This window comes from Oreochromis aureus, linkage group 14 (genome assembly GCF_013358895.1).
Source record: "Oreochromis aureus strain Israel breed Guangdong linkage group 14, ZZ_aureus, whole genome shotgun sequence".
In the NCBI taxonomy this organism is placed as follows: domain Eukaryota; kingdom Metazoa; phylum Chordata; class Actinopteri; order Cichliformes; family Cichlidae; genus Oreochromis; species Oreochromis aureus.
In genome coordinates this window covers 27,227,326-27,299,414 of record NC_052955.1, presented here as the reverse complement: position 1 = coordinate 27,299,414, position 72,089 = coordinate 27,227,326, and the positions used below count along the sequence as shown (strand labels likewise).

Here is a 72,089-nt window from a genome sequence, read left to right as displayed (position 1 = left end):
CAGATGAAGCTATCATAAACCAGCTCAACTGGTGAGAAAATCAACTCAAGAGCAAAACCAAACAAGAACTACAGAGAATGATTATTCTTATTATTTTGAAAGAGGGGATAGATAAGAATTACTCCAGATAAGATTTTCTAGAGGATTGCAACAAGAATCTGTCGGCAAAGAGAGAATTGTGGGTCCTTATTCAATGTCTGACAGGAAAAAATTCTCAGAGGGGGGCCAATGAGGTCCACTGGTCTGTGTTACCATGGAGAAAGGAGCCATTAGAGGATAAGCAGGCAGGTCGATGAGGTGAGTAACCAAAGAGTATTTGGCCAGCTCTAACAAAAGCAGGTGAAGAATTGAGGTACAGGAATCCACTTCTTGCAGCCAAGGGAAGAATCCAAACTTGGAACACCAGTAGAGATGACATTAATACACAGGGGAAGCAAGGAGCACGAGCAACTAAACTGAGCCTGGTTGCTACTCTATAGAGGCAGATAATCTGGCAGAGACTAGATGGCAGAGCTGCTCTATTTATATTGCTGCTGATGAGATTGATGAGACACAGGTGATATGGCCTGGAAGTGGAAAGGCTTCAAGCTCCACCCAGAGGGGTGGAGAAGACCTATTTAACCCATCTTGGCTGAGGGGAAAACACACAGACAGTGGGAGACTATGACAGAAGCTAAACTTACATACATAGGTATGTTATTTAGAAGCAAAGACTATTATACACTATATGGGGCTAAGGTCACCACTCTCTGAATTATGAGAATGCTTCTAAGACACTTGTAGCATGAACACTTTTTGATTACATTTTTAACATTTATATTGTGGATTTTGCTGTGATTATGCATTCCACTTGTTTTAGTCTGTGTGTGTGTGTGTGTGTGTGTGTGTGCCAAGTGTAAGTGACAGAAAACTTGGCTTTAGTTTATGCCAGTGTGTGCATATTTGGTGTATCTGTTTGTTGTTTTAGAGTGTGTTTTAGGAGTAAGAGAGAGTGGCTATCCCACACCCCACCTGCCTTTAGCTATGTTCTGGATCAAACATTCCATCTGCTCACTACCATCCTGCTGTGTCCTGCAGCAGGTACACTTACACACACACTCTCTCTCTCACACAGACGCAGTTTCTACTCTTCCCCCTCCCACCCACCACAAGATGCGCACACTCTAAGTGATCCCAAAAAACCAATGTGTATACACACGTGCTCACACACTTGCGGTTGTCAGTCACAATGCCACTCCATGCAGAGTGACAGTTGCAGATTGGTAGCCAAACCTAGCCAAAGAACCAAAGCCTAGGCATGGGAGGATATACGCATACATACAGTATAAAAATGCACACAAACATTCGACCAGTACCAGTCCAGCTGTCGATGAGCAATGACTCAAATGCAACTAGCCTATCTCAAGGCTCTCGAGATGAATATCCCAATCTCCACACAAAGCAGAAATCTGAGCTCATCAAATCCACAACATCAAGCTTGTTCCCCTATCTGTGCTCTGACAGAAAGATGGACAGTTCCACTAGCCAAGTGGAAATGAGGATAAACAAATTATGCCATTCACCTAGTCTAATAATAGCTACTTTCAAGTACATGCCAGCGTCAACAGCCTGCATTATTCATATAATATAATGATGCCATAATATCAGGTGGATAATGTCTGAGACAAAACAGAATTATCTAGTCTGATCACCCAATGAATCCCAGAACTTAAATGATGAATAAATGTCTCTGTAATGTGTGAATAATTGCCTATTAGAGTTAGAGAGTAAGCTAGAAGTAAGTGAATAGAGTGTGCCAATTTATCCCTATTATATATTCTGTATTTATATATGTGTATATATGGTATATTTATGCTCATATCCTTACTCTCATTCACCTTTATTGTATCTGTAACATGCAACTTCTGTCGGTGCTGTGCTCTGGAAACTGAATTTCCCGGAGGAACCCACCCGAGGGATTAATAAAGTTTCATCTAATCTAATCTAATATGTTTACTATTCTTCTCTAAAAACAGAGCACATTTAAAGTCCCTAGAGTATATATTTCAGTATTTCAGATTTAACCTTGGAACTGGGCGTCTCTGGTCCCATTTAGTGACCAAACACTATGAAATTGTTAATGGTCTCAATTTGGTCAAATTACCTTTTAAATATGCTGAAGTAATTTTGGCCCTTATTTTCTTGCAACAATATTTTCGCATACTATATCTATATAAACACATGTAGCAGGGATTTTTTTTTAAATAGTACTTATAGTCTTTAAAAGGCATTTGTATAGTTGTCATGTACAAGCCCTTGTCCTTGTGCATTGCTTCCTATATAAGATAACATTTATGTTAACTTAAACCTAACATTTTGTGGTTTTTGCTTATGAAAACACGATGATAAGGCTGATTTAGTTGAGAAATTGACTGGAGGGATTAATGGGGACAATGTTCATGAGGAATGGTTAAATTACTGGATGGATGGATAGATAGGAAGGGTGGTTTGAATTAAGGATGGGTAAAAGGGAGAAACTGAGGGGCAAATTGAAAGAGAAGATTAGTCCCTGATGGGAACCACTGTGGATTTCCCATCTGCTGTGCATCTTTTAACCTTGCATGCCCCAGCCTAAAATAGATTAGTTTGCAATGTTTAATGCATGTAGATGTGCATTATGAAGACGGAAAAAGCAACAGAATGGGGGGGGGAAAAACAGAGAGAAAGGCAATGCTTATTTTGTTTATTTGCATACATTTGCAAAAGAATGTATTTGCACAGAGAGATACCTACATATGCATTCAAATACATCAATATTGGCATAGCAGTGATGTGTTAGTGAACCTGTGCACGCACAGTTTTGTTCTGGTTAGTCAGTTGTTGCCTGCACACTGCCCTTGCCTCATGGCGAGGTTAAGCGCAGAGCATTAGAACCAGGCAGTCTCATTACATTATAAGATGAGTAATGCTTGGCAGTGGCTGCCGCAGTTCAACTTTACTGTTAGTGCTGTGTGCCCTCATTATCTCTGCCGTCATTACGGCTCTCATTGCCACTGAAAGCGTCATCATTTTCATAAATGCAATCACATGTAGATGCTTTTCTCCCCATAGTATGAAATCATAATCATTTCTACAAGTTACTTCTTGTAATTACTAATCATAATTGTAGTCATCCTCTTTTATGCTAGTCATCTTTTTTCTCCCTGTCACCTTCATTACATTATGCACCCCCTCCCAAACCACTCCCTGTAACATTTAAGCTTCTGTAATACAAATCTCATGCAGTGTTTGTAAGTTCAGTTTCATTCTGTTTCAGACATAGTAAAATAGACCTCTAATTAAAACTAAATGACTTTCATGGTTCATATCTTCGACTCTCAACTGAATGTAACTGTGATCTCTGTTTGACCTATGCCATCCATATTAGCTCAGTTAAATTAAAGTTAGCACATCACAGCTAAATTCCTCTGCAAACCAATCAAGTTCAGATCACATCAATGTTTGTCAAGATTTGACTTTTCAAAGTAAAATCTTACAACTTTAGGCTATTAGACGTGTGTGAAAGTGTATCCTACTGCTTCATTTGTTGCAATGTTATTAATGTTATTAATATGTTTTATTCTTGTGTTTTGAATATTGGACTGATTGAGTGCCCAAGACATACAGTATTCCTTCTGAAAGGTTCCCTTATAAATAAAATCAGCAGTCAACCAATATACACAGTGAATACACCAATATTTTTGTAGCACAAAATGTGTGCTCCGGGTTCAAATTTAATTACTTTCACACTGACTGTTTTCTCAAAAACTAACCTCTTTGCTGAAACATTTCCTGTGGCCATGTCTACCATTTCCACTCTGCTTGTCTTGTAATTTACAAATGCCGCTTTGGTCGCTTGGAGAATTTAGCAACATGACGTGACAATTTTCCCAAAAACATGAAAAGCCACTAAGTTTCACAGAGAGTGTTATCCCCTATTAAAGATGTACAATTTTAGAGGGGAGCAGAAGGCTTTTGCATATCTGATCATCTCCCTGCAGAAAAATGGTAATGTTTTTATGAGTGTGATGAATATTTTAACTTTTGAGGCAATTACATGACTCTAAATGAGAAGTGTACTTCAGCTAAAATAAAATATGCACGAGCAGTGAAAGACATGATGAGCAGTGCCAAAGAAGTGACATGACTGACGTAAATGCCTCTAATGTGCCCTTTGTTAATTGTCCTTACATTGTGTCTCACTGTTGCCTTGTCTGTACTTTATACAAGAACAAATTGTAACTTTTGGCAATTTCTTTCTTTTCAATGTTTCTTGCTCTGTTACCCCTGTTGGAGAAATAAACGTTAACAGGGAAAAAAGTCAAGTGAAAATCACAAAAGAAAAACCTACTCAGAATTAATTGCAATTTAGAATTCTTGCACATTCAAATAATGAACTCAAACTTATCACCTCCAATTATTCCCTTTCAGTAACTGGTACTGATTAGACATGCACTGTAGAATATATACGCAATGGACAGTGTTGAGGAAGAAGAAATATCACTGAAGATCAATGCCCTTTACGGTTCTCTCATTGGCAGATAGAGAAAGTGGCTAGCATAATTAAATCCTACAAGTGGCAAGAAATGCCAGGCTAGAAGGACAGCACAGAGACTCTGATTATGGAAGCACAAGAATAGGCCCTAAACACTAGATCCACAGAGGCAGGAGTCTACTACAGCTGACGGGACCCAAGTTGCAGGCTGTCCAAAGGTGCCCTGGGGACAGCCCAGCACATAGCAGTATAATGTAAGATACAAGCTGGGATAGCATACACTGAGAACCATAACAAAGTGGCTGGCATAGTGTATAGAAACATCTGTGCTGTTTATGGATTAGAAATTTCCCAGTCCAGATGGAATATATGCTATGGTTGAGAACATCAGACCTAAGATCCTGTGGGACTTCAAATTCTACAATGACAAGCAGTTGTTGGCTATCACACCAGACGTAGCGGGGGCTGACAAGGATCAGAACAAGGCAATTGTGATAGATGTGGCAATGCCAGCTAACAGTAACATCACAAAAATGGAGCACAAGAAGACCTAACCGAGGGTGAAGAAACAATTTCGACGGATATGTTCTAGATTAAGTCCAATATGGTTCCACTGGTAATAGAATATTAGAGGCTGTAACCTAGTGACTCCAGCAAATTCTAGATAAAACAATAACTAACAATCAGATAGACAGACAGACAGACAGACAGACAGACAGACAGACAGACAGATAGATAGATAGATAGATAGATAGAGGTTACCTTTTTTCTTCAAAAAGTCTAGCACACACACAAACACACACTACAGAAGCAATATCATTTCACTCTTTCTGGGTCTGTGACCCATGGGGTTCTTTGCTAACCCACCTGTCACTCAAATCTGCAGCAAACAAAAAAAAAACCTCAACAAAGTATTGAGTAAGCAGTTTTCTATTCTGCTGACCACAATGGCCCTGCACTAAGGCCAATAAGATTGGGATAAGATACTGGATGGACGCTCACAAGTATGCCCAACCCTGTGTATGCCTGTGGGGATGTGTGTGTGTGTGCAAAAGAGAGTTGGTCTTTCAGAGGAAAAAAAAAGAGATGGAGCATATTGTTTGTGAGGACACAGACACACATAGCAAAACATATGCCTCCTCACTGTATTGTGAAGTCATGATATTTGTTTTGTAGGTGGTTATAGTGGATTTATTTTCTTGAGTTTGCAGGGTTGAGGTATTATCATAATCTGGGTCAAAGCCTATGAATGAGGATGTGGATGCATGTTTTACTGTTCTCCCCAAAGACTACAGCACAGCCCAGTTCATAAATAATTCACTTGACAACAAGTGTCTTTTCACAAAGCTGTAGTGAGAGAGGCATTTGCAGACAGATGACAAAAGCTCACAAAAAAGGCTCTCTTCAAGGCAGATAAAAAGGGCAGGGGTCTTGCGAACACTGGGTCCTAAATATGAATACATAATTCCCATGCAGAAGGAAACAAGAGTGTTTTAATTTCTAAATTACACTGTCAAATATGGGGCCATGAAGTTGACATTACAAGATAGTTCTTCACTACATCATAAGTTTCAAAAAAGTGGCCAAAAAACAACAAAAGGTCACTCATAACCTACAAAATTACATTATTTTTGTTATTTATAGCTCATAAGATGAAGTGGTGTTTTGGGAGTTTGGAGGGATGACATTAAAGGTGTTTGAAATGTACTTGCAAAGCAATGGCACCAAACTCAGTTTTGCACACTGTGTCTCAGTCTGTGTTCTGTCACAGAGATAAGAGATACGTTGTGTTGAGGCTGAAATAAATGAGGGACCTGATGAAGTATGTCATCTATACACAGAATCAATATTGTTTTTGGCATCAATAAAACTATATCAATACATTACTTGGGTTTTATTTGAGTGTGGGGTCCAGCTGTTGTGTGTGTGTGTTTATGATTATGTGAAGGTATAAAAAATAGTGCCTACTGAAAAAGCAAGCATTTTCTATCTGCACCAAGCTGCATGTCTTAGTTGTTTTTTTTATATATATATAACTATTAGATCTTTGCCCACATTAAAAAATAAATAAGAAATAATAAATAAAGGAGAGATTTTCCGAGCCTTCTCTTTACAGGGTATAATTTTATTCTAGCTACAATACATTATTTTTAAATTTAAGCTGTGAAGAGAATGGAACTGTCTGGAACAAGATGTACAGTAGAAAAAGTAGATATTTCCTGTTATTTTGTAGATATAACATGGTCTTCCTGCAAACATGTAGCACTGACTTTTCTTAGTCTCTGTAAGTGCATGCTTGTGTGCAGTGAAATTAAGGTAATAAACTCCACAATTCTAAATCATATCTTGGAAACGACAGCAAGTCATCACAAAAAAAATGTTCTTAATGGAAGAGGCAAGGTCATGACACCTGCAAATTCACATCTGATCAAAGCACACTGAATGTACACATGCACACACACACACACGCACACACACACGTACACAACTGTCTAAAAGATTTATAGATCATTGAGGGCAGCCCACTGCATGCAGGTCCTTGATCTATCCATGTTTGTGTCTGGTTCATGATGGCCTGGACAATCTCGAAACTAATGTTTTAGTTAGAATATCTTGTATTTGCACCATGTTGTTTTGTTTTTTTTTTTGTTTTTTCAGAGGACTTGTGACCCATGTGACTCATGTAACAACATATAGGGTGTCTTGTTTTGATAAAGTGTCTCACATCCACATGATATTCAGTAGTTAAAGGAAAGTAAAAGTTAAAAGAAAAGTAGCCCACAAGTCAAAATACAACTAAAATCACAGGTCCATTAGGTTTAAGAGGAATGGATGTAAAATTGTTTGTTTCAGTTAGAGTATGAACGGTGGGGCTGCATTAATGCCCAATGTAAGATAATTAAGGACTATTTTTACAAAATACCACTTAAATAGAAATAATGCATTTTTATGTGACGTTGTTTTGCCTGACAGGTTTATATACCCTGACCATGCAACCATATGATAGACTGGGAACCTATCCAATGTGTTCCCTGCCTTTTGCCCTATGACACCTGGGAGTCATATGGATGGATGAATGTTCCATAACAATCCATCTCCTTCTGCTACAAGTCAAACAGGACATTCTTCAGGACTGCTTCAGGTAACAAAATGTATTTAAACCAGGAATACAAAGAATAAAACATGCTGAATTCTAGGATCTGAATGCATGGAAATGGTCAAACTAAATAAATCAGGGCGATATATGATGAGTAATGTGGTATTAGACTAATATCTTTCTTTGGGTGGAGTATTTCATGCTATTTAATCTGAAAATTTTAACAGAACTTCATAGGTTGTTGTGTTATATCTATTCTAGAATAGATATAACACAATTGTGAAGACAGAATCATGAAACACTCCAAAATGATGACTGTCCAACAGGATCTAACAAGACATGAAAGAAGGAGCCAGAAACACAACAGTACATAGGCGAGAGATGGAAGTTTCCATCTGAAATCTGCACTTGCAGATTACAGAGTTAGTAGCGAAATGCCAGTCAATACTGCGTGCATGAGTGGAAAACACTTCAGGTAGGAGTATAAATGTGTGTACATGTACATACGTTTGTCTTTGCTTGAGTTTGCATGCACCATAGTGTTTTAGGTGAACCCCATCTCTCATGCCTGGAGGCCTCTGTCATTGTCACTTCGGTCCATTCCATATTTCTCCTGCCTATGCACCTGGGACGTTTTATTTTATTTGCCTGCCATAGACCAAGGTCTGGATGACTGATGGACCCACATCAGCCACTCTCTGCCCATTTATCAAGTAGCCGGTGTTCAGGGCAGGTAAAAAGCTTTCTCTCTCTCTCTCTCCCTCTCTCTCTCACACACACAAACACAAACACACACACACACACACACACACACACACACACACACACACACACACGTGATACTTAAAATTTACAAGTTCAACCTAAACCCATGAAGATTTAAATCGAATACTGAAGGTAACAGTGAATGTATTTCTGGTTAAATCAGAATTAGTCTTTTAACAGCTGAGCTAAAATACCATTTATTTGTTTATGAGTATACGTACTCATACATTTGTTACGGTAGAATTCAGGTTCACTTACAAATGCATGCCTGTGTATGAACAGTCTGTCTGTCAGTGGCTGGCAGGGCTTGATTGGACAGGTAATCTGGCATCCCGGGCATTTTCCAGGTGGGCTGACTCACTTTTGGGCTGATGGGCCGGCCTGAAAGGCTGCTGTGCACAGACTGTACAAGCACTGACAGCAGCCCATTCGTTAATTCTCATTACTGACACTGGATTGTCCAATCAAATCTCTTAATGCGACCGGCCCCTCCCCTACCTTTGCTGCCTGCTCATGCAGCTCATAGAAAAAGCTTAGTGTGGAAGAAGTGGAGAGAAGGTGGATCTGAAAAGCAGAGAGAAAACAATAAAAAGAAACTAAAAATAAATGCACCAAAATGTGCCAAATTAACCAACGTTTGCTGTCGGGGCTGCTGCTGCACTGTGAACAGCAGTACCAGCAACAACTAGTAGCCAGGCCTCACAGTCACAGGAGACAGCTGCTGCTAGCACCAGCTGTGGAGAAGTGAGTAACAGGCAGAGGACAATGAAATTAACCTGGTAAGAAAATAGATCAAGGAGTATAATTACGAAAGGAGAGATTCAAGTAAAACGAATGGCTACTTTGACAATGCGCTATTGCTAATAGCTAAAGTAAAATAGCTAAACCTTTTAACTGTCACATGCTGCAGTGTAACTAACCCAACAACAACTGTACTAACCTGATTAAAACCAGTTTCAATATCCAATACCAAACAAAATGAAATATGTGTATGCATATGAAATATGTGTATGCATATATATATATATATATATATATATATGTCCCTGCCCTGGTGGCAGGGTGTCAAGGTAAATTATTATTATGCTGTGTGGGCCAAAACCTTGATTAGGGTTAGCCAAGTAGTTACCTGGTTATGCTTAAGGTTACAGTAATTCGCCAGCAATTGAATCTAAATTAGTGTAATGCTTCTTGGAGGCACTGGAATACAATCTGTGCCTGTGTATTTTCATGTGAACTGGACAGACTAAATTTTACTGTGCTAGTGCCAAAACATGCTGCTTAATTTGGAGTCTTGCAGAGCTGGAATAGATAATAGCATCACTATTCTAAATGCCAAGTGTTTATCAGCCATTTATGCCTAATAACCTTGAGTTCATCACTATTAAATCTAAACTGAAAGTCAAAGTGAGAGTGATATTTGAATGGAAAATTCTTCCAAAAATTCTTCCCGTCATTTATTTATTCACTGATAAATAATAAATGGCCATTATCATCTAAGGTAAATTTAAGGAATGGAAAAACACCCAAATTTTTAAAGAAAGCTACAGTGTGAGATTTATGAAGGAGATGAGGAGATGATAGTGTAGAATAAGATGAAAAGTAAGATACGGACTACCAATGGTATTTGAAAGAATACTCATTTTCGAAGTTAAGCTCATACTTTTAAAGTACTTCAGAAAACATATAATTGTAGATATGTGGGTAGATGAATATCTGGTGGCATGGTTGATAGTAAAAATACCAGGTGATTGTGGCTTATACAAAAAGAAATTTTTTGAGAAGGTTTGGGTTGTAGATAAAATTGTCAATAGTGGTTGGAGTGAATGAGAAGAAAACATAGATCTAACCCAACAGTAATTATAATTTTTATAAATTCTTAATGTTGTAATCTACACCAACCTTTGTATAGATTAACCCATTACTAACCCATATCAGGTAACCGATTTAAACAAAGGACACTGTTTAAGAAGACATGATATTCACAGTACATCATCATTAAAAAAAAAGATTGCACTGTCGGATACTGCTTCTCACCATCATGCCTCATCAACACTTTAGTATAGTGCTGTTAATGGAATTTGGTTTGTCCTCCAGGTTAAATGATATGATGCTTGTCATGTTCCATGAGTGTGTTTTGACATAAGAGGTGCAGATAAGGTGCCATGAAACAAATAGGAGTCAACGGAAACAGGGAAACAGGCAGTGTTCGAGCAGCCACTTAGTGTGAAGAGTCATTAATAGGCAATGACAAGTCTGTGTGGAGTGGATCTCTCTGCCAGTGTCACTGGCCTGAAGGAACATCAAGCTGAGCATTTCAAATTACTTTTTACAGTAAGACAGGCAGACAGGAAGATTCTGCTTGGTGTTATTATGGTTTTGTCAATGTCAGAGGTCTCAGAAGATGAAGTCTTTTACTTCAATAGAACTGTGTTTCACTATATAAGTTACACTGGAAGGAAAATTGCATAAAAGTATGTTCGGGTTTGGAAATCAGATTTTTGCAGATCGGTGACTTCAGTAGTCATTTTTGCATATTGTCATCTGTTCTAAGAGATTACAAGGAAGTTTGGTCATAAAATCATAATGTCACTGATTTTGTCAGTGTATCTTCTGAAATTTTATGAGTCACTCTTTTTCATCTAGTCCCTCTTTTTCTGTATCCTCTGCTCCACTAATAAGATGTTCTGCACTGCAGAACTGGCCTAGTTAACTTTTATGTTTATGTAATTTGATACAAAATTAAGTAAAAAATTGTTTAAAGAAGCAGAATTACAAAAAATAGTAAGTAAAAGTATATTTTAAGAATCTTAAATTTGCAAAATTTGGGAGGTAAACTTCAATATCTTAAGACATTTGACATTTGTGAACCACAGATGTTTAAGTGGCGTAAGCATCATTGTTTCTACTATGGTTAAGTTTCAGCTATTTATATATTTATTATTAGTTTGTTTTTTTAATAAATTAAACCCCGCTAAACAAAGTTACAGTAGTAACTCTGGCAACATTTGCACCCACAAATTATGAAAGGGCCTTTATTGAGCTTACCATGAGAATGCAATACGTGTAAGTGGGAGTTAGGCAAAATGTCAGTTTAATCCGAGTACCCAGGAGACATGGGTATATTTTGTTCACCTGGATGTACCCTTGAAAACCCAGCTGGCTGCAAAGGATTCACAGGCAATCAATAGGCAGAATAGCAGGTGGGCAGAGATTACTCTGGATAATGATGGCAATAAAAGGATTGAGGAAATAAAGACACGACAGAGAAAGCAAGAGAGTAAGAGAAATGAGATAAGACAGAAAGGGCAGGATGGGGGCACAAGATGCTTATACATTAACAGTCTGAAGCCAAAGTCACCTTCATTACAATATTGCATTCATAATATCGTTCTTGTATAAGTAAACTCTACCTCGCTCTATCTAGGGAGATGATGAGGACATTTTTGCCAAAACACCCTGACTAGAGTTTCTTGCTAAAGAGTGTATGAACTATTAAAATCCGAGTTGATGTTAAAGATTTGTGACCTTCGCAAGTTCATACGTATGCACTGTAAAAAAAAAAAAAAGTAATATAAAAGTATTTTACTGTGTAATTTACGGTTTTGTACTGTTTTTCTAGAATATCATTAAATTTACATAAATAGACTGTGATTTTACATTTCAAATGTAAATTAACGTAAAATCACTGTAAATGTAATAAAACATAATTTTCTTGTTTTTTAAATGTATTTGTCTGTACATATGCATATTGAGATTGTTAAGATACATTCACAGATGTATCATAATTTCACAGATATTTGTCCGTTATTTGGCAGATTTAACTGTTAAATTCAAATGGAATGCTATGGAAAAATATATGAAATGATTCTTATAAACTTTTTGTACATCAAATGATTATTATTATTATTATTGTTATTTAGGGCGATCGTGGCTCAAGAGTTTGCAGTTCGCCTTGTAATCAGAAGGTTGCCGGTTCAAGCCCCGGCTCGGACACTCTTGGTCTTTGTGTCCTTGGGCAAGACACTTCACCTACCACCTACTGGTGATGGCCAGAGGGGCCGATGGTGCGATATGGCAGCCTTGCCTCTGTCAGTCTGTCCCAGGGCAGCCGTGGCTACAACTGTAGCTTGCCTCCACCAGTGTGTGAATGTGAGAGTGAATGAATAGTGGAACTGTAAAGCGCTTTGAGGGTCTGGAAAAGCGCTATATGAATGCAATCCATTATTATTATTTAAACCAACTGTTAACTGTATATTTCTGTACATTTAAGTATTATTATTCATATTGCCGCATTCATTGACCTTGTTTATAGGTAATTTCATTGTTTAATCACATTAAAATGTTCCTAATTTAATGTTTAAAAGCACTTGAAAAAGGCAAAATCCCATGTAAAATTAGGGCAACAAACTGTATTGTCATTACTGAAAATAACCGTATTTTTATGAGAAAGTTATTTTCTGTTATTTTCTGGTATTATTTTGGCGCCCTGTTTTTTTAGGATTTTGTTTTTTACAGTGTGTCTATCCTTGTTAGAGGTCAACTGTGCTAGGAGCGGATAAGTTTCACAGTGGATTTTGGGGGGTTTTCAGATGCCAGATACTTCTTAAACCTATTGCTTTACTACAAGTGATATATTGGACATTTATATGTAGGTGCTAATGTTATGCAACAAGTGTGTGCAGATGGCGTATCAGTAACATGTGCTTTACCCCAAGTGTGCACAACACAGTAATTACATCACGATAATTACATCACCTGTTATTGCTAGTAAGGTTTTTTTTTTTTTTATTAGTTGGCAGTATTTTTCTATCAGCAAAACTGAAAAAACAAAAACATACAAAATCTACAGGATTTTGGTCATTTTACCTAGTTCTTATCAGCTCATAAGATTAGGTAAATGTGACATGAAGAACAACACATGTCATATTACAAAAGCCTCACATTTGACTCTAGAGAGGTAGGTAGTAGTTAGGGCATCCAGTACAGGGAAGATCAGTAACTCTTGAATGTTTTCAACTTGTGAATGATTGTTCTCAGAACGACAGACTTATTGTTATTTGACAATTGCCCTTGTGAAACGTCCCAGACTGACAGTCAGCAACAATTACTTTTTTAAGATCATTGCTGATGTCTTTTCTCCTTGATATTGATTTAACACCTATCTGAATGCTCCAGACCACCAAACTCACCAAACTTTTGCTTTTATAATGGTGGTCACACTTGGTGATTATCAATTAATCAATTGCATTTGATTAAGCAACACCTTGCTATACCTAATTTTAAGAGCTACTATAGATCTCATTATTTTTATTATATCCTGATATGTAAAATTGTGGACTGGAAAAAGGGTGTACTTTCTTTTTACCATGACTATATAGTGCCCACACGGTGGGATAATTTGCACCTTAATTTCTCCATGTCATCCCTTACACCTTTGTAGAGGTCTTGTGTGGTTAAGGAACAGTATAAGCTTCAACTCTGACAACTGCTAAATGCTGGTTATATAAATAAAATTTAATTTAATTGAACTGAACTGCATACTGTCTTGTGACTGCATCATGTGGTTGGGGATAAAAATATGGTTTAGATATGGGACTAATTGCCATCTAGGTTTACAAGATGGTAGTGAGATCTGGTATGGTTGGTATGGTATGGTTTGGGGATAGTAGTGTTGGTAAAAAGACAGGAGGCTGAGCTGGAATTGTCAGAGTTGAAGATGATAAGATTTAGATGGGAGCAACCAGGAGGGACAGGATTCAAGTTTGAGCACTTTGGAGAGAAAGTTAGAGAGGTACATCCAAGTTGGTTTCAGTGTTTGCAGAGGAAGGACAGTGGATATAATGGGCAAACAATGATGAATATGGAATTGCTAGTTAAGAGGAAAAGAGGAAGGCGATAGCAAAGGTTTGTGGATATAGTGCGTAAGGACATGCAGAGAGTTGATTTGACTAGAGGACTAGTCAGCTCATGCAGAGGGCAACAAGTCAAGCATGAAATATGTGTGAAATAAAAGAAAGTTTAAGTATTGTAGCTGTAGTTCCTTGATGACTAGCAAATTGCTTAGACTTAGTCACTCTGATATTGCTGACTTTGTCGAAGACAACTTTGAAGGTAATAGCTATTTATATATAACTTATAAAAGCAGGGTTTTGTGTTTTACTTGGTTGAAGGAAGGCTGTAAAGCTTATTAGAGGGCTAACTATGCTAATAAAACAAGGGCTACAATCTGTAAGCAACACAACCATGTCATGAAGTACAGTGGAAAGAAATGAAGTGATAACAAATGTACCATTAAATATATTCTCGGGGGTGTCTTCCACATCTCTCCTTCCTGTCTTTTGCTTCTCTCTTTTTTTTTTACTTTTTACCTCTCAATGGCTCTGCAGTGGGACCAATCAGTGTACATTTGCTGACGTGCAAGACTCTGTATATTAGAGTTTGTGTAGTTGACACTCCAACACAGAGTTGTTTCAGGTATCAGAGGCGGGAGTGTTCTGAGCTAAATCCTTTGAAGTAACTTATCTCAGTGTCAGAGGACACCATTAGATGTGTGTGTAAGATGTGTGTGTGTGTGTGGTTGTATACTGCACATGTGAATAGCTGAACATAGTATACATATTTTTTTCAGTGTGTTTACCTACATGTTTGGGTCCTTGCTTAAATATGTAGAACGCATGCAGGAGGTGTGTTTCTGAAATGTCCGATACACTGTTTATACTTTGACAGTCCGCGTGATGTTAGTATATGTGTCTATGCACCCGCTCTATGGGCAGTTTTCCTGACCAAAGTACCTTTTGAAGTTTCAGTAATTAATTAACAACTTTGTACTTCTCTGACCTAATACTAATTCTATCATCAAAGGCCATTCCTTCATCCTTCTAAAAAAAAACAAAAAAAACATCATTGATATTATTTGCACTGTAGCATTACAAAGAAACATATTATTAAAGATATTAAAGACGACAACTAAAACTGCTGGGTCACAAAAGTCAGGTTTGCTCAAATTAACTGAACATTTTTCAGCCATTTTTTGTTTGTCAGGCACCCCATTTGTGCTGGAAGAGTACTCTGCCATACACTGCTTAAGAGCAAAACATTTGTCACTAGGTCCTGGACTACTTGCCATAGTTGATGGAACCATGAATTCTGCAGAAGGAGAATGTCCTGCCATCAGTGCATCCACTGAAGCTCAAGCACACTTGGGTTATGCAGCAGAAAAATTATCTGAAAGCAAGTCCACCTCTGGATGGCTCAAAAAATTGAAATAAAAATAAAATGTTAATAAGGTTTTGGAGTAGCCCAGGCAAAGTCTAGGTTCAAATCCAGTTGAGATGCTTTGGCATGAAAATGCAGTTAATGTTGATCCCTCCAATGCAGCTGAATTAAAACAACAGAAGAGAGGGTAACCCCATTTTTTTTTAACCTTTATAGACAATCTTAGCCAAACCATAGAGGGACACACATTTCCAAATGAATATACACAGATTATGAACTGCCATCTTCCTGGTGTTAAATATCTAGTTGAGTGCATATACACTACCAGTCAAGAGTTTGGAAACACCTTCTCATTTAATGTTTTTTTTTTCATGACTATTTACATTGTTGATTCTCACTGAAGGCATCAAAACTATGAATGAACACATGTGGAGTTATGTAGTAAACAAAAAAGTGTGAAATAACTCAAAATGCGTTTTATATTTTACATTATTCCAAATGGCAACCCCTTGCTTTGATTACTGCTTTTGCACACTCTTGGAGGCCAGGCCATCTGGCACAGCACTCCATCACTCTCCTTCTTGGGCAAATAGCCCTTACACAGCCTGAAGGTGTGCTTGGGGCCATTGTCGTGTTGAAAAATAAATGATGGTACAACTAAACACAAACCGGATGGGATGGCATGTCACTCTAGGATGCTTTGGTAGCCATGGTGTTTCAGTGTGCCTTCAATTTTGAATAAATCCTCAACAGTGTCACCAGCAAAGCACCCCCACACCATCACACCTCCTCCTCCATGCTTCACGACGGAAACCATGCATGTAGAGACCATTCATTCTCTGCGTTTTCACCGTTGCAGAAAGACATGGCGGGTGGAACCAAAGATCTCAGACTTGGACAAATCAGACCAATGCACAGATTTCCACTCATCTAATGTCCATTCCTTGTGTTTTTTGGCCCAAACAAATCTCTTCTGCTCATTGCTTTTCCTTAGTAGTGGTTTCTTAGCAGCATTAAGGTCCGATTCACACAGCTCTGAACAGTTCGTGTAGAGATGTGTCTGCTACTGGAACTCTGTGTGGCTCTAATCTGACCTGCTGTTAACTTGTGATGTCTGAGGCTGGTGACTTGGATGAATTTATCCTCAGCAGCAGAGGTGACTCTTGGCCCTCCTTTCCTGGGACGGTCCTCATGTGAGCCAGTTTCGTCGTAGCACTTGATCATTTTTGTGACTTTACTTGGAGACACATTCAAAGTTTTGGCAATTTTCCGGATTCACTGACCTTCCGTTCTTAAAGTAATGATGGACTGATGTATGTCTTTACTTAGCTGATTGGTTCCTGACGTAATATGAATTCTAAGAGGTGTCAAATAGGGCTTGTTATTGTTATATAATATTAGATTGTTTTAAGTTTGCAATTACCCCACCTTGATTTTTCCTAAATAATAATTCTGCTTTAGATTTTAATAGTTAACTATTTGAAACAAAACTATTTTGCTCTAAACTTACATTTAGCAGTAGAGTGCAGTGGATGAAGTAGAAATGCTTACAGGGCTGTGTTGAAATCACAAACAGTAATCAAAAATGTAAATGTCCAGCATTATCATGGCAATTGTATAGTTTTCCATTCACAAACTTTTAGTTATTTAGATACAACTTTTGGTAACGTATTGGTAGCTAAATGTAGATGTTATAAATGGCTGATGTCTCACATAATCGTTGGATTTTCTTCTGCTTTAACTTGCAAAGTTTTGGTTGTTTATAATCCAACCACTTATTTTGACCTTTCTTATTGTCATGACCACAAAAATGGGTTGGACTCAAACGCAAGACTCTGAACAAAAGGTTAACAAGTTAATTTACAACAGTAAAGTTCACAGGTGGTGCTCAGGCAAAAGGTTTCTGGTTAGTGAAGTCCAGGTTCCAAATAGCCAGGGAGCTCCACAACTTCTTTCCTCATAGAATCTCAAGGGTTTATGCACAGTGGAAACAAAGTAAGTAAGCCACAGGATTAAAGCAGAGCAAAACCAGCATGGGAGCCAGCTTCACTTACTGTTTCCTGTTCTACTGTCCAATGAAGACTGAAGCCATTCTACAACCTTAAGTACTGGCAGGAGAAGAGATGATTGCAAACAGGTGAGCTTGTTATCTCCAAGTGCCCTGAGACAAACGGCAAGAACCCAGGACAAGTCCCACCCCTCAAACACAAGAGTGAGGTTAGCTCACTCACACAAAATACATTAACACAGACAGAGGAGAGGGAGGGAAAGAGCAATGAGTGAGAGAGAGAGAGTGGTGGTCCAGCACAGGAGGACTCAGGGACCATGACAGTTATGGTATTTTGCTCTGAGTATACATTTGATAGATCTTTTTTTTTCTTCTCAGATCAAAAATATGTTTCTTTTTCTTAACTTCACCGCTATGTTTTAGTTTAATATTTTATTATTTTATTTTGATTTGTTGGACATTAAATTTTTTTTATTGTCATGTCCTAAAAGCTAAGATGCAAAAGGTAATTTTCTATGCAAAAAATGAGGTGAGCAAGTGTTTCTATCCTTTCATGGCTAAAGTAAAGATGTGAGTAAAGTTTCAGAAGAATTACACACATAGTAGTTTTTAAATGTGAGTGATAAAATGTGGAGATTTTCTGCCTTTGTGATTGCACTTAATTTCAGTTCTGACTTCAAACACACTATTATGCAGCTGGCCCCACATCATGAAGATAGTTAAGAAACAAGAGGGGCTGAGAGATATGTATCCAGAAATCAAATGGGTTTTTTAAATGTAGGGAAAAAAGAAAAGAAATTGTGCATCTCATCAAGTAGTACAGAGATCTAGAAAAAAACTAGAGACAGAAAAAAGAATATTGTATAAATGTGAGGAAAGTGTACCTTACAAGATACAGGAACTTTGGGGCAGATAAACAAACGTGTAAAAGCCCATTTGCAACGTGAGCTGAACTGTGAACCTAGAGTGGTCATGTGCAGTCTACTGATCGCTCTGAAGGTATCGTAAGGCTGAATTACATGTGAATAGAACCTATATCCACTATAATTACTGACCAAATCCCATGGGAAAATTGGTTGAAGAGCACAGGAGAAGGGCAGGAGAAGAGATACTGTATTTGTGAGAGGGGACAATAGATGATAGAGGTTCTTAATAGCATATGCTATACAAGTAAAAGCTTAAGACTGAAATTAATGGTGATGTGGTGATATGTTCGGGTGACTTTAAAAGATTGACTACATAATTGACACTTTAACTAGTTAATTACTACACTCACAAAAGATGATACATTTATATTATGTTTTATCGGTTTTAAAACTCACTTGATACTTTAATCAATATATATACTGGATTGTGAAAAATGGGAAACTGAAAAAGTGAACTGCAATTGTCTTTTTGACCAAATTGGCACACACATATTTTTGCCAGTTTTTGTTTTTAGTAATAATAACCATGTATAATAATAATAATTAAATAATCTTGCTATGTTATGACATTGTCCTTATTAAGTTTTGAAATTTGATCTGTGTTTAATGTCCTATTTATTTTAAACTAGAGATTGTAATTTGTCACGTTTGCAGTTACACCTTATTTTTTATTGTTTCCTTTCCTTTCTTATCCTTGAAAATACTGTATAGAGTTTCGATCATCAAAATCCTTTCCATACAAATTAAGCTAAACTTTATCATCTTTAACAAAGGGAACTAATCCTAATCCTAATTTAAGGACATCATATTATTGTGACAGATATCTATTCTGTCACTTTTTGATTCAACTTACTTTTTACTTTTTTATTCTTCATGTTTGCGGACTAATTAAAAAAAAATCACATTCAGATTTCAAAAATATAAGGTCTTTGGCCTTTGTTTGCCTCACATATCCAAGATCCTATATCATATACCTACCAGTTGAAAAAGCTTTGATCTGTGGCTTGTAAACTGTCAGTTCTCAAAGCGGTGTATCCGGGACAACTGTTTAACTCAGCTTACACTATAGTATTACTATTTCATAAATAAATAAATAATTTATTGTGACTTTGTGTTCATTTCAGGTTAGAAATATTTGATAAGCTTTCTTCTTGCCTTTTATCCACCAGGCTTGATATTTTTGAATCCAAGTCTTTTGTTGCCCTGTTACATAAATAATTTACTTGTCAATATTACTTATTTTTATTATTAAAGGATTCATTCTTTAATTATTTCCTTGTATTGTATCCTTTTTTAATGCACCCTTGTTTCAGTTGTATCTAAATCAACCTGAAATTAACCTGCCAAATAAGTAGGTCTTGGATCCAGAGAACTCTGTCAAACTCAAGCTTTCTGGATTGTGCTTGAATTTTTAAACCTTGAGCAAAGAAAACTGCAAATAAAAACTAGAAAGCTGCCTAAAACAGCAATGGTGGACTGACATTCAACCCAGACAATGTGTGAAAGAAAATGTAAAGAGAATCACACACAAAAAAAGATGTTCTGGAAAAAAAAAGTTGGTATGAAAGCCTGAGAGAGTCACAGGGAAGACGAAAGAAATGTCTTATCCCATTACACATCCTTCAGTAGTAAGTTACTGAGGTTTGGTCTGTGAATTATGAATAGAAATGCATTAAATATGGATGGATCACTTCTTACTTTACAGCGTTGGAGTAAATGAGGAATGTCTCTTACTCGTATGTGTCCATACACAAACAAAATAATACATACATGTCAACACAGAAAAATCAAGCACACAAACATGCCAAGGCACTATAATAGATACAGTCCCAATCTGTACCTATTATCCCAGTCCCTTGAAAAATGGCAAAAAAAATCATGTTTTACATGGTTGGATCTTAACAATGTTCCAAGTAGAGCTTCAACATGCAACAAGAAGAAATGAGAGTGAGACAAAAATTTTTTGAGCATGCAAAACAACTCTTAAACAGACTGTTTTACAGCTGATCAAAAGTTTAGGACCACACCTCCAAAAAAACCCATAAACCCCCCCAAAACAGAAATTAAAGTTCCAAACATGAACTCAGTAATGAGTAGCTCTACCATTATTGTTTATCACTTCAAAAATTTGTTGCAGCATGCTTGACGTAAGCGTTTCCATGAGGTGAGTGGGAACAAGTGGTGAAAACGGCTGCAAGAAGGGCATCTACTGTCTGGAACTGTTGTCCATTTTTGTAAACTTCCCTTGCCATCCATCTCCAAAGGTTCTCAGTTGGATTTAGATCAGGGGAACATGAAGCATGGTCCAAAAGAGTGATGGTATTCTCCTGGAAAAAGTCCCTTGTCCTTGTGTACTGTAGGCATTGTGTACTGTAGCGTTGTCCTGTTGAAAAACCCAGTCATTACCACACAGACGAGGGCCCTCAGTCATGCAACATCTGGACATAGCCAGCGGCCGGTTGACGCCCCTGCACCTCCTGAAGCTCCATTGTTCCAGTAAAGGCAAAAGCACCCCAGACCATTATGGCACCCCCTCCAATGTGGCACATATGAAAACGTCTCAGGTTGGATCTGCTTGTCATGCCAGTAACGTTGGAAACCATCAGGGCCATCAAGATTACATTTTTCTCATCAGAGAATAAAACTTTCTTCCACCTTTCAATGTCCCATGTTTGGTGCTCTCTTGCAAAGTCCAAACGGTCGGTTCTGTGGTGTTCAAGGAGACGAGGCCTTTGAAGACGTTTTTTGTTTTGCAGCCCTTCAGTCTCAGATGCCGTCTGATGGTTATGGGGCTGCAGTCAGCACCAGTAACAGCCTTAATCTGGGTCGAGGATCGTCCAGTGTCTTGACAGACAGCCAATTCGATCCTCTGGCTCAGTGCTGGTTACATTTTTTGGGGGGTCTTCCACTTGATTTTTTTGTTCCATAAACCTCAGGAAATTCCAAATGAATGTCTTACTGCATCCCGCCTCAGCAGCGATGGCATGCTGCCAGAGACCCTGGCTTATGCAGTTCAACAACCCGACCACGTTGAAAAAGGGAATTTTTTTATGCCATCAGAACGTCATGACAGTGTGACTACCTGACAGAAAATGACAATGAATCCACATTTTGTGTGGTCTTAAACTTTTAATCAGCTGTAAAACAAAAGCCTGTTTCAGTTTAAGCATGTTTTGTATCCATTGTAACAACTGCAAATGTTTCTGATTGGTAAAATGGTATGTAACTTATCCTATCCAAAAGCAGAAGCACAAACTGCCACATGAAACTGAATACTTAACAAGAAAGTTGCTTTGGTTTTCTAGGTACATGAGCAGTGATTATGGAATATTAAAAATGTTGAGTAAATAATACAAAAAATATCTTCATATTTAAATGTTATATTTAGATATGATAGCTGTCATCCTACCTCAATTCTACTACGTGTACAAAAATAAAAACTTTTTTTTTTCAGTTGGATTATCTATTCCACTCTTTCTTGATGATGAATGATGTTTGGTATTTGTGTGAAACATGATTCACACAAATTCCAAACATCATTCACAGTATACTTCTGTCAGTACTACAGCTGTATGGCCTGTATCTGTAGCTCCCTAGATCAATATTTTTTTTCAATACTCATGGATGCATACTCTGCAATGGTATCTGCAAGCACTGCAAAGATCACTGAACAGTGGAATCCTTATGGATTATCTGTTGGTTTCGCATAAAATCTTCTTACACTTGGCTTGTTCTGTTCATATCGTGCACAGATGTACAGGTAGTGTAACTTTCAGCTTTAAAGAAGTACACATACCCATGCACACAAACTTGTTTTTTCTTTATCAAATGCAAAGAAAACAGAAAGGCAGAATACATGTACCTAAATGTATTTACTTAACCTATGTTTGCAATGATTTATGGCTCTATTGTTGTAGGGCATTGTCCATTAGCTGCAAGCATTTGCATGTTATGAGAATTCTGTGCACCATCGCTGTCTCAGTTACACTCAGGATATGATATTTTGCTCTATATCAGAAACACAGTGGAATGTGGAAGATCATCTTGAAACCTGATGCCCATGCCACTGAATAAATAAATGAGGAAACAGAGTTCATTAATCTGCCCTGATTCTCACAATAATTAAATGGGAATTGGTGTGCATAGTTACCATTTCCATCGAATGAGATACAACCTACACTATATTGCAAAAAGTATTCGCTCACCCATTCAAATCATTGAATTCAGGTGTTCACTTCAATGGCCACAGGTGTATAAAATCAAACACCTAAGCATACAGACTACTTCTACAAAGATTTGTGAAAGAATGGGTCACTCTCACATGAAATCACAGAACGGGGTCTGTGGATGCTGAGGAGCAAAGCATGCAGAGGTTGCCAACTTTCGCTACAGACCTCCAAACTTCATGTGGCCTTTAGATTTGTTCAGAGACAGCGCATCAAGAGCTCCATGAAATGTAACCCTTCGATTCTCCCACTGGTCCAAAAGTGCTTCGGCCTACCAGGTGAATGCCTGGTATGCCAGATTACCAGTCCAGCCCAGCAGTCTGCATTTAATCATTAGTTATTATTAATCTCTGGCTCTCTTTCAAAGCATGTCTTTGACCTGTCTTCCCCCAACCCCAGAGAGTAGATGGCTGCCCATTCCTGAGCCTTATTCTGCTGGAGGTTTCTTCCTGGTAAAAGGAAGTTTTTCCTTGCCACTGTTGCATCTGTGGTCTGCTTGAACTGTATACATTTATTTTTTTAAATTTTCTATTATTTTTGGAATTGTTTGGTTTGTTTTTATTTGTTGTTTTTTAATTTGTTTTGTTTTTTTGTATTCTTTTGTTTTTCCATTTTTGATGTGTTAACAGTGGTGTTTATGGTTTTTCAAAATATCCAGGCATTATGTGTCTTGCAGATGTGAAACTGCAAAAACAGATTAAAATCATTTTATCAACTATTTCAAACTTCTCGCCTTTCAGTGCTATTACTAAAAAAATTTATGTCTTGCCTAGATTACACATTAAGCACATGCTTTGACATGGGTAACCCTTTATATATAAGGTAACTGACTGGTTTTCGGGGACTTTGTGTTACCATAGCCAGAACAGCAGTGAGAGAAACAACTGCTTTTCTTTTAACATTAAAGGAAGATTCTTAAGGTAAATTATTGCTAACAATTTTCCATAGGTTATGTATTAATTTTCTCAGCCCTGGCACTGAATGTGAAATATCCATCAAAGTTAACGAAGGAAGAGTTGCCATCTGCGCTTATTGTCTGCTGTCAAAGGCATGCACGCATCAGCTACCAATGGCAAGCTGTTGCTCCCACCTCATCTGTTTCTACCTTCTTTTCTTCTCTCTTAGCTTTAGTAACATGCTACCTGTCTCCTCTCTCTTTGTTGCTCTTCAGCCCCGTTTCTTTCTGCTTCTGCCAGGTAATCATTCCTCTCCTTTTGGAAAGAAATTATTACAAAATTATTGCTGGGCAGATGATTGAACAGCACAGCTGATATTTTTCTGCCACTGCTATACTGTGAAAGGAGAACAACACAAAGGCCTTCAGTTTTGAAATATTATATTGTGTGCAGTGCTTGGGTAGGATATAAATGTTTTGTAGACTCACTAAAGTTGATTTCAGTTCTTGCTGGGTGCACCTGGTTGTGGATTGGTGTAGTGTATGTAGAGTTATATACATTAACAGGCCGAGGTACGACCTTTGGTGGGTAATATTGTGTAATGTAAAAAAAACCACTGAGATTAAATTGCATGGTTAAAAAGGTCTTTGAGCAACCGCAGTTTAACCTATTCTTCTTAGAACATACTCTCAAAGTTCATTAGATTGGAGAGATTATTGAAGTTTCTCTTATTTGTATTCAGTCTTCATTTGGTTTTTACCAGTTTTCTCTGCCACTGAGAAGCACCATCAGAACATAATGCTGCCACTACCGTATTTAAGATAAGATAAGATGGCCTTTATTAGTCCCACAGGTGGGAAATTTGTTTTGTTACTTATTTCACTATAAGTAAAGATAGTATTATCCATACCATCTTATTTTTGACTTGTTTTTGACAGCAGTTTTTGACCCCATAGTTTACTTTAGCTTTTACACATAGTTTAATAACATTTTCACTAGCAGGCTAGATTTAGGCACCATAGTTTAGTGTATTGCACATTTGCCTAACAAGCCAAAGATCCATCCAGTATAAAAAATTCTGCCAAATCAAACATATAGAGTTGCCTGCTGTGGTGACCCCTTGCAAAAAAGGGGAGCAGTCAAAAGTAGCGTCTTCATATATACCTATATAAGCAAAGACAGTTTTGAATGATCTCTATGCAGTCCTGTGAAAATCTAAATACACCCTTCGAAAGCTTGTGAAAGAACTTTTGGGAGCAATAAAAGAGGTAATTTTTTTCTTCTGTATGACTTTACCAATCTCTCACATCTTTGTAGAATAATTTTAGCCACTCTTCTTTACAATATTGATTCAGATCATTGAAGTTTGCAAGCAATTATTTGTACACAGCTCTCTTAATGTCCCTCCCCAACATTTCTTTTAGGATGAGGTCCTGACTTTGACTCGGCTATTACGATACTTTTTTTTTTTCATCTATTCTGTTGTAGATTTGCTGCTGTGCTTGGGACTATTGGGACTGTTATCCTGTTGGATGACCCAATTTCATCTTCAGCTGTTGGACAGATTTCTTCACATTTCATTCCAGTAGGATTTGGTATACCGAATACTACATGGTTAACTAAATGACTACAAGGTGCCCAGGTCCCGTGGCTTCAAAAAAGCCCAACTCATCAGCCCTCCACCACTGTTCTTGGAGATGTTGACATACCACTGTCATAAGTTGCTGATATTCTGTATTTAGTTTTAAGTAAATGTGACCATTAAGGTCTGACATCTCCACTTTGGTTTGGTTGTTCCAGAATTATTTTGAATGTCTCAAACAGAAATCAAACCCATTTGAAGAAGCTTTCACCTGGGTTTTGAATTGTACTACCATTAACTTTAATATTTAACCTGCAGAGGCCTGAGATATTGGTCTTCAATTTTTGTCATTTCTCAGAGAATACAGTGTATTCTTAATATACTGTTAACATCTCAACACTGTCACATAAATGTTCTTTGTCCCCTAACCAAAGTGGATCAGAAACGGCCATGAATAGAATTGTCCTTCTTTGCTTCATTTTATTTACACATTTGATGTTTCAGAATAAGTAATGGTCCACACATTGTCACTGGAGGCCAAGATGTTAAATTTATTTTTCAAGTTTAAAGGACAGAATGTTCTATGACCATTGTGATAAATAGACTTTTGAACTGTAGAGAAGTTCTTATTGTACTTTCAAGGTACTGTGGGAGAGTTATTCTATTGCAGATTGTGTGGTTTGTTTGTACAAGACAAATCCCAGCCAGTGATTGTTCCAACCCTGAAAAAATAATCCAAGGTTATTTATTTTCCTTATGCTAGGTGAAATAAAAGCAAAAATATACTGTAAACAAAGCACGATAAAAACACAAAAGAAAAACATTTATAGCTTTGAATGAAATGTCTGCATGATAATCACTTGTTTACTCAAAAAGTCTATACAGCACATCAAAGCGTTTTTCCGTCATCTTCTTTAAATATTTTCAGTAATGTATGCTAATTTAGAAATCCTGCCACTCTAAGGCTCTAACCTGTGCAGTGCTCTCTCAACTTCAGATATTTGTTAATTTCTAGTCAATTTAAATCATCCAGCCTGAGGCAAAGTCTAAGTCTCTGTCCACTCTGGAAAAAAGACTGACAGCTATTTTCTTAATTATGATCAACATACATTTCTTACCTTTCTTAAAATGCACCTCACTTCACAAAAACTTACACTTTCATTTTATTGATATGAAAGATTTTCTTAGCTGTGAGATGTTTTATTGTTCAATTCATTTCCCTCTCCACAAAATATGGGAAACTATGTATATTAATTACAGTTTGTAAATAAAGCTGTAATCTATCTCTTAAATGAGCAGCTGGAATGCATCCAAGTGAATTTGCTTTTTGTCTCCTACTGCTAGCAGTAATACTCCTCCGCTTGCCGCTACTACTTGATGGCATGCCATTTGCCATGGTGAACATTAATTGCAGGTAACAATACAAACCCTCAATGATATTTCAGTATCACTAGCACTTCTCAAATACCCAAATTTGGTACAGTATTTTTACTGTACCAAGAGTTTGTTAGAGTTTACATATACATATTTTATGTTTTGGTGTTTGGTGTTTTCATCTGTCTGACAGGATTTCTATATGAGTACTATCTGTCATTTAGTATTCTGGCTTGAGTATGTCTTCTACCTTCTTTTTGTTTCCTTCCCAGCACTGCCATATTTATTGTATCTGATGATGTTAACAAGTTAGCAGCCAATTCTCCATTTCTCTCTACTCCAAAGGAATCCTGACACCTTGCCATCATATATAGCATGCAGACCAGCTATAGCCCATAGTATAGTGTCCATAGTATCTAGGAGCAGACCACAAAATACTGAGAGAAAGTAGGATGAAAATGAGGGACGCAGCATTGAGTTATGCCAATGAGAAAGAGGGAAGGAGAGAGATAGAAGAGGAGAGAGTGAGTGCTGTTTCACACTTCCATTTAGGGATACACATTTAGCCTTCACACGGTGCCCTGGAGGGATTTCAATGCCTGGCTTTTGTCTCCACTGCCTGTGTGTTTGCCAGCATCTTGGCTTTCTTCTTTGTCTTTTGTCTTTTTTTTCCATTTCCAAACTAACCTTCACAGTTTCTCTTGTTCTTTCTCCTTTAATTTCTGTAATCTTTGGACACACGATTTAAGGGCTATCTAGCTACAGTATTTATTTCACAAGTAAATGCAACAACCATTTCAAACTGCCCTCATACTTAGTTAAAAATGAATTAAATTCTATGTAAATAGCCAGCTTGAGTTTGCAATCTCAAGTATTTTTTGTGTCTGCAAAAAAATACTTGCTGTTATTTTATTTTTTTTCCCATACTGCATCATTTTTCTAAATTTGTCCTACTTTATCTTTGTAATGCATGTGCTGCTTTCTTTATGGTCCAATTTGGTGACCATCTGTCTTTTTGTGTTGGCTCGTCACATTGATTATGACTGAATGATACCAGATCAGTTTCCAGTCATCTTGTATCAGTCACTGGAATCCAGAACATCTTTGGAGGGGAAAAATGCTCTTCTACTATTGCAATCTCTGATTTTACCAAGACATCTGACAAAATATCACAGTCAACACATACAACTCCTCATCTGCTTGCCCCTCCACAGAAGTGTGTCATTTTCAGAACAACAGTGTTTTTGATTGCATGTTTTTCACCTTTCATAACTCAGTAAATGAGAGGGAGATTGTTTTATTATTATTAGTAGTAGTAGTAGTAGTAGTAATATTATATAGTTACTAATTCTACCACTAGATACTCAGCCTACATTTAACCCTCCCCCATTATACATCAACTAAACAACCTATTGACCAATATTTTAAGGCCATTTAAACATTCTTAAACATAAGAGAAGTGCCACTAGTGGACCCAACTTTAAAAACAAAGCCCCGATTAAAGTCATACAAGAAGGAAGGCTATCTATAAATGCAGGGGTGTAAAACATAAAGGGAAAAGACCCGAGAAAAATATTAGCCAAATGTGAGGATAACTACACCACCTCCATCAGCAAAATGTGTGATTTACTTTGCTTCTGGTCACTTAAGACTCGTGTTAGGCCTGGTGTTTCTGTAAACCACTGCTATAATCCCTACTACTGCAGCAGAGAGAGCTGAAAAAAGAGAAAAAACAGAAAAGAGAAACAGAGGCTGTAGTATAGCAACAATTAAAGAAAGAGGTAGTACTACACAAGGAAAAGACAGTGAGAGATGGTTATATAGTAATGAAGAGAGGAAGGGCATCCCCAATTAGTGACAAAGCAGAATGCTACAGATACAAACATAAGTACTGCTTCCATCCCCTGACTGTCAGCTTTTTTTTACCCCCTCAAACTCTTTTTACAGTCACTGTCATTGCCTTTGTTTCACCCTGCTTTCATGTCAGTTCTCTTCATTTCATTTCTGGTGGAAGTAAGCGCCTCTCCCGGTCTACCAACTACAAAAGCTGCTCGAAACAATCTCCTCATTCTTTCTACACTCTTGTGCCGTCTTTGGTTTTGTGTGTCTCTTTTAATGGGGTTAATCAGTAAAACTCAAAGTAATATCCCAGCTAGAAGTAATTAAGTTGTCAAAACAGGGTTCTTTAAACTCCTCTCCACGTCTGATGGTGGAACACTCATTGTCTACCTCCTGCTGGCCCATTAGCATATTTTTTATTATCCATCATTAACTCAGTGTTGACACATTGTTCTCAAAATCGTACGTGTGTCCTCAGGCTTGTATGCTTCTTTGACCCATGTAGTTCCTGAAACCTGATGTCGTCAGTGAAAAGCAATCAAAATCTCACAAACAGATGCATGCGTAACACTAGAGCACATAGTTAATGAACAGAGAAAGTCCAAAGATGAGAAGAGCGAGGAAGGAACTAAAGAGACAGAGGGAAGAGAAAAGGAGCTAGAGCTGGATAGCACAGGAAAATCGAGCTGTATTAAACCATAATCCGGTTAGCAACGGCTGGTTGTAATCTCGCTCATTAATAACATACTCCCGGTCTAATCTACAAACCATCAAAAGAGAGAAAAATTTCCATAGATGAGTGGCTTTTAGCAAGTTTATGAGGACTCTTGATGCTTCATTTTTACAGATGTCAAACGTCAGATGAGTTGACAGTCTGGCAGGCAGAGAAGAAAAAAAAATCACATTGGAATTACAAATACCTCCAAATCCTGAATCTCAGTAATTAGTGGGGATAAACAAACTGCAGCATGATAAACAGCACCAAATAAACCACCAAAAAGGGAAGGACTGAATGAGCATACACTGTAAAAATGTTGGTCTAATAATGTCGTGTTATTTTGTTTCAGATTTGACCCAGAGGAAGGGGTAGCGGAATTAAATGTAAGTTGTGTAGTTCAAAGGCATTACAAGTTTTGAAATGTGAAAATTGACATTAAAATTAAATTAAGCTATAAAGTTAAACCAAACAGACACATTTGTTCTTTCCAACTTTCCAAATGTTTTAAAAAGTAAAAAGTATTATAAAATTACTACACACACGTATATATGGACAATTTAAGTATGTGTATGTGTTTTTCAGTTAGTAGTTTATACCAATTTTAACAAGGGTATAGTCTGACAAAAAAAAAAACCCAGTGACATTTTCTTTCCCTCTTACGCAAGCAGGTGTGCAGACACATACAAACACAAATTGGGCTTGTCTGTAACGAAAGCAGTAAAGATGCAAGCAGCATAAGACATTTGGTTGGCTGTAGGCATTAGGAAATCCAATATGGATGCATTAAATGAACGTGGCCAGAGACCGCACAAGCAAACAGGCATCGGTTCAGCGAGGAGGCAAAAAGCGAGGGACACAGACAGGAAGGCAGGCAGCTTGTTGATTACTCTGGTGTTTAACATTAGGAAATGCCAGAATGAAAATGGTGCTCATATTGCCCTGTCAATTGCCTTGTTAGCTGCAGCCAGAGAGAGTGAGAACAGGCAACGGGGTAGAAAAATCAGCTTTCTGAAGTGGTTGGTCTAAATTTCCATTTGTCTCAGCGGGGTTTGGGAGGCAGGGGGTTTGAATGTGGTTATAATATGAAAAACTGTTTGCATAGCCTTCACTTCACGCAAACTCTGACACACATCCATCAGCATTTCACACTTTGCAACATACACATAAGCCCGCACGCATAGACCCCTAGAAACACCACAAGCATATACCACCCCCACTGGGTACACTTTGACACTATTTGTATCCACACTCACACAGCTGCAGTCCTTCCATCTCTGTCCCACCAATCTCTGGACTCAATTCCCTGCAGTTCATTCTGATGTGACACCTGTTGGTGAGGAGAGGTGAACTGAGCATCAGAACATTCCACAATAAGAAGAGAGAAAAGAGATAACCGCCGATTGTGAGCAGAAGAGGAAACGTCTGAGCGTCTGCAGTCACAATGAGGTCAGTGAATAGTTGCCAAAGCAAATCTAGTAGACTCAATGTACCAGGGGAAGAAGGGCACTTCAGGTTTAATGGATGTGTAAAAATGGCAGAGTGAGTTGAGAATATGTTTTTTTTATTTTAAAGTAGGCATTGATATTTTAAATAAATCCTTGGCAAAACAGCTATTACACCCACAGGTTATATTTTTTTTTCTTTTTATGCACCACCAACCAAACACAAAAGACTGAAAATAAACATCATATGTTTAAGGTCTCCTGGTAATGCACACATTGTTCTATACATATACCCAATTAAATATAAAATGTGAAGATAATGTTTCAGAAGAAATGGATGTAAAGACTGCTATCCCTTAATAATAACTTATATAGTATTCTACATATTAATTTCAACTCTCTCAGAAGAGCAGGTTTTCTATTACCTGAATGCATTATGAACTTTATGTAGTGAGATACCTCATCAGTGGCCTCAGGGGACAGGTATTAACAAAAACCACAAGGACAACGGTCTATAATAATGATAACGTAGTAGGCGCAATCTACCCCAAGGACCATCTTTCCATGACAAACTTTAGCCACTAATTATCCTCTGGAGATAAAATCATAGCCTGGAGCAACGTTAATAAATATTTCCCTGGCATTGCTGCCTGTGACTGGGGAGAGATGCTAATAGCCCCTTAAGTAATAGTCATAGCAACACGATTAGACCTCCAAACATCAAGGGGGCAGTAATCATTGTTGGCTTAGCACTAGAACTGCCAAAATTTCCAGCCCCCCAGAACCACCAGAAGACGTGGCCCCATCCTGTAACTGTAGCATCAGGGGGAATGGTATTAATTCTTGTGAAGTGGTTGTTTTCTTGTGGGGGTTTTTTCTAAATATAAGTACTAATGAATAAAATAAGTATTTAACATTCAGTTTTAGCTTTACGAAGGATTTAGACTATTTCAACATGGATCTTAAAGGTAGGATATTGTTTAGAATCCACCAAAAAACAACACAATTAATAACACTTCTTAATTTAATACAGCATTTTGGTTGTCCAGCCCATACCTCCCCTAGTGTCAAAAGTCTTGGAATTATCTCGCCTTTTAATGATCACATGAACAGTGTCTCATGTTCAGCCTACTTCCATCTACGTAACATTTCAAGACTATGCCCTTTTCTTACTCAACGCAGTATCCAAGGTCTGGTTCATGCCCTGGTCTTGACACTTCATGTTTAGATTACTGTAATGCAATTCTCTCTGGTCTCCCAAAAGATCTTCTTAATCGGCTCTGAATTTTACAGATCTCTGCAGCACGGATCATCACCCGCTCTAAGTCTACCGATCATATTACACCTCTCCTCATCCAGTATCACTGACTTTCCATTCTCCAGTGCATCCAGTACAAGCTTCTGCTTCTCACTATCTCTCAAGTCTCCTTCATTCTCACACCCTTTCCTATGCTCTGCTTTCAGCCTCAGCTACTCTCCTGACTGCTCCTCATTTCAGAGGGTGCCAGAGACTTCAACCGCTGTACACCTCATCTCTGAGACTTATGACCACTTTAGCTGTGTTAACTAGACACCATTTAAATCTCAGCTCAAAGCCGAACTGTTCACATCAGCATATCAACCATAACCATCTTGTTTTGTACAGCATTTCCAGAGTTAAAATCTTTCTCACTATTATGTTGAATTCCTTGTTCATTTTGTGTTTTTTCCCCTTGAGTGTGTTGAAAGTTTCCAATTTTTTTTTGTTATATTTATTTATTATCATTGCAGAGGTTAAACATGAAGGATAATGTTTTGTTTTGGCTGTGCTGAGGTGTAACAAAAAGAAAAGTGTGCTCACGACAACAGATCAGTAACCATGAGGATTTAAACACAAACCCAGAAGCAAGCCAACATTTAAGGTAATTTATTTCACACAAAGAATTTGCTGAGTTACATACAAAACACTCTAGGCTTCTTTTTACAGGGAGGTGGTGAGTAACAATAATGGAAAATATGGTGGAGAGGGGGGCAGGCAGGTGAGCTTTCTTTCCAAAGCATGAATCTGAGAGGGGAAACAAGCAGAGAGAATCCAATCCAGCCAAATGGGAGTCCAGAGATGCACCACGGGGAAACAAGGAGTCGAAGACAGACAGGCAAGATAATTATGAAAGGAAACACACTAAGCTTAAGGCTGCCATTATCAGTTGCAAGAACTTGGCAAATGACCAGCAGGTGCGTGCAGGTGGAGCAACCAGCAGCTGATTGGAAAGCCCACCTCCAGGCGGACCTCACCAGAGAAGGGAGTTTTGTTCGCCTAAGAGAAGGCAGGCGAGAGAAAGAGGGTAAGAGAAGAATAGAGTCTAAAGAAAGGAAGATGAAAGCAGCAACTGCCAGGCCATGACAAGAACATGTTATTTTCTACATTTTGAAACTGATCACACAGTTGGCTACAACAACATAAGGAACACATTTTAATCATGTCATCCACCTCTGCCTTTTCATTACAGGACCTGCAGCCTGTCTTTTATCCAGTGTCCAGGGGCAGCGCAGATCATACTTTCAATGGGCAATCATAAAGTTCAGTGATTCAGCCCATAAAAATCAACAGCTATACCTGCTTTCAATTTTACCACTTTTAATACAGGGCCTTCTTGTTGTGCACCTACAGATCACTTTCTGTGTAGCTGCTGCACTTGCCCCCTGGAGGTCCCATTCAGATCACTTACATGTGTGTGTGTGTATAGACCTGAGACTTGTACACAAAAAACAAACAAAAAATAACTTCTCTTTGAAACTGATAAAGTTTTATGCTGAACATAATCAGTGGTGATGAGAGCTGGGTTTCCAATTACAACCAAGCGATCAGGTGAAAAATATAAAGTCATTGCCATCGTGTGCTGGAACGCAGCGCATTGAAAACATGGTTCACTTTTTTGTTCTTTTGGCCACATCAACACAATTGTTCCTTTACCATCAGCCCTGCTTGGCAGATTTTGCTCTTACAACTTTGCCCTCTTCTCCAAATTGAAATTCAAGTTGAAGGCTCGCTGTTCTGACACACTGGAAGTGATCCAGCACACACTGCAGACGCTGAGGTGCTCGGGTCAGAACAGGACTTCCAGGGAGTATCATAAAAATGTCAGTGGTGCTACTAGAATGAGCTGCAATATATAGTTTGATGTTAGCGACAGTCATTCCTCAGATAGACTTATGGGTCTTCTAATTAGAGTAGAAGCTCTGTGTTTGCAGTGGTTGTTTTAAGTGAAAAAAATATTATTCCTATGATTGTGTTTAGATGTGTTTTCTTCTCAGTTCTGTCTTGCAAAGCAGATCTTTATCTAAATGAGTTTTCATACAAAAAAAATAAAAAATACCTGACAACTAACTTTTGCATACTCACTGTTTCCTTTCACATACAGAAACTTACACACAGCCACAAACACAGTAAATGATACACAGAGTCAGTCACTTGGCACCCATTGCCAAAGTGGTAAACACAGTCCACTAATTATGGATGTGGTTTGCTGTGGATGTGACACCTGTGTCCCGCCTCCTGTGTCTCTTTGGATTGGACAGCTGTGCTAACACTGACTACTGTGCCAGAGTTCACACACACACAAATGCACTGGCCGGCACAGCCAAGAAAAAGCATGCACACATACAGATTGCAATAAACAGTTGAACATGAACAGAGATACTTAGAAAAAAGAAACCTGGAATATTCAGAATTTCATTTCCTTTATTATGTGCTGGAAAAGACACAAGTTGAATGGAAGTATTCCTGTTAGCTGAATAATAATTTAGACACACAAACGCACATGTGCACTTTTTTCCCTTACCAAGTTCATTGCAGATTAAACTTCTCCAAAACCTTTAGTTATCCATTATTTTGTTTGAAGGCCATATTGGTTTTGAGCTACAAGTGGAAAAACATGCACTTAATCAGCACAACAGTCAAAATAACCTCGCTGATCTAGATAAATCCTTTGTGGATTAATTCAGGAGTTCAACAGAACAGTTATAGGTAATATTTCACTTTCTTTCTGTCTCTGTACTTGGAACATACTCTAAAGATCTTGATTTGTTTGCATAATGCGGAGTGTCTTTCCATTTAATGCTATATTTTACTGGCTATAGCAGTCTGTTTTTGTTGAAATTCATTTGCTTCCACAGAAAATGACAGATGTGAAAATAAAATGTCAAATAAAATGTAGCATAGAGTATATTGTCTCTTAAATTTGAAGTGTTTGACATATAGTTTCCTGTTGCTAGATCCCCACATGCCTATTTAGACAAGAAAAGAATTGCTTTTTGAATTGAATTTGCAAGAGCATTTCTTGTGCCAAGTTAGACTATAATTTATTATACCAGATGTCTAACTATTCAACAGTACAGTGTTCCCATTGCCTAGGCATGTTGAATCACATTCAAAATGTCACAGGTTTTCATATGACTGACTGGCATAGCTTTTTCTAACTGCGGGAGTGAAGTTACACTGAGTTATCTATAGCATTTTCAGGGTCACACAAGCATGGGGGAAAAGGGGAGATACGAAACAAAAGGAAAGCCATGCACTTATTGAATCCCTGCATGCTCCAGTGGTGCTGTTTTCTGTAACTGAATCTGACCTTTGATGGAGGATATTCATTCATTTCATTGGACAAGAAAGAAAAAAGTGTCAGCACTATATGTTATATTTGTTAAATGTCAGAACTACCAATGTGTCCATTACTCACTATGTTTAATTTTTACTTGGGGCAATTACAAGTTTCAAGTTTCAAATTATGCACATATTTTAGGTGCCTAAATGAGTATGAGCTGAAAATGTCATTATCTATTTATCAGAGCAACAGAGCAACTCCAGTCATCAAAAAGTGGGGTTATTACATTTTGGATTGATATCTGACGTAATGAAACCTTTCCATCTGGTGCAAAGTAAGGTTAGACAACTGAAGTAAAGTTTTCTCAAACTGCAGTACTTTTTTCTAGAATAATTTAATAATTATATTTTTTCTGTATCTCAAGTTTTTGGTTATCAGAAAAACTGTTGGTCAGCTTTCCCCACCCATGACCTGCATATATTCCTTTAAATGAAGAAACAAGAAGAGGCCCAAAGCAGTGACACAGCAGTTAAACAGTTAAAGGTTACATCACCACCATCATACAGTACACTCAGCAAAACCACACAATGTGCTAAGTTGAACCCATGTAGAGCTCCCATTGAGCATCTTATTCACTTTACAGTGTTTCTGATGAGACCCTTACAAAGTCAGTCTTGAGAGTTAAAGTAAGTGAATGTAATGAAAGATGAATCACATATAAATCTTAAAGGCCTTGAAGCAATCCTCTATTTGATGGTTTTGATAACTAAAACTTTATTTGCGAATTTGGCATTATTTCTCCTTCAGAATAAGGTCAAAGTGGGTTCAGAGACCACTGAGGAATATAAACATAAAGAGAAAGTAAATTTCCATTTGAAAAAGTAAACCTGAAGAGGGTGAGAAAACAAAGAAGCAGGCTCAAAATCTGAAAAACAGCACAGGCTAGAAAGCAGTCATTAATGATAAAAACAAGATTTTTTTTAAGAGAAACTGAAGAAAAGGGAACATTCTTCAACTACCTTGAGAATCCAGCAAGTACTTCAACAGTTTGGTCAAAGAGAAGTTTGAATATATTTATCTTTGATAATCAGGACAGACAGGCGTACTAGACAAGTAAAAAAAAATCCCTGTTTGGCAACATAAGTTAACTAAAAGAGCATGCACCTGCACCAGTTTGTGTCCTCACACTCACCTGAAGACATATTTAATCCCTCAAGAGATATAAATCTTTGGCAAAGTCAGGTAGCTATCCCCAAAGTTTTAAAACAGCAACAATGTTAAATGATTTAGGAGACACCACTTCTCTTTTAGGACTACAATAAAGTCCAAGTGTTATTTTCATCAAGCAGTCTGGCTGTAGATTGACAGTCTCCCAACTCCATTTAGCATTATAAAGTACATCGCTCTAACGCACACTTTTCCTGACTCAGTCCTTCCATCTGTGTTTTTGTCTCCTCGTCAGGCCTCCTACAGCCTTTACGTCTGCCTTTGCATCTGCACACTTGTCATTTAAAAGATTTTACTAACAGATAAAATGGTAATAAACCAATTAGCAAGTTGTATAGATTTTGCAAGTCAGTTGTCTAGAGATTGTGAGATTCTGCTGTTGACATCAATAATATTAATTCAATGACACACTGTGCTTTGAGTATAAAAAATTACAGCAGGGCAATCAAAAGTAGACAGACAAAAAAAAGATTGAATGTTCCACTGAAAATGTTATTATCAGTGGTAATCATCAACTGCGCATTGACTGCTTGATGGGGTCAGACAAAAGCAATTGACTGTTCATTTTAAAAACCCTGTCATACAGTCTACATATAGCAGCAGGCCACCACGTAGGCATATTGAACTCTTCAAAACAATATCTTCATGTTCTACAGGGAGGATGCACATTATTAAGAGTCTATTTTATGTTCTGCTCTTCCTTATTGAAGCCAGGGACTAACATTTTTTGTTATTGGATTGTCACGGACGTAGAATATCACATGCTGTTTTTCTACCATGAAGTGCAATGTTCATAAACAGACCATGACAAAGTTAAGCAGTTCCCTATTTCCGATCATAAATTATATTGGGATAATTTTTTTGATTCTATATGAAGGCAAAAAGCTGCTGTTTTCTTAATCTTAACCACTATGTTTTAGTGTTGTTCATACTTTTGATTCAGCTTCTGGGGGTGGCAAAATGACTCAGTGACAGCTTGACTTTCCACATCTTTGACTATATAAAGGTCTGCTAGGTCATACTAGAGTTAGAACTGTGTGTAGGTTCTCCATGTGGGCTCTACTGTATGGCACAGATACTAGTCATAGATAACTAGTATCACGGTCACGATGGGGGTTATCGTCTTTCTTTGTAAACCCAGGCCATATGCTTAAGGCCCTGTGTGAACTCACATAAAAGGGGGTGTTTGATGCGTGATTTGACCCACCTACTCTAATCAGAGACATTATCAGAAAAACAGGTGATAAGAGATCTGTAAGGATGATAAAAAAATAAATGGTAAATGCACTGCTGGTCCTGTAAATAAGACAAGAGAGTAATTCTACAGACGTTTGCTAATCTCGTGAATCCACGATCATCACATAGGCACACAGAGTGGAAAGAAGAATATTTTCTCAAGTTATATTTATTTTACTGTTCACTGCACTCTTGCTGCTGCTGTTTATTTCTAATATGACAGCTGCACAGTAGAGCTCTTAAACTACAGAAACATTTAAAACATGAAGTGTTATTCAGTGTCTTCGGGTTTATTGTAGGATGTTAATGTACACATATAACTGAAACCTTATGCATTCTTAGCAAGTTTATGTCTTATCAATACTGCAATGAAGATTAAAATAATTTAGAACAATGGCATTGGTGTTCTGTTTCAATAAGATATACCCCAATAACCACCATCATGCTTATAATATTACCCATTTACAGTGCCTCTAAATCCCTTACACACGCTCCCTTTTGGTCTGTGGCTAGACTCCAAATTATTTCTCTGACAGTGACAGCAGGGACAATGGGAGCAGTATGTGGTTTTGTCTAATTTTGGGCCATCCTCCAAAGATGGAGAGCTATTAATTAAAGTGGATCACACTCCCTGGCTGCCTTGGTTTTTACTCATATCTGTACAAATAGCCTGATGCTCTCTTTACGCCTCTTAGCAAACCTGACAAGTTATTACTTTTTTATTTCACTTTGATATTTCAAACAAGGCTGTCATATGCTGGACAATGGCATTCACTATTCTAGCAACTAAGAAGTGGCTTTCATATAAATAAGTACTCATAGTGCTTTATTTAGTGCTACCGTTCTAATCTGATGCAATTAAGAAGAGAGAAAGAAGGGAAAAAAACACTGCTAAAAAATATGCCTGTAAAACACCTCATACTTATTTATCATTTTATGCACAATCTAATTATATTTGGTATCGCAGTGCATTTCACCATCTCATTCCCTTTAGCTCCCCTTCTTGAATGAAGTGGATCTGATACTGCGCTCATCCTGCTGTAGGAGAAATCGTGATCAGACGCTAGGCTGTGATTGTCAGCCCAGATTATCTGGCGATGTGGACGTTTTGTAAACTGAGCCATCCTGATTACATCACTGTTCAATTTCAGTTTAGATACCCCACTGTCACAATTCACCAATTTGCCCCATGGGGCTTTAGAATCCATATAGCATAACAACATATGGATGATATTTATAGAATGACATTTACAATGGTTGTGTAGTTTGTGATGATTTACACCAAGACAGTAAAGGGAGATTGGAGGGATGATGATTCTGCCACAGGCTGAAGGGTGATTCAGACTCTCAAATCGATGGTCAGTTTAGACATTTATTAACAAGCTGAAGTCATGATGACTGATTCCCAGTAGAAATGACAAGGCAAGAATGGCAAATATGTGAAAGAATGTGAAACTCCTCATATGTCTTGAGCTAACATTTCTTTCATCTTTTTTTCATTCTTTGGACAAAGACCTTGAAGGGAGAGTTTACTCGAAAATCAAATTCAGGAAATAGTTTCCTACGTGGAACTGTTCATGGCAAAGAATAAGTCGATAATGATTTCTAGAAGGAGTTGCTAGAAGAATGTGCAGATATTTCTGCAAAACATATCCCCGTAATACCTTATTTTGTTGTAAAATGTTTCTTTAATATTCTTATATTTACATTTGTTTTCCCCAACATTTAAAAAACATCACCATATCGGAGTTCCCCCTATTAATTAAACTTCCAGATATTACTTTTCCTCACAAAAATGTCTCCTTTAATATAGAACCTATATCACTATATATACACACACACACAACTACCATAAACTAATATAGAATGATTACAGTCAGTCATCATTGCATGCATTGTTACTTGAGTGTGTTTTGCTGATTTTTTTTTTGGTGTTAACATCTATTTTCACGTGTTATTTGGGAGCCACACTCTTTCTTGCCAAAGGGTTGACCAGCAGTAATAAGGGAGAGACATATTTTGTGGACATGGATCACAAACTTAAGTCTTCTAATTTGTATCCAAGATTACACCTGTGTTTACTTGCTTTGTCTGTATCAGAGAAAGAACAGCTGCTGTAAATATTTGCCCACACCTCCTCTATTTCTCAACAAACACAGGATAAGTAAACTGTTTGGCAGATGGCTACATCAAAATTCAGAGCAATGATGTTTCTCTTTTATCAATAGTCTTTCACTGCATCGTAGCAGCATTCCAAACTTTTTATGCTAAGTTTTGTTTTAAAATGGCTGTAAATTTAAAATTGACTCTGAGTCTGACTGGCATATTTGCTTGCTATGCATGTTGCATGCTTAAATACATGAGTATGGCATTAAAGTTGAATATTGGAGCCTACTTACACACAAAAGAGAAAATATATATTCCTCAGACATGAAATAGATAGATAGATCTTTTTTGATACATGTCTTCTTTGCAAACCAATTTCCTCAAAAGTCAAAGTGATACCAGAGAAAACAGAAAACATTTCCCCTTCAAGTGGTCTTGCATGGATTTATGAGAAGCCCAGAGCAATTTATAGCACCACATGACAAAAGGAGAAATGTGTATATATAACCACACAGCTTTACCTGTTTGATGGAGGTGAATGTAAACAGCTTGGATTGTGCATATTCATTCAAGGGACACACACACACACACACACACACACACACACAGAGCAAAGTATTTATCTGTCTGGCAGACCACTGAGTAGATATCAACTCCCCTTGTTTTATCATCTGTGGTACATCTTGTCTTGAGGCAGTCTCTCCCTCCCTCTCTCTCTCTTTAAAGTTCTGTCGTCATTCCAAGCCTGAATTGTCTGTGGCCGATGGAAGTGCCTCTATCTGACCCAGATCATCGGAATGAGTTTTCTCACTGCAAGCATTCTGGAGACAATTCCCTGGCCACAGAATGGAAATAAACCATTGGCTGAAACATCAGATAAGAGAAGAACAATCAGTCATTGTATGTGTGTACACATGCATTTGTGTGTATTTGTGTGCGCCTGCTTGTTCATGCAGCGTTACATGCAAGTGTCAGTGTGTGTGTAGTTGTTGGTGTGTGATGGAAGACCACAGATCCTATCGGGCTAATACCTCTGTTGGGCCTTTGGCTAGGCGTGCGTGCTCCATGGTAATTCTGCCCTCAGTATGTTTGTCCTCCCAATAACTGAGGGACTGAAAAAATAACAGGGATAAGAGAAAGCACACACACACACAAACACACACTTGGGGGAAGGGAAAGAATATTGACTGCGTGTTATTATTATCGGATGTTGTTGAGTGCAGGTGATCAAGCCCAGAGGTGTCAGTGGGAGTCCAAGCAGATTGTGTTGTGGTTATCTGTGTGTGCTTGTGTTTTATCAGTGCCATAGCAGTGAGGATGTGGATTACACAATCATTATATTCAACTTCTGCCCCTGGACACATGTTTCATAAACATACACTCAAAGTGCAGATATTTACACAGATTTCACAGTTGTAAAGTAACAGAATACTTTGATATACACTATATTGCCATAAGTATTCACTCATCTATGCAAATGGTTGAATTCAGGTATTACAATCTCATCCATCGCCACAAGTATATAAAACCAAGCACCTGGGCATGCAGACTGCTTCTACAAACTTTTGTGAAAGAATGGGTCGCTTGCAGGTGCTCAGTGAATTCAGTGAATCCTCACTACTAAATATTTCACAGTCAATGTGTTTCAGAACAAATGGGAAGTGACTGAGAATGACAGCACCTCAGCTATGAGGTGGTAAGCTGTGTAAAAGGCCTGCACAGTGTCCTGACCTCAACCCAACAGAACACCTTGGGATGAATTAGAGAGGAGACTGTGAGCCAGGTCTTCTTGTCTAACATCAGTGTCTGACCTCACAAAAACTTCCACAAACATACTCCTAAAAGTTGAAGCTCTTATATGGGATGTCACTCAAGTTCATATACATGTGAAGGCAGACGAGCAAGTACAGTGGCTTGCAAAAGTATTCGGCCCCCTTGAACTTTTCCACATTTTGTCACATTACAGCCACAAACATGAATCAATTTTATTGGAATTCCAGGTGAAAGACCAATACAAAGTGGTGTACACGTGAGAAGTGGAACGAAAATCATACATGATTCCAAACATTTTTTACAAATAAATAGCTGCAAAGTGGGGTGTGTGTAATTATTCAGCCCCCTTTGGTCTGAGTGCAGTCAGTTGCCCATAGACATTGCCTGATAAGTGCTAATGACTAAATAGAGTGCACCTGTGTGTAATCTAATGTCAGTACAAATACAGCTGCTCTGTGACGGCCTCAGAGGTTGTCTAAGAGAATATTGGGAGCAACAGCACCATGAAGTCCAAAGAACACACCACACAGGTCAGGGATAAAGTTATTGAGAAATTTAAAGCAGGCTTAGGCTACAAAAAGATTTCCCAAGCCTTGAACATCCCACGGAGCACTGTTCAAGCCATCATTCAGAAATGGAAGGAGTATGGCACAACTGTAAACCTACCAAGACAAGGCCGTCCGCCTAAACTCACAGGCCGAACAAGGAGAGCGCTGATCAGAAATGCAGCCAAGAGGCCCATGGTGACTCTGGACGAGCTGCAGAGATCTACAGCTCAGGTGGGGAATCTGTCCATAGGACAACTATTAGTCGTGCACTGCACAAAGTTGGCCTTTATGGAAGAGTGGCAAGAAGAAAGCCATTGTTAACAGAAAACCATAAGAAGTCCCGTTTGCAGTTTGCCACAAGCCATGTGGGGGACACAGCAAACATGTGGAAGAAGGTGCTCTGGTCAGATGAGACCAAAATGGAACTTTTTGGCCAAAATGCAAAACGCTATGTGTGGTGGAAAACTAACACTGCACATCACTCTGAACACACCATCCCCACTGTCACATATGGTGGTGGCAGCATCATGCTCTGGGGGTGCTTCTCTTCAGCAGGGACAGGGAAGCTGGTCAGAGTTGATGGGAAGATGGATGGAGCCAAATACAGGGCAATCTTGGAAGGAAACCTCTTGGAGTCTGCAAAAGACTTGAGACTGGGCGGAGGTTCACCTTCCAGCAGGACAACGACCCTAAACATAAAGCCAGGGCAACAATGGAATGGTTTAAAACAAAACATATCCATGTGTTAGAATGGCCCAGTCAAAGTCCAGATCTAAATCCAATCGAGAATCTGTGGCAAGATCTGAAAACTGCTGTTCACAAATGCTGTCCAGCTAATCTGACTGAGCTGGAGCTGTTTTGCAAAGAAGAATGGGCAAGGATTTCAGTCTGTAGATGTGCAAAGCTGGTAGAGACATACTCTAAAAGACTGGCAGCTGTAATTGCAGCAAAAGGTGGTTCTACAAAGTATTGACTCAGGGGGCTGAATAATTACGCACACCCCACTTTTCAGTTATTTATTTGTAAAAAATGTTTGGAATCATGTATGATTTTCGTTCCACTTCTCACGTGTACACCACTTTGTATTGGTCTTTCACGTGGAATTCCAATAAAATTGATTCATGTTTGTGGCTGTAATGTGACAAAATGTGGAAAAGTTCAAGGGGGCCGAATACTTTTGCAAGCGACTGTACGTTTGGCTATATATATAGATAGATAGGTAGATAGAGGTGTGTGCGTGTGTGTGTGTTAACAGAACAAAGGCATAAACAAACCAAAGTGATCCATAAAAATTCTTTGCTGTCTGTGTGTAATGTAGGTAAAACTGACTGAACTGATCATTTCTCACAATAAAATAAAGGCTGTGTTCTCTGAACCAGAGGTACCTATTTCAGTCCCCCCAGATTGTCACTACAACAGTGCTGTTGTGCTTTTATTAAATGGCAAAGTGGTGGGCGTCTTTGTTGGCAAGAAAGATGTAAAAGCAACAGCATATCATTGCATTCTGTTTCCATTTACCCTTTTACTAGACCATCCATTCTCAACTGCTTCTCCTATTTGGGGATATTTTTGCAAGTGTACCTGATTTTTGTATCTGTAGAATTACCACAAGAGGCTTTTGGATGTGCTGCCTCTTCTCCCATCCAGATCGTTCAGAGCTGAATGGATAATGTGTGACTGACATTGCAAATTATGAAATTTGAATTGGAACAGTCATTGCCACCAAGCCCTTATCATGCAGACACAAGAGCAGAGCTACTCCTGAAAAGTGACTCTTAAACAGAAGAGCTCTCAATCTACCCAAAAGCACATGCAGACATAATATAGGTGCAATTTAGAGAAGCATATCATTGATGTCATTTACAAATCTTATAGCTCCCATTTAACCATTTTCTAAGTGACAGGAGATCAAGCCCACACAATTGTCATGGAAAATATCAGCTCAAGCACTTTTGCTATATTTCAGTTACAAATTTTGACTTCCAAACACCTATTTTTCATCAATTTTCATGGCTGTCTATCAAATAAGGGTCAAAGGGGGATGAAGGGCAGAAAAGAAATACATTAATTTTCATTTGTTCAGCTGTCTATCCAACTGCTGTTCAGAAATGTTGTACTTACTCTGTATATCTACATTTCACAAAAATTTCTGGATAAAGACACTTTTTTGTTTTTGTAGTTTTGCCTCTATACACATCCACAAATGGATTTTAAATGAGACAATCAGGATGTTATTAAAGTGCAAGATTTAGTTTTAGTTCAAAGGGTTTAACAAACTTATCCCATCAAGTGTTTAAGAAATACATAAAGTGTGGACACATTTCCAACTTATAACAACAATACATCCCTTGATAATAGAATGCAGTCATGAAACACAATATTCCAAGTGTGCTTGAGAGTACTGTCGAGGGTCAGGTGGACTTTTAATTGCAGAAGCTTGCAGTCAGTATTTGTGGTGATAGGCGCTGCATCTTAACATATCACATACAGGCATTCTGTATCAGGAGACAGATACAAGCTTTGTTGGCTGAAGAAATGAACTATACTGGCAAAAGCATTGGGTCACAACTCTTAATCTTTGAATAGAGGTGTTTTTAATACAGTTGCCACAGGTGGATAAAAATCAAGCATCTGCCTTTACAAACATCTGTGAAAGAGCCTAAAGAGCCGACTGAAGCATGGCACTGTAATAGGATGGCACCATTGCAAAAAGCCAGTTTATGATGGGTTTTTTCCTCCTAGATATTCGACAATCAACTCTAAGTAGTATTATTGTTAAGTGGAAGCATTTACGAATCAACTCAGCCACATAGACCTCGTAAAATTACAGAGCGGGTTGGCCAAGTGATGAGGCACATAGTGTAAGAAAGTCGCCAATACTCTGCGAGACCTTTAGAAAGCCTGGAAAACTACTACTCAAGACCCCCTTTTAAAAATTACAATGAAATCGGTTCCTGGGAAGCCAAATTTGAAGAAAACAAAAGGGATGGCTAAAGACTTTTGGAGAGTACTGTATCCCCCAGTTTCAGAAGCTCAAAAGAAAATGGACAAAGTTTTCTACTTGGATGAAAGTCCTTTAGCTGTACATTGACTTGCATTGGGTATTGAGGAGGAATGAGTTATGCTTTGCTGTTTGCACAATGTTCAAATTGCTACCCAAATTAGACAAAGGTTAGTTGGTGACAGTTAGGTGACAGTAACTTGACATATTGGTGGAAAGAGATGCAGTTGCATCTATTTTTTTGGCATGCTGAAATTGCATTCTTACATTTCCAGTGATGTTTGTGGCCACAAGTCAATGAAGAAGAAAGAAGAACAGTAGTGCAAAGTAAACTACTGTGTGAACCAAGTTTTATTCAACAGAAGTTCATCTAACAATGATTTATTTATCAGTGCAGACATTTAAAAAAAATGCTAGGTTTTATTGAGATGATCATTTTATGTTTGGTGCTCAAGCAATTCATAGTTCCATCACTCAAAGTGTCAGCGAAGCAGAATGTGATTCACCAGAAGTCCCGTAATTAGAACTTGTGGCAATAGAGGCCAAACAAATAATAAATACAGTAGCTCTCTAGATTTCATGTATAATGTTTTCTGTCACCGATTAATGCTTTGATTCAACTGTACTTTTTAGGGGTCGCCTAAATCATCTGTCTCCATCTCACTCTATCCCCAGCATCCTCCTTTGTCACACCAACGCTTCACATGTCGTCCTTTACCCCTTCATTTCTGTGTGGTCTATCTCTTTTTCATCTATCACATTAAATTACCATCAAATGAAGGCAAAGCTGTCATTTAAATCCTGTATTGTGGATATATTTTTAAATTCATTAGAGCTGTTAAGGCATAATCCAGCCAGTCGCCATTCCAATCCAAGAAGCCATGGATTACTGTGGCTAAAAATTAGACAGCTGTTATATCAGGCTGTTAGACACAGTGTTTTGATAAAACAAAAAATAGAGAAATAAATTCCACTGCATAGTATGTCATTTTACAATGCATTTTTCTCTAGTCAGCTGTGGCCAGCTACAGATACAGATGTTGAGATTAGCTGCCGTTTGACTAATACAGATGTGTGCGCACAGTAATTCAGACATCAAACTGACAGCTTGACGGTTGAGGTGCTCAACCAACTGTGCTGCTGTCATGGGTTCAGGCCTGGCTGCCTCTATGCAGCATATATGGCTGATGTTTAAAACAAAATGAGGTGGAAAAAAACAACAAAAAAACACAAAGCTGCTGCAATTGAAAAGATCTGATCTGTCTCCAGACATGTCTCCCAGAATTGCAGGTTCAATTATCAGAATGTAAGCAACTGTGAAAGACACCTCAAGATGTTCCATGTCACGGATTTAATTGCTTATATGTTACACTCACTGATCTCTCTCTCTGTGTGTGTGTGTGTGTGTGTGTGTGTGTGTGTGTGTGTGTGTGTGTGTGTGTGTGTGTGTCAGTTTTTGTACATTTACAAATAAGACAGTTAAATATGCAAAAGACGTGACAGGATTTAATTGTTCACTGTGATCCTCTCATCTTTCAAGCTGATTTGATTCCACTTCAGCAGTGAATGTGCTTTGATGGAAATTCTGTATGACAGACATGAAAATTAATTTTGTTTCTTTAAGGGTTGGAACCGGTTAGTTTAAGTTAATGTACCGAATGTTGCTGAGTCCATTTGAAGTAAACTGTTATTGGATGAAATAATTTTCTTGAGCTGACAAATGCAATTGAATTGACGGTTGTCCTCTCAAGCAACAAAAAAGGTATTTCTGCCTTGATGATGTCTAGAATGATACATACTGACAGATTTTATATAATAGGTGCATTCACACTTTAGTAGAATAGTTAGACTCAATAACGACCGACCACAGTATGTGAGGACTCAGGGCTGTGTGTCGGACAGGGTCGTCTGCAGTACGGGGGCCCCACAGGGAACGGTTCTGGCTCCGTTCCTCTTCACCATCTACACTGCAGACTTCTCCCACAACTCCACCCAGTGCTTCCTGCAGAAGTTCTCTGATGACTCTGCAATAGTCGGCCTCATCACTGATGGGGATGACAAGGAGTACAGAGGACTGCCTCAAGACTTTGTGGACTGGTGCCAGCTGAACTACCTCCAGATCAATGCCAGTAAAGCCAAGGAGCTGGTGGTAGACTTCCGCAGGCACAAACATCCTCCACTGCAACCACTGAACATCCAAGGTATGGACATTGAGGCTGTGGACAGCTACAGGTACCTTGGTGTTCATCTGAACAGCAAACTGGACTGGACTCATAATTCAGACGCCCTCTACAGGAAAGGGCAGAGCAGGCTGTACCTGCTGTGGAGACTCAGGTCGTTTGGAGTGGAGGGCCCACTCCTGAAGACCTTCTATGACTCTGTGGTGACCTCTGCCATCTTTTATGGTGCGGTCTGCTGGGGCGGCAGCATCTCTGCCGGGGACAGGAAGAGACTGAACAGGCTGATCCGAAGGGCCAGCTCTGTTCTAGGATGCCCTCTGGACCCAGTGGAGGTGGTGAGTGACAGGAGAATGGTGGCTAAGCTGTCATCCCTGTTGGACAACATCTCCCACCCCATGCAGGAGACTGTGACAGCACTGAGCAGCTCCTTCAGTGGGAGACTGCGACACCCACGGTGTGGGACGGAGCAATTTCGCAGGTCTTTCCTCCCCACTGCTGTCAGACTCCACAACAAAGACTTCAACTGATCAAACACACACATCCACAAATGTGCAATAACACTAAGTGCAATAATCTTTTCTGGCATCGTTGTATTTTTACTCAGTTGTATATAGCATTTGTATTCTATTTTTATCTTATTGTATATAGTATTTTATTTTATTTTATTTTATTCTATTCTGTACAGTTGTGTACTGTATTTATTCTTATTTTATTTTATTCTAATTTTTGCTTCATAACTTTTGCACTGTCCACTTCCTGCTGTGACAAAACAAATTTCCCACGTGTGGGACTAATAAAGGTCATCTTATCTTAACAAAGGTAAACAGCGAAAAGTTCTTTTTTTCCTGTGTTGGGATAGTTCATTTTAGCTCAATGTTGGTTGCCTTGTGACTTAGCTGACTTTAGCATTTATAAAAAGCATGTAAACATGGAATTAATAGTTTACCATAAATACCTGATAACCAATACGTTTATATTAACAAACAGAATATAGATAAAAAATATTTTTTTACCATTAGTCTGTAGATACTAAATAGTTGACACAGGCAAACGTCAGGTCATGCACCTCCTGTTTCTGGCCATCTCAGATATTACATCGTTATACTTTTGTGCCTACTGTATTGCTAATTTAACATTATTTATGCAATGCTACAACCTACTTGTTTTGGAGAAGCTTCTTGGGCCTTTCTCATATGTTGTAAGCAAGAAATCCATCAATAAAAAATGGGCTCAAACTCCTAATAAAGACATGCTGCACTAAAGCATTAATACAGTAGTTGAAGTCAAGCTAGCAGTCCTTTATACCAACACACTAAGTTTTTAATATTTATACAAACTATTTATATTTTGAATTTATTGCTTATACATTCCAAATTTGGAACAGCAAGAAGGTCATTGGTTTAAATCCACAATCTGGCCAGGGCCTTCCAATATGGAGTTGCCATTTTCTCTTTGCGTCTGCATGGGTTCTTTCCAGGTACTCGAGCTTCATCCCACAGTGGAAAGACATGCAGCTAGTGAGGTTAGATTAACTGGTGATTCTACATTTCTCACAGGTGTGAATGTGAGTGTGAACTGTTGTCTCTCTGTGTCCTGTGACACAATTATGATCTGTTTAGGGTGTACCCCACCTTTTGCCCTGTAGCAGCTGGGAGAGGCTCCAGCTGTCACGGCGGGGAATGCTGGTGTATTTATGAAACGGACCCAGCTGATATTGCGGCTGATACAAAAAACAGAAAAACAAGGTGAGGCGAACAAGGGTGAAACTAAATTGAAACCTAAACTGGAAAAACTATGACTAACTATGAAAACTAAGGCTTGGAAAACTATGGAACTGAACAGGGACATGCAACAACGTAACTATGAAATAAACCAAAAATGAACATGAACCTGAACAGTGGGAAGCAAAAACTCTGACTTGACGTGACTTGAAATGAACACAAACAGACAACCCAGCAAAAAAGAGGAAGGAGACAGAGGACTTAAATACATAAGAAGGTAATGAGGGAAGTGGAAACACCTGGGGAGACACAGCTTACATAAATGAACATGATGCTAAAGGGAAAGCAAAAATAAATACATTAAACATGGAGACATGACTTTCAAAATAAAACAGGAAGCATGGAGAGACATAGACATGACACCTGAGCTTGACAACGTGGAGACAACACAGACATGAAACACATGACATATTGGACAGCAAACATGACACAAACCAGGGGGCTTGAATGAAACTAAAGGCTAAACTAAAACTCCATTAGACCCTAAATAAGAGCAACACAAAAACTTACAATCACAAACTTAACATAAGAAACTCAAAAATACAAAATACACTCAAAACGCTGGGTCATAGACCCAGCCCCTGACACCAGCATCACATACAGATGAATTAAAAAGAAAAATAAAAAGGAAAAAAAAAAAAATAAAAATATATATATATATATATATATATATATATATATATATATATATATATATCTCATCTATTTAAAGTTTGAAAACATGCCAAAATTCTAGATCCACCAGGTAAACATAAAAGTGTCCCTGTTATGTAAGTCCGTCCCTCTCTCTTGGTCTTTTACCATTTCCTCCGCCCGCCCACACACACACACACACACACACACACACACACACATATTCCTACCTTGAGGGTGTGTGATGCATGCAGTCAGGCCTGATAAATGGAAGTGTCTAGGAAGAGGAATGAGTTGGTGCCTTGACCTCCCTCCTGGCATGGGCATCCTTCTCCAGACTGCCTTATCACGAGACGAATGGTCACAATGGTACACACATCACTCCCTAAAAAACGTGCACTTCTAAAGTAGCCCCTCCAAGTATTTAAGTCGTCAACCTAAAAAAAACGTCCAAGATCATACACGAAGGACATGCAGCTTCTCTCAAAAAGATTTCACTGAAAACAACTTTTTCTTTCTTAGCACAGTTGAAAGGTACATTATTAAGTATTCCACTGAATTACACGTGACTACAAGAGAGTTTTCAGTTACTGTAGCTGAATTGGTTTATACAAATATGACTGACCATTTATGTGCAATAAGACTGTAAAATGTTCCCAATCACTGTGGCAGAAACATACTATTTAAATCAAAAACCATTCAACTTTTAAATCTTAAACCAATTACGTGTTAACAACGTCCATATCTGCAGGTTTTGAATGTTATAGTTTCTCATTAATACCAAAAAATATGTTATATCAAAAAGCATTTTATATTCATTTAAAAACTAAGAGACACCAAAATATGCAAAAAAAAACCCCAAAAAATAACTTTGTAATTTCTAGCCTGTTTGAGTGAGTGACAGCTGGCTTATGTGTGAAACAGAGGGATGGCAGGGATATCAGTAGGGTCACTTATCACAACAATTCCTCATCCAAATAGATAAATAAAAAGATGAGTTCACTGAGATGCTGTTCTCGGTTCCACACGTTGTTAGAGCCACATTTATGTGCTCTACACGTACTAAAGTGCGGTCATCTTAAATGAATCAAAATGCCTCACAACACATTAAAATGACTAAACTGTATGACTTGTTTGTCTTTCATGTGTGTGTACTGAATATCTATCCTCCCCTACCCTCGATTTGAGGACTCGTCCATCTTTGTCAGAATGCTCAGTATGGCACATTAAAAATGTTCCCCCTGGCTAAAACTCAAATTTGGAAAGGTTTCTGTTCTTCTCTGGCCTCATCAGTAAATTGAAGGGGGCCATATGAGACATCATTACGTAAATACTTTGTGTGTCTGTGTGTTTGAGAGTGCATGTGTGTGTGTGTGTCTGTAGTATGTCTTACAGACAGAAATGATAAGAGAATGCATTTTGGATTATTGGAAGGAAAACAACAATTATTTTTTACTAATAGTTTTAAGAAGCCTGTCTAATACAACACAAAATTAAATACATAAGGAGGATGACTTGATAATTTTATAGTTATCTGTAAGTGTTACCTGATTTTTTTTTCTTTGAAGATGGGTGTCATCAGCTGGACTGGATATTTTGCCGGAGACAGAAAAAGAAAGAGTCCAGTTTAATCTTAGCATCTGATTATGACTGGATAAACATGTATTTAAGGACAGCTACAATATTATATGTTGTTAGACCTCTGGACCAGTAACTTTTGAAGGAGTAAGATCCTTCTTGCAGTATCAAATCAAATTGCATATCATCTTGCCAAACTTCAAGCCGTGCGCTTGCATCAGAGCTGGAGTTCTACGAGACCATTCAGCATCCTATGAGAAACTCATATCTGACCACATGAAAATGATATAGGTAGCTACAGTGACTGTGTGCAAGCATGCTGTAAAAATGATAGCTTGACAGACTGACAGAGGCACACAAATATGAGATGGAAATTCTAATTTGTTCACTGTATCATTTTACATGACAAATGGCAAAAAGAATTAAAAACAAAAAGTAAAGACATGCAGCTGTTGATCATGACTCATACTTACACAAACATGAATTGATGTGAAAAATTGAAAAAAATATATATATATTTTTTATCTATATATTATTTGACAGGAGTATAAAGGGCAGCCAAGGGGAACATAAAAAGAGCAGAGATAAGTTTTGACATGCATTGCCAACATTAAAACAATGTTATGACTGGATTGCATCCACTGTATACACCTCTGAACATACTTTTGCAATTCACTTATCTCTCTTATCCACTCTCTTGGAAACTTTATCTTTTTCTGACAGTTTTTTTTTTTTTTGAGATAGCTCAAGGCATGAATTTTTAAGAGCCAAAAAGGCCTTACAGAAATATTCTTTAAAAATCCAATTTCTTTTTGTATTTAAACCAACCAATGGAAAATGATTGTCAGTAAACAAACATGTTTGATAATTTAATCATTTAAACAATTTCATTATAACTGTGCCAATACGAGATAAAATTCTTCTGAATGCAGTTTGAGAAAAAAATAGAGGGTTTATTTCTTTTTTAATTTCCTTCATGCAAAAATAATCCATGAACCGCGGTGCTGCTACGCTGCTGAACTAATGTAGCATTTTAAATCATTTAACATGCCATGATTAAATCCTCCTTCCACTTTGTGTTATTTGTCCAGCTATACCATTTAACCTCAATATTTAATTTGAAATAATGAAAAATTTTCAGTTTAAAAGTCAGTTTAAAAATTAAAATGAAAAAACAGTCTACTTTTCCCCTACTTTTTCTATTTTCTCTTCTTACATAGTGGATGGTTCGGATGGCAGTGTTGGGATTGAGGTGTTGGTGAAGAATGTGTACGTGTGTACATGCATCCATATAAATAATAATAATACTTTAAAAAATGAGGGGACTAAAAAGAAATCAGAATAGAACAAAGTACTTTCCTGAACCCCTCCCATATGAAAAATAATTAAGAAAAGAAAATAGTCTACTTTTTTTTGTCTGGTGACAGTTTGCAAGTAGCTGCAGCGAGCAACTTTTGGTCGTGAGGCAATTGCACAAATCTCCCGGTGGGTGGAAACCTTAGTCCAACTCAGACTGACAACATCCCATCTCAAACAGATTGATAAGGTTCAAAATTAATCACCAGCTAATTTATAAAGGGAGACAGATTGCTAGCACATTGCAATCAGTCAGTCTGTGCCAATGACAGTAACTTGCCTGCACCATCAAATGAAGCACATATACCAGTTTGTAGAGACAATTTACTACAAATTGCACTAAATATGACAGTGAAAGGCATTTCTTATTTTAAGACCATTATGTCTGTGATAGTTGTTGCTAGGAGTGTTTATTTTTTGGAATGAGAGGGGGAGATGTTGTCAAAACAAGTGCGTAATTGGCACCACTGGACAGCTCAAAGCTGTGTGTAGAGTGCCAAAACTTTGGCTCTGTCCTCTCACTCTTTGTGTGGTATTTTATTTAAACTGAGCAGAACTCAGCTGATATATCACAGCAAAACACGTAATAGACACGCTGGGCCACCATGTCCATTCACACTTTGCCTCTCCAAAACGTGAAATGTGCATGCATGGAGAAGCTGCATTACCAGCAGGGGGAGATAGTAGATTTAAACCTACGAGGTAGGGTTGGAGGTGTCCAAAAGATGTATGAAGTACGTTCCAGGGTCCCTAACTGTCGGAAACGATTAAGCCAGGTGGCTATACATGTATATACATGTAAATGTGTTAATAAGGTCTGTTTGAATGAGTTTCTGTGATTATTTTAACATTGGCTTGAAATAAAATACCGCCCTCTGCTGTTACTGCAAATTAATGCAACTGCTGTATGCGTGTATATTTCACGTTTTGAAGAGGCAAAACGTGAAATGGATACGGTGGACCGCCGTGTCTATTCGACGCTTTGCTGTGATATCAGGTTGCTCTATGGCGGGATGTTGCCTGGCAAACCCCCCCACAATTTTGGTTAATACACTGTTCCTTAAAAATATACACATGTTTTTATTTATTTAATGACAAAAGACATATCACTGTTCATTAAAAGGAGGTGTGGAAGAGGATTTGACTTTTGACCTGATGGTAAGCCAAATCCAAATAGCAAGTAGTGCCAGCTACTGTAAGACTAATTATTTATAATTAAATTTAAATGATTTTCAAGTGCATGAATATGTGAAAAAAGTGTATTTGATTGTTTGAAGATAGATTTCGATTTTTTGTTCACTAAAGCACAATTTTTTGGTTATTTGCCTCAGGGCAATATTATGCAGTTAGAGTTTCTTAGGGCAATAATACAAATTATTCCTTCTAAATTCTGGTCCTTGGGACTGCTTCTTTGAAGCTTAGGTGTTTCCCTGCTCCAAAGCATGTGTTTCAATTTTTTCATCTTATCTTGTTATCTTGTAAATATATCTAGCTAATAATTTCAATCCAGTGTGTTGGAGCAGGGATTGGGGATATGAGGAGTGTGAAATATTTTATTCTCAAAAAAAGGGGAAAAAAATCATGCTATTGAGGGTTAAGGGCACATTAGAAGGAAGGACAAGTGAATCCTGTTGTGAACTTCCTCAAGGGGTGCTATAAAATAGCACTTTGTCTTTCAAAATGTAGCTATTAATGGGACTGTGTTAGTGGGTTTGATTAATTTCTGAATGTTACAGTTTGTTAGGACTATTTAAATCAATATATGCAATATTCTCAGTCACACACTTTCCTCTTCAGACACTTGCAATCAAACACAACAATACAAACATTGTAACGTGCCAAGAATAAATACCCAGTTCACTTAGTTCAATTTGACCTGCTGTGGCACGTCCGTATTTAATATTAAATAATGTCAAAATGCAACAGCATGAAAGGTTGTTAATTTAAAGAAAGAATTCAAAAATATTACACTGAACAGATTCCTAAGAAGGCAGTTTGCTTTGATGAGGGATTTTTTTTCTGTTGTCCCGCTGTGTCATCAGTGCCTCACTATCTTATTTATTATTATTTTTTATGATCATTTTTTAATTATCATTTTTTAACATATCTATAAATGTCCATGCAGGGAAGAAGGCATCCTGTTCTATTTACTGAGATCCCTACCGTAAGAGCTGACTTTTGGAGAAAAACTTTTATTTTCATTGAGGAGTGTGGCTTCTTCTCTCTATCGGCACATCATGGCAGCTGAACTATCAGCTGCCAAGCCAACAATCCATGGGCATAATATTTCTTCAGAGATGCTTATAGAAAGGGTTTCTAACTGCAGGATGTGAGACAACAACCCTGGTGCATAGCTCCAATTTAGTTTCACAACTCCACATTCTTGTTATAAGTATTACAAAATCAAATGCATTAAGTTCAGTCTCCCCATTACCGATTTTAGCTTGATCTTGGATTTTATATTTTTTTTAATTTCATTTCACACATAAAACAAGTAATCTCTCTATGTTTGTCCATTGGTATTATTGATATTCTCTTGGTATTCACTGTTCTTATTGACTTTAAAGGGGACATGAAACACTACACATAAAGACTAAATTACATAATTGAGCCCTGCTCTCAAAAACTGACACAGATGTAACTATGTCTGTGAAGCTGGATTTAAGAAGTAAGTGCTTAAAGTTAAAGTTTTAAAAACATGTTTAGTGCCATCTTCTGTCAGTACAGAACGTGACATCATGTGTTTGGTTGGTTTGTTTGTGGCTAGTAGACTAATATTCAGGGACCAAGAATCTGGAAAGAGTTAAAGGTAGCCAGTTAGTCGTGAGTATGAAATATACAGTAATGATTAAAGGGGACTCATGGATCAGGACATCAAAATGTTAAAGAGCATAACTGCTAGCGTAATACCATCTCTTTTGCTTAAATGTTGGAGAAATCTGAGGATAGCCAAGGCATCAGAACACGCTCAAAACATGTCACAATCTGGCTGAGAGCAGACTGTGTGGAGTGAGGAGGTGGACCCAAGAGCAGACACACGAAGAGGCAAAACAAAACTTGAGTGTGACAAAAACGAGCCATTTATTAAGGCTGGCAAAATAAATACAAACAAAAGGCAAGGGCAAAACTAAACAATAATCTAAACTGGGTGAACTAAGATTAAAACATGAAAAAAAATTGAACATGGAGATCTGGCATGGATACATAGGAAGAACATGGAAACATGACGTGAACATAACAGACGACCAGATGAAGAATGAATGAAAAAACACAGACTAAATACACACAGGAGGTGATCAGGGAAAGCGGAAACACACAGGGAAACAGCTGACACAAATGAACATAATGATGTCACAAGGGAAGGGTAAAGCTCAACACACTGAACATAGAAACACAAGACCTTTTCAAATTAAAGAGGTCAATTTTCAAAATAAAACAGGAAACATAATGAGACGCAGACATGACAACACGAACTTGACAACATAAGACACGAAGACATGAAACACATGAGGGGCGAGGGAGACTTAAACACAGGGGTTGAAGACACAAGGGGAATCTAATAAACAATGAACTATAACGGCAACCTAGGCATAATAGAAATGAACTTAGACAACCTAAAGAACTTAAACATAAGCCATAAACATCAAAATATATTAAAACTCAAAACGCTGGGTCAAAAGACCCAGGATCGTGACAAAACAGCTCCCTGGCCTGTCAGTTCCCAGTAATTCATCTCTGAGGCCATTTTATAAATCTATTCATAGCAAGTGTTTAAAGTTTGGTTAGTTTTCTGATCAGTCATTCCATCTTTTAAAAATCAAAATATACACTTTTTTGTGCATTTCAGAACCAGGATATTCAACTAAAGTCATATATACAGAAAAAAAGGTAAGCAGAATATCCACAGATTTTGTGCTTAATATTCAACTCAGAGCAATGCATGTTAGTAGAACTCCCTGATTAGTTTTGTGCCAATTAAATTATCAACTACTTTACAAATAACTACAGAATAACTACACATAGCATATTCCAAAGGTAGCAATACAGCACATTGGCCCATTTAAAAGTTATAGAAATATTCATTTTCAGCTCAGCTGTTAACTAGAAAATGTCACAGTTTTCTCTCAATTATTGGTCAAGGAATACCTTCAGTTTTGCAGTACAATGCAATATGCCAAGACCATTTAAAAATATATATTCATTTAGCTTTGCCCATCTCCTGCTTCCTCAACACAAATAGATGAAAAGCAGCAGGTGGTGACCAGGAAAATTGGACGAAAACAAATTTTGCCTTGTGGCAACAAGCCTCAGTCACATAGCGTTGACAAAGATCCAATGACAAATCCATACTCATGACATTTTCTTAACATAAAGAGTCTGCTATAACCACTCTGCATTCACATACAGAAACGCACATGTACAAATTCCAGAAGAAATTCTAAATAGATCCAAAAACTAAAGAAAATCCCCACTTATTACTCTAAAAGCTGAGAGGCTACATAGTGACTGGTACACACACATAGAAGCACAGACATACTCTTATAACTCCACACACACTCATGATTGCACACACACACACACACACACGCACACAAAGTGGATGACAGATTGGCCTGGAGCCGTTATGGGAGAATGGGCTGTCATTTGAAGAGGTGAACGAGAGGACTAGAAGACAGGGATGGTGGGATAAAGAAAATTTTAACTTAATGGTAGAAAAAAATAGCTAAGAAATATAATAGTAATCAAATAGGAAACAACATAGAATTACCCTAAACAACGTCGAAAGTAGAATATTGAAATATAAATAATGTAAATAATAAGTGCACGCAGCTGGATAGTGTAGTGTTACCACTACTCGCCTTTGGAACTTTGGTTGGGGTTCAACTCCCTGGAACAAGAAGGCATAAGTGGACAAGGGATGAGAATGTGAGGCTGGTGGAATGCAACCAGGCAAGTAATCCCAGCATAAAGGGTTAAGCGGTTACAGAAAAGGGATGTGGGACCTACAGAATTTTGAACACCCAACATCTAGACCAGGGGTCTGCAACCTTTAACACCCAAAGAGCCACTTGGACCCGGTTTCCACGCAAAAGAAAACACTGGGAGCCGCAAATACTTTTTGAAATCTAAAATGAAGATAACACTGTATATATTGTTTTTTTACCTTTGTGCTTTGTGTGAACAACTAAAGTAAGTAAGGAAAGTTTATTTATTAAGCACTTTTCACAGACAGGCAGTCACAAAGTGCTGTACACAAATATTAAAATAAACAATACAATCAATAGACATTATACACAATGTAAAAGATCAAATGTAAATAATGTAAAGAATATAAAATACGTAGATCAACAAAAGGCTTGTTTGAACAGAAAAGTTTTTAACTGCTTTTTAAAAGAATCCACAGAGCAACTAAGGTGTGTTGCTTATAAAATCCATGAAGTGCTACAGAGAAAATTACATTTTATTTATGTAATCAACACATTTTGACCTCTTAAAGAAATATAACAAAAGGAAAGACACCCAGCTGAACTAAAATGATCCATGTAGCAAACAAAAACTGTTGTGAGCCGCCACCCTTTTAAAAAGTAATTGGAAAAAAAGCACTATGCTGCTAAAAAAAAATAGATATTTGCAAAATTCTGCCTAAATATCTATTTTACCAGGTTAATGTGTGTGGCGGGGCGTGGTCTGCAGTGCCACTGAATGGGAGTCGGACGCACCTGAGCGGCACCCGCAATCACGCCTCACTGCCTTAAAGTCTGTGCTCTCTCTGCTGTTGTGTTGTCGGGCTGTGAGCTGAAAAGCTACAGCCGGCTGTATGCGTACAGCAACCGTGTGTGAAAAGTGCTCAATAAAGAGATGCTCAAAAGCGTGTTCATGCAAACATCGTCGGGTCTGCCGTGATATGTTTACAATGAGACTTCTGGTCCCGAACCTCTGCTCACAGCGTCTGCAAATCGGGGCTTTCATCTTTACGCAGGACTGTAAGCTGTCATCTGTGAGGCGGGAGCGGTGTTTGTTTTTAACATAGTTCACGGTTGAGAACAGCTGCCGACATAATGTGGATCCGAACATCCATAATTGGCCTATCTGGGGTTGAAAGTCTCGATAAATGCACGGCGTTTCGCCGGGTACACCGGCTTCCCTGAGTGTGACGCTTATTTTGAGCGATGAAAAAAAATAATAAAATATTATTTTATTTTTATATTTCAAAATCACAACAATCTTCCAATATAGAACTACAAGTTTTTTAAAAAAGAACTAAACACAAATAAAATGCACTTCAGCTAAATACTTCTAATTTATTTTCCCAAACCACGCGGAGCCGCAGTATAAGGACTAAAGAGCCGCATGTGGCTCCGGAGCCGCGGGTTGCCGACCCCTGATCTAGACTAACAGCAAAACAACTAGTAGCTCAGTGTTTCAACATCGAGAAGAAGCAACTGCTATCACAACTATAGATTGATGAGATACAATACAAATGCTATGACAAGGGGAAGCCAGGATGTCAGGTCAGAGTTGAGATATCATCCCCACCCTCTGAGATCGGGTACCAAGAACCAATAATAATTGGTGCTGAGTGTGAGAGCTGTTGACCTAAGAGATAGAATCATGGCTAAGCGAAATGGAAACCTGGACCGTACATGGCCGAAAACCAAGACAATTTGAAATACGCTCTGAAGGTGAATGCAGCATTATGGACAATCTACACCATGCCATCAGTGATCACTGAGATACTTGGATACAAAATGAACAGCCACAAGGAGCAGTTCCCTGGATGGATAAGGAGAGAAAGCTCAAGACAACATGGAGGGAAGTTAGCTAACTTTTAGAGCTACAGAAAAGTATGATGAAGAAAGGGATGCCAAAAAGTACAACATCCATCCATACTGAGCCATCCATACCTGACACATTAGAAAATGCTAAGCAAAGACTCAGCGCCTTGGTCAGCCGTTTGAAGAGGTATACCATAGAGATCGAACCCACTGACTACTGTATTTCTCAGTGGCCCCACCGAGGATGCAACCTAGAACAACAATGCACATTGGCTAAAGAAGCTAAGTGCACTCCATGAGGGTCTGGCAGCGCAAATAAATCAGCTGCTAATTGATGAGACACGTTCAGAATGGCTAACCGAAGGCCGAATAGTCCTGCTCTCAAAGGATCCCCAGAAGGGACCAGTCCCATCTAACTACCAACCAATAATCTGGCTCGGCACAACATGGAAGCTCCTATCAGGCATCATAGTGGCTAACATGAACAGACACATGGCTCAGTAAATGAGCGGGGAACAGAAAGAATTGGCAGAAATAACAGAGGGGCAAAACATCAGCTCCTGGTAGATAGAGCAGTAGCTCAGGACTGTAAGACCAGACAACTTAAGGACCGCCTAAACTGATTACAAGAAAGCCCATGTTTCAGTGCCTCACACATGGATCCTGGAATGCCTGCTTAGAACTGTAGGCATGTCAATCAAATCAAGGCCATACATTTCCATTTCATTACGGTAATATTTCTTTTTTTGTTCACATTAAGTCACATGTGGCAAACAGAGTGAACTTCACGCCTTCATTACGAATAATAAAAATATTCATCTTCATAATTATAAAATTAAAAGTGCAAACAAAGTTTTGAATGTCCCGTTTCTCTTCACATTTTCTTTCCTTTTGTAATACAGTGAACAGTTGTGTTCACTGTATTAGGAAATATTATAGCTAAATTTCAATCAGCTAAAGAGGAATTTGAGGCCAACCTTTCAAGAAACAAATCACATCATATGCAATTGGAAGCTTAATTCCCAAGTAGAGCTGGGCGATATAAGATTTTTTCATATCACGATATGTTTTTTTCATTTCAGGCGATAACGATATATATCACGATATAAGCCAAATAACTATATTTGTAACATTTAAATGTGCCGTTGCTCACAAGTAAAATGTGAAATAATTAGCAGCTTGTTTTAATTAAAATATTTATTTCCCATAATAAGTTCAACAGGGCAGATGTACTTAAGGAACATGAGACTTCAGTTCCAGATAAATAAAGGCAAATATTGCAAACTACACAAAAGGCAGCCGCTAAAGCGTTTAAGTGTCAAAATAGAACAAACAAAACAGACCACTAAATTGTCAATTCCACTTAGAAAGAAAATATTAATTCTAAAAATAAATCTTAGGTCGTTTTACAGAAGAACAGACAAAATTGACTAACTTTTGTCAATATCAAATAAACTGAGAACTAAAAGGAAATTCTTAATCTCTCCTTGTTGTATAGCTTAGCTTTTCAAACAGTTTTAACAGTTACTTTAGTCTGACAAAAGCCGAATGACGAATTAGCGCTTTCAGTCAGAGATTGAGCATGCACCGCTTTATTGTATTTCCAGACTTGCTTTCGGCACAATTTACAGTGCGCGCTACTCTGTTTTTTGTCAGACTTGAAATAGCCGAAATACCTTCACACAACGGAACTTCTGTGGCCCTTCCGTTCGACAAGCTCTCCGGCATTGGAGCCATCATCTGTTTTTCTTCGTAACCTTCGCCACGCTCTCGGTTGATTTTTCTCTAGTCGGCAAACTCATTTCCTTCATTACCGGGCTGCACGGCTGCAAAACAAATACACATGTGCGCCTTGGCGCTTGTGCTGTACGTAACAAATCACGTGACGTGACGCTGCGGCTGTGATTGGTTCGGCTCTGCGCTACTTAATTTGGATTGGCTGTTCTTTTTTTTTTTTTTTTTTAAGAGGGCAAGAGAGATGAGGCCTATCGCAATAGTTTAATTTTTCTATCGAGAAAAAGTTATTTCGCAATACATATCGTTATCGTTTTATCGCCCAGCTCTAGTGACAAGTTTATTCTTGGACTGAGCAGTGAAAACAGAGCAACAAGTGTCATCAGTATCTAAGACTTAGTAGACCTAGTATGGACTCGTGTTGGTCTGTTTTTTATCAAAAGCATAAACTTGTTATTATATTTTAAGCAATAATAATTTAAAATTCAATGGCATCAAAATGCTTCCAGTCCTGATGTCGAACGCTCTTTTTCACTAATGTGTTGTTGTTGTTTATAGATTGTAAGACCAGAATGACAAAAAGAAAGGCCAGTCCTGAAAAAAAGACCCCCATAAAAAGAAGGAGGGTCAGTGAGCAGGCTGGTCCTTCCACCAGCTCAGATGCTCATGTGGTCAAAGGAGTCAAGCGCAAGGTCCAACAAGATGAAGCGGGGACAACCAATACAGCAAAAAGTGTAAACTTCTTGACCATATGAGCGGTGACAAGGGGCAAGCATCTTCCTGGTTGGACACTGGTAAAGGTAGGCTAATTAGTTGAGTGAGGGATAGATTAAGTGTACAGCTGGTTGCTGGGTTTAAGATATTAGTGTTTGGGTGATATTTGTGTCTATTATCTAATAAGCTGATGTGCTTTTGGTGTTTTCCACATCTGCAGACTGCAGCATAGACATTTCAGAGAGCTGCAGTAAAAACCAAAACGCTGGCAAAAGGAAAGCTGCGGGAGACAGGAGGGACCCACCTAAGAAGAAGAACGTGGACCAGGACAAAACCAAAAATATTGCCAAAAGTCAGTGGCCGAACAGAAACGTAAGTAGCAAGCAGCTTGGCTTTTATATTCAGGTGAAGAGCAAAATGAACATTTAGGGTACAGCAGAGAGTAATTTGTGTGACAGCTGTAGTAAAACCCAATTTGTTTGTCTGTTTAGGTGACTTCCAAGCGAGATACGTGGAGGAGCACCGGCTTGGAGAAGGAGGCTGCGGAGCAGTGTTTGCTGGCTACCGCATAAAAGATCATTTTCCAGTAAGTGTTCAGATGGTGGTAGTAAGACAGGCAGTAACGCAGATAAGGGATAATATCGTAAGCTGAGACGTGTGCTGTTTTACACCTTTAATTATGTCATACTGAGGAAATGCTGAAGAAAATGGAGGATTTTTACCAGAGGACAAGGCCAAGGCAAGTTGACTTGCCTTAGAAGAGCCTTAGACTGTACATCATTCAATCAAAGCACAGAGTATTAGAGAAACATTAACCCATTGATTGATTATTGTCTTTTTCATCGTTTCCAGGTCATTCTGAAGCAGCTGGTTGATGCTGCGAAGCACCTGGAGGATAAACACATCTTTCACCGGGACATCAAGAGTGAGAACATTCTAATTGAGACCGGCTCAGATGTACCACGTGTTCGTATCATCGACTTTGGACTGAGCTGCTTTGTTAAGGAGCGGTCGCTGTACCGCGTCTTTTATGGTAACATATTCTGCTCTTGCTCTTCACAGATGTAACAATTTTCACCTTTTGTTTTAGAAGAAATTGCAATTGTCTCTGTTTATTAGGTACAGACATTTACTCCCCTCCCGAGTGGTACAGGCAAGGTTGCTACAGGTGTGGACCCACCACGGTATGGCAAATGGGAGTGGTTCTGTACGAAGCGCTTCATGTGGGGGACTTTAACACCACGGGCTTCCTCAAAAAGCGCCTGAAATTCAAAAGCCGTCTGTCTAAACGTAAGAAAACGTCACACTTCAAGATTGACTGATGGCTTGGACCACTGGAACTATCATCTTCATGTTTTTTCTCTTTCCTTTCTTTCCAGGCTGCCGGGATTTCTTGGACGCGTGTTTAACCAGAGTCCCAGAGATGCGGCCGACGTTGGAGGACCTCCAGCATCACGCTTGGCTGAGATAAACCCATCACACACACACACACACACACACAAACAAACACACGCAATTCAGACGTTATCATGTATGTGTGATATATGAGGTAACTTTCTTGTTTTCTGTTTGACAGGAAATAATTTTTTTAATTGCCCTATTTTAAACTTTGGTGTTTTGGAATTCCTGTAACCCCCCCAGCCATCCCAGGAAAGGGGATCTCTCTTTGAATGGGCTTTCCCGAGGTTTCTTCCCGTCAATCTGGCCCCCCCAGGGGAGTTTTTCCTCGTCTTCATAGAGAGCTTGGGCTGGGTCAGGAGCTCCATCAAAACTGTCTTTAGTTGATTATTTTAAGGTAATCATATTCTTTAAAGTAATCAAATAAAAAACAGTAAAAATCTGAAGACTTGAAGTAAACTTTCATTAAAATAAAACTTGTTTAATTCATCTTTGCTGAGGATACTGTGTTATTACTATTTCAAGGATTGTATTTTACCCACGATGCATTTTGACAAGTAAGAAAATTAAAAAGGTAAATCAGGTTCAGGTATATACAAAGAAAGTCACACTGCCACTGCTCTGAAGACTTGCATCTGTTGCCCTAACCCCAACCAGTCTTGACAGATTTCCTGGTTCTAGCAGAGGTTGCAGCAGTTGGGTGGGATTTAATAAACTTTTGGGGCAGTATGTGGGGTTCCGATCACCATATTTAGCAGTGTGTAGTGTCTGCGTGGCGCTCAGCGGTGATGCGGGGTTGTCCGACACTGACTCCGAGTGGGAGGAGACTCACTAGGGCCTTACGAGAAGGCCCTGCCGGTTCCGATGATTTGCCCCACAGAAGATTTTCCACTGGGACAGTCTCGGGATGACACCCTACGCTCAGCCTTTGACAAAGTGATAGAAATTGATGATCACTTCCTTCCTACCCGCGCTTTGTGCTATTGAATGATACTAACAGAAAAAAATACAGTTAACACTGACTTAATAAAAAAGTATTATATTTTATCTCAGATTTGATCATCAGTACACACACACTGTTTTTATCCCTTTAACTTTTTTTGGTTAATCAGTTGATATAATAAGAAAGTTAAATATACAATAATAAATACTTTAAATCATATGACAATGTAGCTGTCACTGTGTTTATTAGTGTTTGGTAAACTAGAAGTCTTCATAGTAGCATCCACAATTCAAGTCTTTATACAAATAATGAAAGAAAGTTTCATGTGAAATTACTGAAATATATGAAATATTATGGCTTTGTCTGCCAGAGTGTTTTTCTTTAAACTAATTGGAAGACTTTTACTGGCAGTCAGTGATGTCACTGAAAGGCAAGGTTCTAATGTTGTGTTGCCATAGTCTCCGAAGTTTGCTTTTAAAGCTCACTCACAGAACTGGCTTATACAGCTTAGTTAGAAAAGTCAAGCATCCAGACATTTGAAGGACTATTTGCACATTAAGGTGACATTTTCTATTTTAAAATTTCTCAAAAAATTAAGATGAAAAAGGAAACAAGAAAAGTTACGACTGAGGCAGATAAGAAAGATCCAGGAGATCAAAGTAAGTAAAAAAAACGGAAAATCTAGCTCAAATCCCCCAAATAACAGAATCTACATTTCTAAAAATGTTGACACTCTGTGTATAAAATGATTCATTTTTAGAGGATTTAAATCCTATGTTTGATTGAAACTAGCGTAAATGCAACATATTTAATCAAAGAAAGGTTACTGGGGCACTTTGTCTTTTGGTAAAATAATGTGACAAGTTTATTCTTGGACTGAGCAGTGAAAACAGAGCAACAAGTGTCATCAGTATCTAAGACTTAGTAGACCTAGTATGGACTCGTGTTGGTCTGTTTTTTATCAAAAGCATAAACTTGTTATTATATTTTAAGCAATACTAATTTAAAATTCAATGGCATCAAAATGCTTCCAGTCCTGATGTCGAACGCTCTTTTTCACTAATGTGTTGTTGTTGTTTATAGATTGTAAGACCAGAATGACAAAAGAAAGGCCAGTCCTGAAAAAAAAGACCCCCATAAAAAGAAGGAGGGTCAGTGAGCAGGCTGGTCCTTCCACCAGCTCAGATGCTCATGTGGTCAAAGGAGTCAAGCGCAAGGTCCAACAAGATGAAGCGGGGACAACCAATACAGCAAAAAAGTGTAAACTTCTTGACCATATGAGCGGTGACAAGGGGCAAGCATCTTCCTGGTTGGACACTGGTAAAGGTAGGCTAATTAGTTGAGTGAGGGGTAGATTAAGTGTACAGCTGGTTGCTGGGTTTAAGATATTAGTGTTTGGGTGATATTTGTGTCTATTATCTAATAAGCTGATGTGCTTTTGGTGTTTTCCACATCTGCAGACTGCAGCATAGACATTTCAGAGAGCTGCAGTAAAAACCAAAACGCTGGCAAAAGGAAAGCTGCGGGAGACAGGAGGGACCCACCTAAGAAGAAGAACGTGGACCAGGACAAAACCAAAAATGTTGCCAAAAAGTCAGTGGCCGAACAGAAACGTAAGTAGCAAGCAGCTTGGCTTTTATATTCAGGTGAAGAGCAAAATGAACATTTAGGGTACAGCAGAGAGTAATTTGTGTGACAGCTGTAGTAAAACCCAATTTGTTTGTCTGTTTAGGTGACTTCCAAGCGAGATACGTGGAGGAGCACCGGCTTGGAGAAGGAGGCTGCGGAGCAGTGTTTGCTGGCTACCGCATAAAAGATCATTTTCCAGTAAGTGTTCAGATGGTGGTAGTAAGACAGGCGGTAACGCAGATAAGGGATAATATCGTAAGCTGAGACGTGTGCTGTTTTACACCTTTAATTATGTCATACTGAGGAAATGCTGATCAATGCCCTGTGTCTTTTAGGTGGCCATCAAACACATCCCAAAGGGGAAAGTGTACTGCAAAGTGACGGTAAATGTGCAACACTTGAATTGTTTTTACATTAGTGGATTGCATGCAGCGTTCACCTGTGGAACGTCTGTTCCTCATCATCCACTTTGTCGAAATATTTCAGGATGAAAACGGGAAGCATCTGTCAGTGGAAGTTGCCATCATGCTGAAGCTTGCAGCTGAAGCAGATGGATCAGTGGGAACATCAGCCCCAGTGTCTCTGCTGGAGTGGTTTGACTTTGGCAGAGAGCTGATCCTGGTGATGGAGAGACCTGTCCCCGCTGTGGACCTGGATAAATACATAGAAGAAAATGGAGGATTTTTACCAGAGGACAAGGCCAAGGCAAGTTGACTTGCCTTAGAAGAGCCTTAGACTGTACATCATTCAATCAAAGCACAGAGTATTAGAGAAACATTAACCCATTGATTGATTATTGTCTTTTCATCGTTTCCAGGTCATTCTGAAGCAGCTGGTTGATGCTGCGAAGCACCTGGAGGATAAACACATCTTTCACCGGGACATCAAGAGTGAGAACATTCTAATTGAGACCGGCTCAGATGTACCGCGTGTTCGTATCATCGACTTTGGACTGAGCTGCTTTGTTAAGGAGCGGTCGCTGTACCGCGTCTTTTATGGTAACATATTCTGCTCTTGCTCTTCACAGATGTAACAATTTTCACCTTTTGTTTTAGAAGAAATTGCAATTGTCTCTGTTTATTAGGTACAGACATTTACCCTCCCGAGTGGTACAGGCAAGGTTGCTACAGGTGTGGACCCACCACGGTATGGCAAATGGGAGTGGTTCTGTACGAAGCGCTTCATGTGGGGACTTTAACACCACGGGCTTCCTCAAAAGCGCCTGAAATTCAAAAAGCCGTCTGTCTAAACGTAAGAAAACGTCACACTTCAAGATTGACTGATGGCTTGGACCACTGGAACTATCATCTTCATGTTTTCTCTTTCCTTTCTTTCCAGGCTGCCGGGATTTCTTGGACGCGTGTTTAACCAGAGTCCCAGAGATGCGGCCGACGTTGGAGGACCTCCAGCATCACGCTTGGCTGAGATAAACCCATCACACACAAACACACGCAATTCAGACGTTATCATGTATGTGTGATATATGAGGTAACTTTCTTGTTTTCTGTTTGACAGGAAATAATTTTTTTAATTGCCCTATTTTAAACTTTGGTGTTTTGGAATTCCTGTAACCCCCAGCCATCCCAGGAAAGGGGATCTCTCTTTGAATGGGCTTTCCCGAGGTTTCTTCCCGTCAATCTGGCCCCCAGGGAGTTTTTCCTCGTCTTCATAGAGAGCTTGGGCTGGGTCAGGAGCTCCATCAAAACTGTCTTTAGTTGATTATTTTAAGGTAATCATATTCTTTAAAGTAATCAAATAAAAAACAGTAAAAATCTGAAGACTTGAAGTAAACTTTCATTAAAATAAAACTTGTTTAATTCATCTTTGCTGAGGATACTGTGTTATTACTATTTCAAGGATTGTATTTTACCCACGATGCATTTTGACAAGTAAGAAAATTAAAAGGTAAATCAGGTTCAGGTATATACAAAGAAAGTCACACTGCCACTGCTCTGAAGACTTGCATCTGTTGCCCTAACCCCAACCAGTCTTGACAGATTTCCTGGTTCTAGCAGAGGTTGCAGCAATTGGGTGGGATTTAATAAACTTTTGGGGCAGTATGTGGGGTTCCGATCACCATATTTAGCAGTGTGTAGTGTCTGCGTGGCGCTCAGCGGTGATGCGGGGTTGTCCGACACTGACTCCGAGTGGGAGGAGACTCACTAGGGCCTCACGAGAAGGCCCTGCCGGTTCCGATGATTTGCCCCACAGAAGATTTTCCACTGGGACAGTCTCGGGATGACACCCACGCTCAGCCTTTGACAAAGTGATAGAAATTGATGATCACTTCCTTCCTACCCGCGTTTTGTGCTATTGAATGATACTAACAGAAAAAAATACAGTTAACACTGACTTAATAAAAAAGTATTATATTTTATCTCAGATTTGATCATCAGTACACACACACTGTTTTTATCCCTTTAACTTTTTTTGGTTAATCAGTTGATATAATAAGAAAGTTAAATATACAATAATAAATACTTTAAATTAGAGCTGGGCGATATAGATTTTTTCATATCACGATATGCTTTTTTCATTTCAGGCGATAACGATATATATCACGTTATAAGCCAAATAACTATATTTGTAAGATTTAAATGTGCCATTGCTCACAAGTAAAATGTGAAACAATTAGCAGCTTGTTTTAATTAAAATATTTATTTCCCATAATAAGTTCAACAGGGCAGATGTACTTAAGGAACATGAGACTTCAGTTTCAGATAAATAAAGGCAAATATTGCAAACTACACAAAAGGCAGCCGCTAAAGCGTTTAAGTTTCAAAATAGAACAAACAAAACAGACTACTAAATTGTCAATTCCACTTAGAAAGAAAATATTAATTCTAAAAATAAATCTTAGGTCGTTTTACAGAAGAACAGACAAAATTGACTAACTTTTGTCAATATCAAATAAACTGAGAACTAAAAGGAAATTCTTAATCTCTCCTTGTTGTATAGCTTAGCTTTTCAAACAGTTTTAACAGTTACTTTAGTCTGACAAAAGCCGAATGACGAATTAGCGCTTTCAGTCAGAGATTGAGCATGCACCGCTTTATTGTATTTCCAGACTTGCTTTCGGCACAATTTACAGTGCGCGCTACTCTGTTTTTTGTCAGACTTGAAATAGCCGAAATACCTTCACACTACGGAACTTCTGTGGCCCTTCCGTTCGACAAGCTCTCCGGCTTTGGAACCATCATCTGTTTTTTCTTCGGTAACCTTCGCTCACGCTCTCGGTTGATTTTTCTGTAGTCGGCAACTCCTTTCCTTCATTACCCGGGCTGCACGGCTGCAAAAACAAATACACATGTGCGCCTTGGCGCTTGTGCTGTACGTAACAAGTCACGTGACGTGACGCTGCGGCTGTGATTGGTTCGGCCCTTCGCTACTTAATTTGGATTGGCTGTTCTTTTTTTTTTTTTTAAGAGGGCAAGAGACATGAGGCCTATCGCAATAGTTTAATTTTTCCATCGAGAAAAAGTCGTTTCGCAATACATATCGTTATCGTTCTATCGCCCAGCTCTATTCCCAAGTAACATCAGAGTGAAACTTTTATACAACATAAAACAAAAATCGTCCTCTTTAAAACAAGTGCCCACTAACCCATTAACATATTTTTTAACATTCTTTTGTAACATTACTTTTTTTTTCCTCAGTGGGAGAAATGCACATGTGATTGCTGTGTCAGCAGCTTGAATCTGGGTTTGAATGGTGGTGCCATTCTCATGCACATATGAAGGTGTGCGTTGGTGAGCCTGGAACGGTGCTTGTTTTTTATATTGTTCATAACACAGAATGCTGCCTCACAGCACCCATTGTTTTACAGTTTACTAATAAAACGGTGTTCTGGGTTTATGTATTACGGGGAAATTTTTTGTGGCTCTGATTACTGGTCCGGACAGAACCAGCACTTGGTCTGGATCCAGACAGAGGTCCACCATTTGGTAATATATGATCTACAACGGCATCGGAATTTCAATCGGACTGGAGAACTGTATTTGGATGGTAACAAAGACAGGAATGGTAGTCAGAACCGTGGGGATTGCACAACCAGAAGGCAATATTACAGACACTGAAAGGCCGGTGAAGAGGTCACTAGGAAAGTCATAACCACCAAATACCTGCAGAAAGTAAGGCAAGTCCTGAGGACCCCATTGAATGGGAAGGAACAGCAAAGATACTGTGCAGAACCCTCAAGCTTCTAGTTCCTCTGCCAGAGGACCTAGAAGCTGGAAGGACAGAAACCAAAATTGTATTCCAGTCCCTCACACACTCAGTGTGGCTTCAGACACACAAAATGTGATGTGTTACCAATGAATTTCAGCTGGAAATGTGCTCTAATGCATCATCTCAGCCATGGAGACAGTTTCAGGTAATTAAATAAGCTGGGACTGAACCATGTGTTTAACACTTAATGTTGACTTAGGAAAAATAACACTGTGAGTCATCATGCCATCAATGCCAAAGTTAACAGAACTTTTATTAAGATGTGGCTCTAAATCTCAATTTAGGCTCTTCACATTGCATGAGGCTCTGTTTAACACATTATTCTACTTGGGTTGCCGTTGGTCAAAGTTGTGCTGAAATTATTAATACTGATAAAGCATAGTTTGGGGCTAAGCAAGCTCTAATACAAAAAAGGGGGGGAAACAATTTCTTTGTGAAAGCAGTGTCCATGCAGAGTCTTATTTGTACTGTCAAATATAATTTTGTTACAAAAAATAGTAATAATGGACCATTTCAAAGTATTTATTTCAGGTCACTGTGTCATGGGTAAGGTTAAAGTGAAAGTAATAAAGAAACCAAGCTTTATTTGAATCTAACTGAGAATAATGCATGCCTTTACAGCATCTCTCACAAGCATGAAGTGTGCAGTATCATGGAATGCGCATCTCTTGAACTTGAAAGCGGTTACACATTGACAATTTTCACTGTTTTCTGTGGTAGTAAAAGTAACAGTTATCAGAGATTGAATTGGTGTCTTACCTCTAAGAGAGCGTTAAGTTGCTTTTCATCAGTGTGACAGATATGACATTTAGCCATGAAAGTGGACGCCAATTTTAAAGATTACAAAAGGGAAACTTCAAGCTGGCATTAAGAGGCTCTGATGTGACACCGGCTATGGGCATTTATTTGTTTCATATCTGTTGGCTTGGTTGTGTGTATACAGTTGTTTCTGTCTTCTTCTTTTTTTTTAACATGTGCAGGTAGTGTGCACAGCATCTAATCTATTGCGTGTCTAGATCTTAAATCTAGAAGGACCTTTCATTTGTAAAAGCTGGGGCTGTTGTGGATTTTTTTACTTCGAATGATGGGTTGCACACAAAGCCTTGAGCAACTTGAGTCCCCAGTTAACTCCATTTACCCACACAGTGAGTAAATACTCTGAGATTTTATGCAGTTTTTTGCACTTCTTGTATGTGTATCGATGAGTTTCTAAGGCATCTTGGCGAGTCAAAATGACGAATCTTGCTTTTCTATGCAAATGCTGTGCAAAAACCTACAACAAATACAGAAAGACAAAATATACAAATCTGCAAAGACAAAGATAAAATAAATTGCAGTGTTAGATTAAAGTGGAAAGGGAGGACATCAAAGAGAAGATAAAAGAGATGGACCTATCTGACTGAGTGTATCTAATCCCTCTGTTTCAGTTATGTAGAATGATTGCTCATAGGTCAAATACAATATCTTCTTTTCTGACTTGTTTTGTGCTCCTGTATACCCCTTTAAACATCAACCCTATTTGAACCTAAATGGAGAGGGAAAAATAGCACATAAAAGATGAAAAAGCCAACAGTTATATAATCTATGGATCATTTCTAGCATGGTAGTCATGGGTTAAAGTCAGTGGGAACAATTGGGAATAACGTTTTTGGTGCAGGTGTTAATAAGCTATAGTTGCTTACATCAGTATATAGCTAGCACTACAGAAGAGCAGCGAGTATAAAGGGAGTAACATTGTGAAAGTGTCAGGTCAGTTCAAATGCAACATTTCAAAAAGATCATCAAATATTAGTCAACACAAAAACTGCTTCGGTGCATATTGTCACACAATGTGCCTGCTAGCTAAAAGCACGGTGGCTGTAGAAAAGAATGAGATAACTTCAAAGATGTAAGAAAGACAAACCAGAAGAAAAAAGATTATTTTTAAAACTTTAAGTATGTAAAGTTTAAATATATTAAATGTATTCATTTTAGAGTTTTTTGAACAGGTATTGAAGATATTTGATGTATTGCTAAAATATATTTTTCTGTATACAGTACTTATTTTTGTACTGGAGAAAGT

The 72,089-nt window shown here is 38.4% G+C and overlaps 1 protein-coding gene and 1 long non-coding RNA gene across 2 annotated transcripts; one reads left to right on the top strand and one right to left on the bottom strand.

Moving 5' to 3' along the window:
* Nucleotides 1–39,014: 39,014 nt before the first annotated feature.
* On the bottom strand, nucleotides 39,015–50,073 carry LOC120443496. Its single transcript, XR_005615462.1, has 4 exons — nucleotides 49,903–50,073; nucleotides 48,890–48,978; nucleotides 40,788–40,868; nucleotides 39,015–40,620 (listed from the first exon to the last, which is right to left on the bottom strand). It is a non-coding gene; the product is annotated as an uncharacterized LOC120443496 (long non-coding RNA).
* A 14,540-nt stretch (nucleotides 50,074–64,613) lies between these two features.
* LOC120443532 (serine/threonine-protein kinase pim-1-like) lies at nucleotides 64,614–67,026 on the top strand. The gene is made up of 9 exons (XM_039622387.1): nucleotides 64,614–64,830; nucleotides 65,255–65,497; nucleotides 65,632–65,784; nucleotides 65,904–65,998; nucleotides 66,136–66,183; nucleotides 66,287–66,505; nucleotides 66,618–66,798; nucleotides 66,885–66,969; nucleotides 67,020–67,026. The coding sequence occupies exons 1-9, from the start codon at nucleotides 64,770–64,772 to the stop codon at nucleotides 67,024–67,026; spliced, it is 1,092 nt and encodes a 363-aa protein (XP_039478321.1). The 5' UTR covers nucleotides 64,614–64,769.
* The last annotated feature ends 5,063 nt before the right edge of the window (nucleotides 67,027–72,089 follow it).

Bases quoted from the DNA above. Each gene is read 5' to 3' on its own strand.
- LOC120443532 (XM_039622387.1), top strand. From the start codon at position 64,770: ATGAAAAAGGAAACAAGAAAAGTTACGACTGAGGCAGATAAGAAAGAT. The intron at 64,831-65,254 runs GTAAGTAAAAAA...TGTTGTTTATAG, and splicing joins GAAAGATCCAGGAGATCAAA to ATTGTAAGACCAGAATGACA. The intron at 65,498-65,631 runs GTAGGCTAATTA...CCACATCTGCAG, and splicing joins CTGGTTGGACACTGGTAAAG to ACTGCAGCATAGACATTTCA.